This window comes from Trachemys scripta, chromosome 5 (assembly GCF_013100865.1).
Source record: "Trachemys scripta elegans isolate TJP31775 chromosome 5, CAS_Tse_1.0, whole genome shotgun sequence".
NCBI classification, from domain to species: Eukaryota; Metazoa; Chordata; order Testudines; family Emydidae; genus Trachemys; species Trachemys scripta.
In genome coordinates, this window is record NC_048302.1 from 131,958,889 (window position 1) to 132,029,896 (window position 71,008).

Sequence of the window (71,008 nt, forward strand, 5' to 3'; positions counted from 1 at the left end):
TTATGCCTGTACATTCCCCTTCAGGAGAAAGGCAATGATACACTAAGAGGGACTGGGTATAAGGACCACAGTAAGAAGGGCTTATACATAGCATAATTCCCAAAAGAAGCTTCCTAATTATGAGCAAGATTTTGGTCTAACTTACACAGCAGTAAATCTAAACATATACCAGTAGTGAGATTTTTACAACACTGTAGAGTCTCCCAAGAGAAGTGGTAGAAGGCCTATAGCTTGGGTTATTTGAAACTGTGCGTGGCAAAGCAATGAAGATGGTATAGCTCTTTTTGCCTTTAGACCTCAAAAGTATCTTATAAGATGATTAATAATAACAACATCTAGCTGTTTTCATTGAAGATTTCAGGGTGCTTTACAAAGGAGGTCAGTATCATTATCCCCATTTTACAGATCTGGAAACTGAGGCACAGTTGACTAAGGCCACCCAGTAGGCCACTGGCAGAGCTGGGAATAAAGCCCAGGTCTTCTGAGTCCCAGTCCAGTACTCTAGCCACTAGTCCATACTGTCCCACCCATCAGTAATAGATGGGGGAAAATGAAAAAAAGAGACCATAGGTGAGTTGCCCAAAGTCACCCAGCAAGTACTATGCCTGTCTTCCAAGCCACTCTGTCTGCTTGAAAGAGGTACTGGTCCCACACTGTTTTCTACTGATGCTACAAGGATAGATTAGAGGACTTCTCCATTTCTAACTTCTGTGCTAGAACCTCTTATGTCTCTTTGTTCTATATGTGCTTCAAAAGCCAGATTTACTCCTCCCGGATTTAGGAACACATATAACATATTCACAACTTGAGTTTGATTTTGAGAAATAATTTTATTACCTCGCCTACAAAATGCTTCACAAAAGGTTTAGGGGACAGTGAAACCATGGCTTTTCACTTTGCAGGTGCATCTGATCTTTATTTTAAAAGGCTCACGATTGAAAGACTAAAATTTCACACCATAAAAACAAGGTATGTGCAATTTCATAATGTTAGCAGATGCTACAAACTGACCATTTCACAGAAAACTTTACCATGTGAAAATAAATGTGTACAAATCATTACTACACAGAACGGAACAAAACAATTAAAAGAGAGCACAAAAGCAAAACTTTGAAGAATAGGTCACTGCTTGGGATGACCACTCTGTTAGTGGTCCAGCTTGCTAGCCGTTCCACATACATGCTGAGAATTGTGTTGGAAAGTAAGCATATGAAGATACACGTGTTCCACCACCTTAAAATATTGAATGTTCTGACTCACTATACAACATGGTAAAAGCGTCTGATTAAATAGGAAAAATACTCTCTCTGTTTTATAATTAACAAGTATGCTGATGATCTCAAATGATTTCCATCTGTTTTCCCAATGAATTGGCCTCTTTCCAGTCAACTCCCTCTTTCTAATAATAACAAAGAAACCCAACAACCCAGACTTTCAATGATAACTCACCACAGTTAGAGACAGAAGCCTTGGGAGAAAATTTCGGAACCATTTTCAAAGGGCCAAATGCTGAGCTTGTGTAAGTCAGCGCTGCTCTATTAACTTCAAAAAAGTGTTGCTGATTTACACCAGATTAGATGCTAGCCCCTGACCTTCAATTGGTGTTACTGCTAGGTCTGATTTAGATGGGCAGTTCTTTGGGTGTAGCCAATAGTATGCATCTTCTTCTGTAGTACAGTACTGCACGTTTAGATCGTAAGTTCTCTAGGAAAGGGACTGTTCCCCCCTAATGTCTGTACAATGCCTAGCACTTTGTACAGCCTATGGGGAACAAATAAATAGTAATAAATGATCGTTACTACTTAGGCCTGGTCCACACTAACCCCCCACTTCGAACTAAGGTACGCAAATTCAGCTACGTTAATTTACGTTAATTTAATATAGCTGAATTCGAAGTACCTTAGTTCGAACTTACCGCGGGTCCAGACGCAGCAGGCAGGCTCCCCCGTCGATGCCGCGTACTCCTCTCGCCGAGCTGGAGTACCGGTGTCGACGGCGAGCACTTCCAGGATCGACCCCAGAAGATTGATTGCTTGCCGCCAGACCCGGAGGTAAGTGTAGACCTGCCCTGAGGGACACACATCATGTACTCATTACTTTGCAGATGTTCCACTAACATCCTTCCATGTAAAAAGATTCTTGTGTTTACTACACAGCTGTGTAAAGGAAAGATCAATTGGATCTCTGGTCACAATTGAAGCTTTCAGGCTGTCTGTCAATGAAGCCAAAGGTCAGTATCAAACTTTTTTCTCTAGGAAAAAAAAATCTGATTTAAACATAAAGGAACCACTCAGGAACTATAGTTTATTAGAGAATGGAGCTGGGAGTCTGGACTCCTGGGTTCTCGTCCCACTTCTGCCACTGACCAGCTGTGTGATTTGGGGCAATTCACAGCTTTAGTTTTCCGATCTTTGAAGTGGGATAATAGCCTCCTACCTTACAGACTGATGTGAGGCTGAATGCATTCATATTTGGAAAGTGCACTGAGACCTTCGAAGAGGCGCTACAGAAGTGCAAAGAATTAATAAGCCTGGTTCTACTCTGAAAAGTGACTATATGGATTTTTAAAAAAAAAAGCATTGTGGGGTTCCATTTTTATTGTCGCAGTCACTTGACTGCAAAGGTTGCTGTTTCTGTGTAAAGAGATGGTTTCCTAACTGCCAGACCTACAAACTCAGCCTGGGATCTAAAAGTCAAGCTGGGCTTTTTCTGACTTGAGTATCATCTGCAGAATTAACTAAGTTCCATCTGCGATTTGTAGACTGGCAATTGGTGATGCATGAGTCAGAATAGACTCCAGCTCACCCTCCCACCAAGCTGTATCGGCTGCAGTGTTAACAAGATTAAACAACAAAATTACAGACCAAAAAGCCTCTATGACTAAGTAAAGCAGCCGTGAGTCCAAAAACACTAGGGACAAAATGAGCAGGGTGGTGACTAAGCTGTTGGGCCAGATTTTCAAAGGTAATTAGGTGCCTAAAGATGGAGAAAGGTGATTTGGACAATCCCACGAGGCATTCGTCTGCACCTTTAGGCACCCGATAGCTTTGAAAATCTGGCCCATATGGCAAGTCATTTTTTAGTCATTTTTCTGACCACACCTATACGTCAAGGATAAAAGAAGGTCAGCGTCCGTCATTTGATGAACACTAACTGGTTAGCAGAGCTCGTTCTTGCCAGATGCCTCCTAAAGGCCCAGAATATAAAAGGAACCTCATGTCTGATTATTCCCAGCAGGGCCGGCTCTAAAAAGCACCGCTCCCCGAGCCCCCGCACCGCTGAGCGCCGCCGAACCCCCCCCCCCCAGCGCCACGGCCCGCGCCGCCCCCCCCCCGAGCACCCTGCCGCCGGAGTGCCCCCACCCCCCCAAGATTGGCCGCCCCTTACCAGGTGCCGCCCCAAGCATGTGCTTGGTTGCCTGGTGCCTGGAGCCGGCCCTGATTCCCAGCATTGACACATTGGGTATGTCTGCACTGCAAGAAAAGACCTCTGGCTAGCCTGTGTCAGCTGACTCGGGCTCATGGGGCTCACGCTGTGGGGCTACAAAGCTGCAGAGCAGACATTTGGGCTCAGGCTGGAGTCCAGACTCTGGGACACCTCCCCCCCTCCCCCGAGGGGTCACAGGGTAGGTCTACACTGCAATTAGACACCTGTGGCTGGTCCGTGCCAGCTGACTTGGGCTTGCAGGGCTCAGGCTAAGGGGCTGTTTAATTGCAGTGTAGACATTTGGGCTCTGCTGCAGCCTGATCTCTGGGACCCTCCCACCTCACAGGGTCCTAGAGCCCGGGCTCTAGCCTGCGTCTGAATGTCTACACTGCAAATAAACAGCCCCTTAGCCCGAGCCCCATGAGCCCGAGTCAGCAGCCACGGGCCAACCGTGGGCGTCTAACTGCAGTGTAGACCTACCCTCAGGGCCTGGGCTGGAGCCCAAGCCCAACTATCTACTCTGCAGTTTTATATCTCCACAGCCCGAGTCAGCTGCCGCGGGCCAGTTGCGAGTGTTTAACTGCAGTGTAGACACTCACTGGGAATGACGTAATGGTAGTAGGGTTACCATATTAAAGGTTTTTAAAAAGAGGACACTCCACGGGGCCCTGGCCCCACCCCTTCCCCAAAGTCCCCACCCCAACTCCACCCTCTCCCCTGAGCGCCCCGCATCCCTCCTCCTCCTCCTCCCTCCCAGCCACAAGAAAAGGGCTGCCCGAGCACTACCCGCTTCATGGTTTGCCAGGCAGCCCCCAGACCTCCAGACCCTGTGCCCCGGGCCGGGTGCTTCCCCAGCGCAGCCGGAGCCCGGGAGGGGAAGTGCCCGGCTGGGGGCACAAGGTCTGGAGGTCTGTTCAGCAAACCGTGAAGCCGGTAGCGCTGGGGCAGCTCCGCTCTTCAGCTGCACAGAGCTGAGGTGTCTGGGGGGAGCTGCAGGCGGATTCCCCCGCGGCGGTGGCGGCGGCTGCTGCTGCTGCTCCCCCCTGACGCTTCCGCTTTGTGTAGCTGAAGTGCTGAACTGCCCGAGCGTTACCGGTTTCACAGTTTGACGGGCGGCCCTTAATGTTTCTTAGGGTTTTTGGTCCTCAAATCCCTGTCCAGGTGGAATTGCCAAAAAGCCGAACATGTCCGGGAAAATACTAGTCCCCTGCTACCTTAGAGCAGCTCCGGCAGGCTGCGAGCTGCAGGCGGATTCCCCCGCGGCGGCTGCTGCTGCTCCCCCCGACACCTCAGCTCTGCTCTTCAGCTGCACAGAGCTGAGGTGTCTGGGGGGAGCAGCAACAGCAGCTGCTGCCACCACTGTGGGGGAATCCGCTTGCAGCTCCCCCTAGACACCTCAGCTCTGTGCAGCTGAAGAGCAGAGCTGGCCGAGCGCTACCGGCTTCACGGTTTGCCAGGCAGCCTCCAGACATCGCGCCCCCGGCCGGGCGCTTCCCCTCCCAGGCTCTGGCTGCGCTGGGGAAGCTCCCGGCCAGGGGCGCAGGGTCTGGAGGTCTGGGGGCTGCCTGGCAAACCGTGAAGCTGGTAGCGCTGGGGCAGCTCCGCTCTTCAGCTACACAGAGTTGAAGTGTCTGGGGGGAGCAGCAGCAGCTGCTGCCACAGCAGGGTATCCGCCTGCAGCCTGCCGGAGCCGCTCAGGTAAGCAGGGGACTGGGGCAGGGATGCCGGCATTTTCCCAGACATGTTCGGCTTTTTGGCCATTCCCCCCACACGGGGATTTGAGCACCAAAAAGCTGGACATGTCCGGGAAAATCCGGACGTACGGTAACCCTAAATGGTAGCCGCACCCCCATAGCTCTCATTGTTGAAGTCTCTTTGTGGTGTCATTTCAACGGTATTGCTCAAGAGCCGAATGCATCCCTGACCGGTTAAGGGAAGCGGGACACTGGTGGTGCATCGTCAACTCTGGAATCCTGCTGAACAGGGAAGGATTCCAGCGCAAGAGGGAAGCGGTGAATATGTGCACGGAGAGTGGGGGGGTGATGCACTTTGTTTCCTTAAAAAGGAACAGCATTTGCCCTGTGTTCGCTTGCATGAATGGCATGCTAGAGCATGCATGCTGAGGGGCCAGACCCTTAACTGGCCTCCCAAGCCCTCTTGGGCACATAGTGCGTCTCTCAGAACTGGAGTCAGTCCCCCTGGCTTAACACACTCTGGCATGCTAGCTCCCTAATACCTTCTTCTCCATCTTCTCCTACCAAAACATTGCAGGATCCATCCTCCCTGCTATGTAGTGTATGTGTAACTGCCATTAGACTCAATGGGGAGTCACGTGCGCAGGAAAGGGGAGAACAGACCATCACAGGATCATAAACAAGTCAAAGGACTACAGAATTTCCAATTCCAGACATCGTATCCCACTCAGCACCGGTATGAACATACTAATGATGTCTCTTATCAGTACCCAGCATTCTGGGACTATGCGGCTGCATCCCATCTGTACTAGGGACCAGCAAGCCAGTTCCTAGCCCTGGTCTAGACTAGAGTTAGGTCGATGCAAGGTCTGCTTACTGTATTTTTCACTCCATGCATCTGACGAAGTGGGTTTTAGCCCACAAAAGCTTATGCCCAAATACATTTGTTAGTCTCTAAGGTGCCACAAGGACTCCTCGTTTTTACAATATTGTGTTTATTTTTTGGCATGACTAACGCCAATGGGGCAGATCCTCAGCTGGTGTAAACAGGCTTGTCACACAGGGCTGGTCTAGGGCTGTGGTGATGGTGCAAACCTCTACCCCCGCCCCCAAGTGAACAGAACCCTGGAAAACATTAAAGAAGCAAAGGCCCCGTTTAGCATTGTCTGGGTACACCTCAGGAAGGGGTATGTCTGGCAGGTGTTGAGCAGGGTGAACCCCAGTGGCAGGTCCTGCAGGAAGAGAGAGAAAGGCCCAGAAGGGTGAGGCTGTCAGGAAGGCTGCAGGGGGACAGGAAATCCCAGTGGTGGGACAGAAGTGAACAGACACTGCAGGAGGTGAAGTCTCTCGCTGTGGTGGGATGAAAGAGGACTTAGTGAGGAACCAACACGGTAAGCACGCGTGGGCTGGAGACAGTTGAGTTAGTACTGTTTGACTTGTCTCCATTTTGAGGACCCCAGCGGAAGGCTTAAGGATATGGGCACAGAAAGGGGGCCTGAAGATATGTGGGAATGTGGTGTTGGTACCCTGAAAGGGGTATGACTGAACGTGACCTGACCAGAGGGCTAAGTCATGGGAGGAAGTGGACCAACGTCAAGAGGGGCTGCTGAAAGGGATCAGAGGAACAAACTCTCCTATGCACAGTGGGTCACTCCTTCACAAGGCTCCATTCATGACAATGCAGGCAAGGGTCTGTCCATAAATTACTTAATGCATTAGGTCCTTAATTTTGCATGTTTGTTTCAGTGTTACAAGAGGTGGGGGGTCTTGACAATAACAAAAAAATGTGTTGTGTAATCTGTGGACAGCCCCAAGGCAATGGAGTGATGCTGATTTATACCAGCTGAGGAACAGGACCCACGTAACGCTTCCAGACCCTTCCAGACTACAGGTAATTGATCCTCAAGCCCGCTTTTGCGGTTGCTACACCTTATTATCCTCACGCTGCAGATGGGAGAAATTCAAATTGCAAAGTAAAGTGACTTGCCACAGAGGTTGTCAGTGTCAAAACCAGGATGAGACACAGCTGCTCTGGGAAGTCTAACTTTCAATTTCCTGGCTTTTGTACTTAGTACAAAACCTATACCATAACATTAACTTCATGCGGGGCAAGGAACAGGGAACACTGTCGGGTCCTGTGCATTTGCAGCATTGACACCTGGGGAGTTTCACATAAATGGCCACTCGACCATAGCTGCAGAGGTGAAAGTAAGTCGGTCCGGTCCGGCATACCGGCAAGAGCCAGTACACCGTGCCGGACCACAACGGCTTCCGCGGCAGGGATTTAAAGGGCTCTGGGCTCCCTGCCCTCCGGGGAGCCCAGAGCCCTCGGAATCCCACCCGCAGCTCGGCACCCAGGCTGGAGCCGGGATTTAAAGGGCCCGGAGCTCCCGCCACAGCGGGGAGCCCAGAGCCCTTTGAATCCCGCCCGCAGCTCCGGCGGCTGGGCCCGGGATTTAAAGGGCTCAGGGCTCCCCACAGCCACGGAAGCTCCAGGCCCTTTAAATCCTGACCCCAGCCTGGCAGCCTCTGCAACTTCCTCAAAATTCCACTGAAGCCAAAGCCTGAGCCCCACCACTTGTAACTTAGCTTCGCAGGCTCCGGGCAATTGCCCTGTTTGCTACCCCTTAACGCTGGCCCTGTATACATAGCCATGATTTATTGTTTATGTCCCATATCCTGCCCGTGACTTTCAATAAAATACCCTTGCCAAAATCGTGGCCCTAACCATTAGCAAAACTACTGAGACAATGCAACAGGAGAAGGAGCAAACCTCATCCTTGCTGGAGCAGTGAAGCTGGAAAGACATTCTCTGTTCCTTGAATCCTGCTGGAGAGTTGCTTCAATTGACCCACAGCCCCAGTTACATACATTACCATCACCACGATGGTGGCTGAGCTCTCTCAAACTACTTAATTCCCACCCCCTATTTCCACTTAAAGCCTGATTCTACAGTAGAACTATGCCCCGACAATTTGGAGGCCTAGCACTGCAATAGGCAACGCCTGCATTTGCATGTAATCCCATGCTCTGATTAAAGCTATGCAGCATGACAGGTATGGGAAATGTATGCTCAGAGGAGAAGGGAAACCACAAGATTAGTGGTGTCCTCGGCAGGCATGGGGAGAGAATTTAGTGCTAGTGAAAGGTGACAGTCAATTTGACCTCTCTACTTAGTCACAGAACAGATACAGCATGGAAGCGGCAGTGCAAACTTCCCCACCTGCCTCAAACCTGGAGAGACCCCCCGTAGGCATACAGAATGGTAATTTAACCTCCAGGGTCCATTTTAAACCTGGGACTGCCACCTGTGGGACCAGCTGTGGGATTTTTGTAACTTGGTTACTTGCTGAGCAGGAGATCTTCAGACCCTGCTCATTTCACACAGGGCACTGAAAAGGCATTAGATGTTAACAACCAAGTTACTGATCTGGTCTGGATTCAAGCCAGTGAGGTATACGCTAAGGGTGAAATCACCCCAGTGCATAGGGCCTAGTTGCCAATGAGATTTGACTGGCAAAAACAGGCCTCATGCTAGCCCTCCATGAGTGTAGGGTGACCAGATGACAGGAAGAAAATATCGGGACGGGGGGGCTCGTGCCGGCTGAGCAGGAGAGAGAGAAAAAAAAAAAGCTAAGTGCTGCTGGCGAAGCAAATATCGGGACAAAGTGCGCCCCGATCAAAGATCAGTCGGGACGCGGGACAAACACTTAAATATCGGGACGGTCCCGATTTTATCGGGACGTCTGGTCACCCTACGTGAGTGAATAGTTGTACCAGCAGCACAGCCATTCAACTCAGTGACAGCAGAGGATCCTGAATTGTGGTCCCAGTCAGTCATACACAAACACAGGGCAAGAAGGAAGGGGAGAGTGAACACAAACCCAATCACGAGGCCTGGCTGGAGGAGAAAGCCAGAAGAGCCCTCAATGGACCACGTTTGAATTCAAGGTAGTATCCCTGGTCAAGTACCTGCACAGGAGCTAGTGCCCAGCCCCTCTCCATGCACCAGCATTTTAAAGTTGGGCAAAACCTAGCAGCAGACTCCAGCTGCGCTTTCTTGATGTTCATACACTTCAGATTCTGCAAGGAAATGAAACTCCTTCTCTCAGAGCGGTCAGTAGGAATCCTGTGATTCACAGGACAACATGCTCTCTCTTGTAGAAAGCCTCCACCTGTCTCTTTGGTACCCCCCGCTTCCAGTGCACCGGCCCACAGACAGGTGTGGATAATGAGCATCTGCGGAAGGGGTTGCGAATTTCACTGTCTCAAGTAAGGGTCCATCAGCGACGGCTTGCATGGGAAGTTGAGGTGCAGCAGGAGAAGGAAAGTATATGAGAAGGCAACTGGTGACAACAAGGATGGAGAAGAGCACAAGGGGGTCAGGCATCTGAGGCCTCATGCCTCATTTCCAAAAAAGACTGAATAGTGCATTCGAAATTCCACCCTCCAGACTAGCCTTAAGTATGCCAGTTAAAATTCCTACGTAAGAGAAAGCTAAGCATGAAGTTTACTGTTGACTTTGTGGCTGAACGAAGTGATGCTCTACAATCTCTCCACCCTGCTCGACTCCTATTTCCGCAGATGCTTATAGAATAGGAAAGCCACAACAGAAGTGAAAGCAGCAACGGCAGCTGGCAGTATATAGTCCTTCAAGGGAAAAGATGTCCCATCCCGGTCTCGCCTTGGCCGGTTATCGTTCTGGGGGGAACTTCCTGGAGGGGCTTCTGAATTCCAAGGTGAGTCGGAATATCCGGAGAGCCTCCTGAGGGAGCCAGTGCTGGCTGGAGATGGGTTTTCGTAGGCGTTGGCTACATCCCGCAGGCAGGGAGCCTCCCCCAGATCAGCGCTAGTATACTCAACCACATGGACTTCGTGAGTTCCCACAGCTGTGCTATCCCAGGTGCTGCTGTTCTCTGGCGGAAGGCAGGCTCTGCTGGTTTTGGTACCCTCGTCTCTTCTTGGGCCATTGCTGGCAGCCCAAGGTTGGGGGCGGTGGTCAGAGCGAGAGGAGTAGTGATTCTCTTCAGGCTGATTCCTCTGGGCTCTGCTGGAGCTGGAACAGGCACTGCTGGATTCGCTTATCATTAGGGGATTGCTGTCCGGAGAGCACTCGCTGCTGAGGACGAAGCGATCAGACCTCCCAGAATATTGGACATTGGTCTCGGGTGACTCTGGCTGCCTCGTGGCTGGCTCCTCCACGCCTCCAGTGGAGATTAGCACGCCTGGCTTGCTGAGCACCACCTCTTCATCCGGCTCACTGTAGAACACTTGGCAGCCCCCACGGGGGCCTGGCAAGGCGTTTTGGGTCTCCCACCCTGCCTCCCTTGCGGTGGTGCCAGCTGGGCTCCCAGGGATCCCTGGGCTGGTTCGGGTCACACTTGGAGCAGGGGGCTTTGGCGCTCGATTTGCCTTCAAGAGACAACAACAGGGACTAGTTAGACACAAACTGAAGCATGTCACTGGAAGCACTGATGGCACCCACCTCCTGCTTCGGGGCCGAGTGCTGCAAACCCAGCTTCAGTCTGCCCCCAGGCTAACAGCCATCCCTCCCAACACTGCATGGCTCAGAAGGAGGGGTTGTAGCCAATGTTCCCTTTAATGTTTTCCATCCATGTGCGGAATACATTTTGTTATGTGCACTGAGGTATGTGTGGATCTGTGCCACCAGTAGAAACAAAAATCTTAGATAAAATATATATATTTAAAAAGTTACCGTAGGGATAGTTACTCCAGCCAGGACAGGTTAGGCATTATAGAACTCTCTACTCAAAGAATTACATTTAAGTCTAAGAGAAATAAAAATCATGAAATGCATAGACCAGTCAAAACACTAAAATAACACACTTTGAAAGAATAAAATTACAGAGAATATATGTGCATTGCAGGAAGTACCAATAATAAAAGTATGTGTTGGGAACTGAGTGTGAAAGAGACTGTGTGTGTGTGTGTGTGTGTGTGTGAAATGGTGTGTGTGACAGTGTGTTTGACACAGAGACTGTGTGTGAGAGATAGTGTGTGACATAGCGTGTGTGCGCATGTGACACAGAGACTGTGTGTGTGTGTGTGTGTGTGTGTGTGTGTGTGTGTGTGTGTGTGTGTGTGTGTGTGTGTGTGTGTGTGNGTGTGTGTGTGTGTGTGTGTGTGTGTGTGTGTGTGTGTGTGTGTGTGAGAGTGAGAGACAGAGAGAGAGAGATAGTGTGTATGCTGGCTACTGGGGAAAGCCAGGCACTGTCTCTTTAAGACACTCACTGAACACTCTGAGGCCTCCTGAGCCAGGCTGTCCCCTCTGCCCTGCTCTGCGGAGATTGGGTACGGGGGCTGGGGACACCCTGTCATCAGCATCCTCCTCCCCCCCCATCCCACCCTCGCTCTGCGCAGCCAGCAGGAGGGTCCCAGGAGCAGCTGCAGGATGGAGCAAGGTGGGGGGAGGGGCACCTGAACACAGGCTGCCGGCTGTGCCCGCTCTGCTAATCAGCTGGGCGGCATTTGAATCTCTCCTGCGCGGTCGCCCAAGTGCGCAGCTTACAGGGAACATAGGTCGTAGCTAGCTCCCCTCGGCTGAGGGACGGGGAGAGGAGTTATCAGGGCTCTGGAGGACCCTTTGGGCTGGGGAGGGAGAGGAAAAGGTGGAAGAAGGGTAGATAAACTGCGGGGAGGGGGGGAACTGAGCCACTAGCCGCTAAAACGAGCACGAGGCTGGAGGGACTGATTTACAAACAAAGGGGAGAAGAGTTAACGGGCAGCTTGGCTGGGGCAAATCTCCACTTCCCTTGTGTCTTGCCCCATGGCAGCCACACCAACGGCTGCAATCGGGGCCACTTCCAAGCGTAGACAAGGCCCTGGGGACAGCCAGGAGGGAGGTTCAACACCTGATCCAACAAACATTTACAAACTGTAACCACCAAGGTGGGAGGGGAAGTATTCAGTGCAATGCGCAGGAATCTAACCAGGAAGGTTGGGATGAAGTTAAGAAGATGAAATTCCAGGCTGTCGAAGGGGAAGCTTCCTAACGGTGAGATCTACCTGCCAAGGAAAATGGGGGAGGCCCCATCATTTTGGACACAGAAGACTGTACAAGCCACTAGAGTATGCAATCTTGTTTACTCCCCTATGCCAAGGGATAGACTAGGTGACCTACAAAACAGGCCTTGCCAATCTTTGGGGTATGAGAGTCTTTCCACCGACTTCAGTGGGCTTTGGCTCAAGCCCTTCATAGCTACAATTACGGACTGTGCTGCCCGATTCTACCATTAGAACCTCACTCAGTTTAAACAAAGCTCTGGGACGGGGCAAGGAGAATGGAGAGAAAAAACCTGCAGAAAGGGTCCAGGTTAAAGGAGTTTGTTTGGCAGTTTCTCTGAAAGGCTACGGTTCTGCGGGAGACAGTAGCTCGGGCAGCACAAGACCATTTGGGGGCGTTGTGTACAACAGGATCAAGGTGAACACATGTGACAACCTACATTCTCCTTTGGCATGGAGGTGCTGCTGCTGTCTGTGTCTCTCGTTGGCAGTTCGCGCTCTTGGACGGGAGATTTCAGCTCACCCAGGTCGCTGTTGAATGCTGGCCCTGACGGGTCAGAAGGCAATCTAGGCGAACTAGGTGGAATCACAGCAGTAGAGGAGAAGTCACTAAGGTCAGAGAATTCCACAGCAGGCCTGGCATTGGAGAGCTTGAGAACTCCAGTCGTACTGGGATAGATGGGGGAACCGGTTGGAAGAACGTTGCTGGGCCCAGGAGTTGAAGCTGGATGTAGCACGTGAGCTGCAGAAGCTGGAATCTGGACTTTGCTTTGAGGATCTGGAGGGGAACAAGGCACAATGTGTATTAATCAGGATGTGGGAAATGAATGGGAATTGTAAGCTCCTTCCCCCCCATACACACAATATTTCACTATTAACAATGGGAAAGTCCCAGTTCAAGGGAGGGGGTAGTCTCCACGGTAGGAGGAGTCTCTCTTATCTGGTGCCTCTTTATGAAGCCATGTTTCTTGGTTTCCTTGTACAGGGGGGGAAATGTTATACCTGCTCCAAACAAAAAGGGAGGGGAGGAGGTCATTCTGCATTAGGACTGCCAGACACGAAGTGCATTGTTAACAAACCATGTGTGCAACAGGGGTCTGAGCCAAAGGGCCCTGATGTCAATGGAAAGACGCCCCCCAGTGACTTCAGAGAGCTTTGGAGCAGGTCCATGAAAGAGACCGGGAGTGTGACTGTGGGGCACAGGGTGATGGGTTTAACGCGGAGGTTCTCGAGTCTGAATTACTGGAAAGCGGACAACATGGGGCTGCAGCTTCAGCCATTCAGAAACCCCAGCACAAAGGTAGAGTAGCCACCTTACCCCTGTGCCCCGCAATTCTACATGTGGGATTCAACCTCATTTGAGGTTCTCAAACTTCACTGCACCATGACCCCCTTCTAACAACAAAAATTACTACAGGACCCCAGGAGAGGGGACCGAAGCCTAAGCCCGCCCAAGCCCCGCCACCCTAGGGGGACAAAGTCCAAGCCCTCAGGTTTGGGCTTTGGCCCTGGGCCCCAGCAAGTCTAAGCCAGCCCTGGTGACCCCATTAAAATTGGGGTCACGACCCACTTTGGGGTCCTGACCCACAGTTTGAGAACCGCTGGTCTAATGAGAGACACTAAGGAATGGACTCAGGTCAGGCATTTAGTAACCTCCATTGTACTACAATCTGAGCTCAGAGGTTTGGTCAATTCCAGGTAGACAGGTAACTGGAAATGCTACACAGCATCCTCGGTAACATCCGTCTGCTGCCAACACCATGCACAGCCCCACCCTTCACACCCCATCCCTCTCCCCGTCCTCCCACTGAAAGGTAGTAAGGGCTCCAGCTTATAGTTCTCTTTTCTACCTCCCACGTTGATGAAGCTCGCTGGCTCCCAAACTCATCTCTCTAGTACCTTCAGGCGCCGAGCAAGGTGTTTGGCCCTCGGCCTGGACCACAGGGAGCAGCTGGATTGACCAGAGTGCTGTGGGGCTCTCTCTTGGTTCTGTCTCTCACAGCGCTCTGGTGCGTAACACAACTCTACAACCTGGACCTACTGCTGGGGAGAGTCTTTGTAAAGAAGTCAGCTGGGCTGGTACAGATAGCAACAGTCACATTCACTCTCTTGTTACAACCAGCATCTCCACTTTGCAGGGGTTCATGGGGAGCCATTTTCTGGTTTTGGTTCATGGGAGGTCGACACCTCCCTCTACTCCGAGTTCAAACCCAAATCGAAACTCAGTCCAAGACAGCCAAGTTTGGCTTGGTCTCAGGTGGCATCACCACATTTGGCCTGTTTTTCCCTGGCAGCGCAGGTTGGCAAACCTATTGACAAACTGGGCCCAAGTCTCAGGTGTGTAACTAGGCCAAGAGACTGTCCCTCAGTTTTGGGTGTACATCTGTTTCCTACAGGGAAATTGTACTAACAGGTTACTTTTGCCTGGGGCCCAGGCACTGGGGGGAGGAGGACTGTGAATTCAGAGACACCATGGGAGGGACCCTCTCTTGACACAGGCAAAGTCTGGTTTTAGCCTTCTGGGTGGGGCAACAGGAAACTCCAGAACTAGCAAGGTGGTCAGCCCCATTCCTCCCTCCCCTGCTAGCACATCGCTGGGAAACCAGTGGCGGCTTTGTGCTTCAAAACGCACATGGTGCTGCCTCCTTCCCCAAGCCTGGCACAGCCTTGGCCCCACCACAGCATTGATGAGCTGTGAGGAATCCAGCTTTGGCCGCTCTTAGCCAGCGAGTGGGCCAGCCAGTTTCACGTGGAGGGGAGTGGTACAATACCAAGAACAGCCTTGCATTGATTTGGATGCACCTCTAAGTGTACCTCCCCGCCCCCAACAAATTCTGCTTGGGGGTAGGAGAAGCCAGTGGCATACGGACACTGCAATTCCCACTGCAGCTGGAAGCCAGTGCAATTTTGATCACAGGTTTCAATGGCCCCAACTCATCCCCGGTGTTGAAGATGCTGCCCCCTTTGCAGCAGGACCAGACTAAAATGCCCCTGTGTGAATACTGATGGGGAAAGCTCTTACCCCTGCTGTTTGCTGGTCCACTGGCAACTCCCGGGGTATCTGCTAGGCACCCTTCCAACCGTCCACCACAGTGGGAATTGATGCTGCTACCTGGGTTCTGCTCAGGAATCCCCTGGGAAGGTCCAGTGGAGGGGCCTGAAGCCAGTTTTTCAGAGGAACTGGCCGAGTGTGTTGTGCCGAGATGTAATGCTCCCAAATCACGAGCAGTCGCATCCTCACTGAGGTCCATTGGGATTGTGCTTGTTGTCTGAGAGGCAGGCACTGATCCGATTGCAGAACTAGAGTCAGCCCTTCCTTTGATGGCTCCCACATCACCATAACTGCATGTGCTTTGTGCAGAATCTCTGATTTGGTGTAGGGGAAACGCATCCCTCTCTCCACCATGGTCTCTCTGTCCCTGGGCACGTTTCTGCTCTGCATCAAACTGGGTCTGCAGGAGGAGAGGGTCATGAACATCCACCATGCTGCTCGTCAGGTTCCCATTCTCGTAACCCTGCAAAGCCTGAATCTTCTGTTCCCGGAGCGAATCTCCAGCCTGCTGCCTATCCCCGTGGACAGCTCTGTTGGCACCGGAAGCCAGGGGAGAGCACTCAAAAGAAGAATAGTAAACCTCTTCTGGCTGGTTCATGAAATCCTCTGGGCTAGGAGCGGCGGCCGGCTCCCCTCTCTGAACAGGCTCTCCAGGCACGGATGCCTTTCTGCTGTTCCCAACGTTCAGGTGATTCATGTTCCCAAAATACCCACCACTCACACAGACCGGATGCTGCTGGCGGCCGGCCCAGTCCTGACTCTGTCCTCTTGGGTCGGGTACTGGTCTGCCTGGCTGAGCCACTTCCACCTCTCCTCTGGGCATCCCCCCACAAGCCAGGTGTCCCGCTGGTGATCCAGGAGATAAATGGACTGCTGCTGGGGCCAGACCATCTCCATGGTTACTGCCTTCCTGTGATGCCCTGAGATCAGCTAGTGCTGCGTTCCCAGCGGGTTGGAAACTCGGAGCTTCCCTCCATGGGGTCAGGGCATCTTCTGTAACCTGACAGGAAAACCGAGATGTGTTTAGACCATAAGAGAATTATTCTCTGGGCCCAAATTGGGACGGGGGCTCCCTCGTGCGAGGCGCTGGACAGACAGACCCCCAGGCCTTGTTTTGACCCAAGTGTTCTGAAGGAGACGGAGCCCTGGTGTCCAAACTCCTCTCTCCACAGCGCTGCCTCTATCCCTAAGCCCCGGTTGACAGGCAGGGCCCCTTGGAGGGGGTGTTTTACCCTGGTCGCTGAACTCCGGAGAGAAGCAAGGACCGAATGGACATGGAGACTAGCTTTCTTCCTCAGCCTTGGAGGGAGTCGCTCTGGGTTCCCCCCCGCCTCGAGGCCTGTGGGAATTAGAGGGTGACAATCCAGCACTTCCCTAGCACCGAGATCGCCTTTTAACCAGAGGGAATCGCCGTGTGCCGGGGCATGCAGAATGGAACAGCTACATCCGGAGAGAGAACGTGACTGACAGGGTACCCGGCACATGCTGCAGCCACTTCTCCATGGCTGGAGCGATGGCAGCACCAGCCGGAGAGAGAGAGAAGCAAAGGTGGGGATCAGGCAGCTGGCTGTAACAGCCTGAATCTCTGGACCATGTGCACCAGGCTGAGGCGCATCTGCTTTGGATGGAACGGGAGCAGTGCAGGACCCAGGGATGCTGGCACTGTGCCACCTGAGTGCTCCCGCACCCTGCGGGGCAGCTAGATCTGGCTGCTTCTAGCCCCTTTGAGCGGTCAGAACAGCGCAGGGGGGCTGGGACACAGGCAGGAACTCGGCCAAGTTTTGAGAGTCAGGTTCTTGTCAACCAAACCCAAGAGATCTGGCACCACAGGACACTCTCAGAGACCAACAAACCTTTTGCTTTGCCATCGGCTCCATTTCTTGCACAGGAATATTGTAGTCTCCCAGGTCGTGGCAGCTTTCCGCTCCTGACGGATTCGTCTGGAGAGGCAGGGGTGTGCCAGGCCCTGGGAGACTTGCTGGCTGCCTAGGCAACGGAGGCGTGTGGGGATTGTTCGCAAAGGTGGGGCCAGCGCACCGAGGATCAGGATTAGCAGTCGGTGGTGGCATCGGAGAGCAAACGGACGCGTAGCTGGGCAGAGAGTTATGCACCGCAGGAAGTGGTGCCTTGCTCCGAGGACCTACAGGAAGAGTGAGCACAGAATATTTGAATTGATCGGCAATATGGGAGATGGGGAGTACTGGCAGGGGTTGACTTTAGCACTGGAGTGGGAAGCATTCTGTCTAGTCAGAGGGAAACCAGGCACCACCAACAAAGGTACCGTCACTCAGAGGGAGAGAGCAGTTTTCACTCTCTGTGGCTCATTTAACCCCCCAGCCCTCAGCTGAGACAGTCAATGAACAGTTGTTGTCACTGTGACAGCACTTCCTGTGAAATGGATACGTCCCCTAGCAACCAGGCTGAGACCCCACCTCATCTCACCTAGGCTACGGAGCATTTATATCTGTTTGGCACACCAAGCCCTGGCTCATTACAAAAAGATACAAGTTCAAATACAATCTATACACAGGGCAGGGCACAGATCACCTCCAGAGAAACCAAGAACTACTGACCTCCTGCAGAATCCTCTCCCAACTCAGCCTCCACCCCCTCGCTGATCAGCCAGGCGCCGCTCCAGGTGAGCAGATGAGGAGAGGGGCTTGCAGCGTCCCCTGAAGCTCAAAGCCAGGCTGTAGCACAGGTGGATTCCAGAAGGTGACCTTATTGCCACCAGACCTCTCCCATTTGTCCCTGGAAGGGACCATTAGCTTGAGCACCAGAGCCAAGCATGCCAGGACAGACAGGATCCTGTGCTGAACCCCTTTGCCTTCATGAGGTCCCATTCTACCACGCCACTCATCCAAGGTGGACTTGCTAGTATGTGAAGGGCCCACGGTCCATATTTTCTATGTGGATGATGCTCAGGGTTCTCTCCCCATCTTACCCAACCCACTGGTGTGTGGCAGTGGCATTTACCCCATGCCTAGCAGAGACGGAAGCTTGGACAAGGCTAAGAGTTAGCCCATGAGCAAGCGCTCGTAGGTTGGCCGAGGCAGTCACAAGACCTGGTGAGGTTTATTGCTGCTCCCTGCACTGAGTGTGTTTGCCGGATGTTTGTGACACCAATCTGCAAGTTGGAAGGAAAAGTCACAACCTACTTGAAGGGGGGCCAGACCTCACTACAGTTATGCAGGTCTCTGTCACCTCGCGTCTAAATTACTGCAAAGCGGACAACATGGGGCTGCAGCTTCAGCTATTCAGAAACCCCAGCACAAAGGTAGAGTAGCCACCTTACCCCTGTACCCCGCAATTCTACATGTGGGATTCAATCTCAGTGATTTGGGTGCCGGCTTCCCGCCCCTCTCCTTGGGCGGTGCCACTGCAGATGAGATCAACTGAGCAGCTGGGGCCAGCAGCCCGTAGGTTTTAACCAGGGGAAGGGGCAGATGCTGTTTCTGAGGAGAAGCCCTCAGCTTTGGAACCTGCTAGCACAGCCAGGACCTGCTGACTTCCAGAGCAGATGCATCACCAAGCTTTCAAGAAGGAGGTGGATCGGGAGAGGGGTAAGTGGGTGAAAGGCTGGGGTTAATTTATTAACCCTGCGGGCAGGAGGGATGGAGGAGTCAGGCTTTGTTACTGGTGCTGGTCTCTACAATTGATTGGAGTTGTATATTTAAAACATACACCCTCCTAATGACAGCAGTGATCGCTCCAAAGAGAGACTTCCAGGAAATGGGAAAGAAACAGTATTGTTTCAATGGAGGAAGGATTGCCCAGTGGTTAGAACATAAGACCAGCCATACTGGGTCAGACCAAAGGTCCATCTAGCCCAGCATCTTCCGACAGTGGCCAATGCCAGGAGCTTCAGAGGGAATGAACAGAACAGGTAATCATCAAGTGATCCTCCCCTGTCGCCCATTCCCAGCACTAGCCTGGGTCTTGGGAGCCCAGAGTTCAAATCCCAGCTCGGCCACAGACTGCCAGTGTGACCTGGGCAAGTCACTTAGGGCCAGATCCTCAGAGGTGTTTATTTGATTTCAATGGGAGTTTGGTGCTGAAACCGGCTTCGGTGCTTTCGCAAATCCCACGAGGTGTCTACTGGCAGCTTTAGGCCCCTCTGACAACCTGGCCCCCCTCTACCTAGAGGATAACAGGCCTGCCCTACCTCACAGTCAAGACTGTGAGGTGTTGAGATACCGTGGTGATGCTCAAGAGAGCCCCAGGGCCGAGCAGTTAAGGGAGCGCAGCAGGTACTAAGGGACAGGTACTGCAAGGCAACTTACAGACTTGGTGAGCATCGTACTTGCGCTGAACCCTGTCTGCGAGATCATGGTGCCTATTCTTCCTGAGTGCCTCAATGAGCTCCTTCACCCAGCCACTCCTGCATTTCAAGTAGTCGAAGAGCTTCCACACGGCGTGCTCGTTCCCTTTCCTGTCGTCGTAGGCTTCGATCTCTTCCTAAAAATCAGCAGGGAGAGAACACTGAGAAAGGGGCCGGCTAGGGGGCGTTTCATCAGTCCCAGCAGGAGTCAGACAAAGCTCTCGGCAGCTCAGCACCTGGGGTCCCGCTGAGACAGAGGAATTTAGCCAGGAGTCAGCTGGCAGGGCTGCTCAGGGCGAGATGAAGCTCCGGGGAGGCGAGGCTCCGTCATGAAGTCGCGGCGCAGTTTGGCAGAGTTCTGTGTTGTGCACTAGGAGGTGGCCCCGTGGTCAAGCAGCAAAGGGAATTGCAAGGCAGGATGGTAACACGTCTGCGCAGAGGCAGGACAAGCAGGGATGCCGCAGGGCAGGAGTGGGGAGCTCGGAAAGGAGGGATGCCAGAGCAGGAGGGCTGGAAGCAGTTACAGCTCACACAACCTTGAGCACTCTCTATGCTGTAGCCTACACCCCACCTCCCTATCGGGAGGACTGCAGCCAGCAGGAGCTCTGGACGTTGGAGAAGGCTGGAGAGCAGCAGGAGCAGAGGGAGGAGGGAACAGAGTAAGGAAGGGGGGGGGCAGGAAGGGGCACTATTTTTCAAACCCTGCTGTACGGCTCTCCCTTTACCTTTCAAGGTTTTTGGGGTGGGGGGGGAGGGGAAGCTAAGGAGGGGGAGGGGATCAGTGACTGAGGTTCAGCTGCCCGCCTGCTAGTCAGAATAGAGCCGTGCATGCCAAGACCATAGTCTCCATGAACTGCAGTGGCCACAGGCTGTCCCTGAGATGCAGACAGAGAGCCCAGGCTGCAGAAAGCAGCGTCCTGCTCTAACTAGACAGAGACTTCCTGAGCAGCAGCAGCTATAGACTTAGCTGCCACAAAACACTCCCACACCTAGTGGTTTTCTCCCTCTTTCTTACCACACACAGAGCTCAAGCCAAGAATTCTTCTTTACTGGCAGCACAATCCACACACAGAGAGAGAGAGAGAGACAGACTCCTTAAAAACAAGACAGACTTCTCAGGTGTCCTGCCCAGGACAGGGGCGTTTCATGCTGGGGTTGGAACTGGACATGGCAGGAGTGTCCACGGCTGCTCCAGTGACAGATTGCTGGGTAACATAATGTCATCTCTGTGTCTCCCGTCCCCACCCCTCTTCACTTTTCAGTATTAAAAAAAATATATCTGAGACTGTATTGTGCTCCCTCCTAGTTACGATTCTGGCATCAGTGTCCCACTGGCTGCATGGCTACTCCCTTCTGGGTTTGGACTGGGCTTTATGCCTCCCAGTATCCACCTCTAGTTTGCAGCCACCAATTCTGTATCTGGCAAGAGACTGCCTTAGTTTTGCACATCACCCTGTGATGAGGGACCTGGAAGTGTAACCCACTGGCCAGCATGCATTATGTGTCCCGTCTCTGTGCCTGCACCATACAGGGTGTGAGCCTAGTTCCATGAGAGACTTGATTCTTTAGCTCAAGCTGTAGCAGTTCATGCTTCTAGCTCTGGAGGTTACAAGTTCGATCTCCAGCCTGTCAGGGTTGATAGTTCTGACCAGGAATCTAGAGCAGTTTAGCTTGTTGTTTTCTATTTGTTCTTCCCAACTATTCGTACACTGGTGTTCTAAGCTTTGATCTAGCACAGTGTTTCCCAAACTTGGGATGACGCTTGTGTAGGGAAAGCCTGTGGCGGGCCGGGCCGATTTGTTTACCTGCCGCGTCCGCAGGTTCGGCCGATCGCAGCTCCCACTCGCTGTGGTTCGCTGCTCCAGGCCAATGGGAGCTGTTGGAAGTGGTGCGGGCCGAGGGACGTACTGGCCGTCACTTCCCGCAGCTCCCATTGGCCTGGAGCAGCGAACCGCAGCCAGTGGGAGCCGCGATCGGCCGGACCTGCGGACGCGGCAGGTACACAAACCGGCCTGGCCCGCCAGGGGCTTTCCCTACACAAGCGGCGTCCCAAGTTTAGGAAACTGATCTAGCCCATTGAGCATTTTTCAGTTTTGGGTGAAGCTGTTGGTTCCGCGAGACAGGAGGTTAGAGCTGTGGAGGGATGATATCTACTGTCACCCCAGCCCCTTTCCCACACATGTGCACCTGAACTAGCAAGGCAGGTTCAAAGAAAACCGAGTTAAAGAATAAAGAAAGAATTACCCTGTCTGCATCAGAGAGACACGGCAGATAGCGAATCAGCTGGAGCACCCGGATGTGATGGAATTCGGACATATATTCCCTAATGTACTCATAAACCTTGTCCTCAGCAAACCCCATCTTTGCTTCGCACCTAGGAGAGAGAAGATCAATTCAGCAAAAAAAAAAAAAAAAAAAAAACAGCTGTTGTTATTAGTTAACTTTTATATTGCAGGTTGGCCCACTGTGCAAGGCACTGTACAAACACAGGAAAAACAGATGGTCCCTACCAAAAAGAGCTTACAGTCTCATAATAATAATAATTGGAGCTGCTCAGAAAATTTTTATTGAAAAAAAATCCTCTGAAAAACTGAAAACTTTTTCTATTAAAACTGTGCATCTGACACAGGGATCGGCAACCTTTGGCACACGGCTTGTCAGGGAAAGCCCCTGGCGGGCCGGTTTGTTTACCTGCCGCGTCCGCAGGTTCGGCCAATCGCAGCTCCCACTGGTTGCGGTTCACCGCTCTAGGCCAATGGGGGCTGCAGGAAGCGTGGCCAGCACATCCCTCGGCTTGCGTGTGCATTGCTTGATTTTTCTATTGCAGGTTTGTTTGGTTTTTTTGGGGGGGGGGGGGGGGAGATATCATTTGAGGTTTGCTCTGTTTTAAAAAGGGCAGGACACAAATGTTTAGCATCTGACATCTTCTTCACACGCTTTTTCACAGCAACTACAGCACTTTGAGCAGGGGTGAGCTCTTGTCTGAATTACTGCAGAAAGCTGAAACTCCATTTCCTGTTACTAAGCAACTCCTTTGATCAGAACTACTGATGAGTCGAAGCTACTTGCTTTTCTTTCATCACAACGTGGCGATGTACACACTACAGCTTAAGTTGACATAAATTATGTCCCTCAAGGGTGTGAATTAGCTACTCTCATCATTTATGACGACGCAAGTGCAGGTGTGGACAGTGCTATGTCCACGGCAGAGCTTCTCCCGCCAACATAGCTACCATCACTCGCGTGCAGGAGGAAGGGGGTGGGGTGGGGGGGGAAATGCAGGCCTGCCTGTAAAGGCCTGTACTTTAGAATTTAGGTGTATTTTTATCATTTAGCTAGTTATAGAATAGAGGTATAAAACAAAGAATCAAAATCACAGTCCGCCTGTGTCTGGGCCTTCTCTCACTAGGATAGTCTGAGGCCTTGTTCTTTGGCTAAGGCCTTTGGCTAAGTAGCAGGGGCAGCCATAAAACTGGGAAGTGTACGGTCACATCCTCCCATTCCAAACCAGCCACACTGAAATAAGGTGCTATTGGGCTGTTAGGAAGATGATCCTGTCCTGATAGTGCCCATCACAACCAGATAAAGTAAGAGATCTTAAGATGGTTAAAGAAAACGTGGTTTGATAGCATCCTGTCTGGCAAGAAGTCACCTATCAATGGTTGTGGTTTCCTGGATCCCAATAGGATCAATGGTTGTGGTTGTGAAACCCTCATTTCTGTATTGTTTTATCTTTATGGCCCCCACTTTTCTATTGTTAACCTGTCTGGTGCTTTCATTTTTGTTAGCTGGATAATGAATTTTGCTAGATGTAAGTTAATTAGGGTAGTGGGATATAATTGGTTAGAGAATTATGTTACACTATGTTAGGATTGGTTAGTTACATTTCAGTAAAATGACTGGTTAAGGTATAGCTGAGAATATTACTATATAAACTGGGGTCAAACAGGAAGTGGGTGGGAAAATTGGAATCATGCTTGCTGGAAATTAACCCCAATAAACATTCCATTGTCTGCACTTCGGACTTCTGGTCTTTTGCAGCTTGCTGTCTGCGTGACAAGAACTAGGGAAGTGGGAGGGTGGAGGGAAAGCCCTCTAACAGGGGGTTGGAGTAATTAAGTAATTAGAGCAGCTACATTAGAGTTTACATCTGTAAACTTTAGTGTAGCCATAGCTTCAGTCCTACCATTCAGGACACAGGCAAGGAGCATGCAGCGTGATTACATTGCCCCAATGCTGCTGCTTAGGATCTGTCTACACTACTGCTTATGTTGGCAAAACCCAAGGATGTGAATATTCCACCCCCCTCAGAGATGTTACACTGACATAAGCGCTAGTGTGCCCAGCACTATGTTGGCGGAGACAGAGCTTCTGCTGCTCGTGGGGGTGATTTTATTATGCTGTCATAACTATAAAGGGAAGGGTAACAGCCCTCCTGTGTACAGTATTATAAAATCCCTCCTGGCCAGAGACTCCAAAATCCTTTCACCTGTAAAGGGTTAAGAAGCTCAGGTAACCTGGCTGACACCTGACCCAAAGGACCAATAAGGGGACAAGATACTTTCAAATCTTGGTGGGGGGAAAGCTTTTGTTTGTGCTCTTTGTTTTTGGGGAGAGTTTGCTCTTGGGACTGAGAGGGACCAGACATCAATCCAGGCTCTCCAAATCTTTCTGAACAAGTCTCTCATATTTCAAACTTGTAAGTAAATAGCCAGGCAAGGCGTGTTAGTTTTATCTTTGTTTTCTCAACTTGTAAATGTACCTTTTACTAGGGTGTTTACCTCTGTTTGCTGTAACTTTGAACCTAAGGCTAGAGGGGGTTCCTCTGGGCTCTTTAAGTTTGATTACCCTGTAAAGTTATTTTCCATCCTGATTTTACAGAGATTATTTTTACCTTTTTCTTTAATTAAAAGCCTTCTTTTTAAGAACCTGATGGATCTAAAAACAAGGAAAAATCAAAGGGGGTTGGATCTTGATCCACCAGGAGTTGGTGGGAGGAAGGAGGGGGAATGGTTAATTTCTCCTTGTTTTAAGATCCAAAGGGGTCTGGATCTGTACTCACCAGGGAATTGGTGAAGAGTCTCTCAAGGCTACCCAGGGAAGGGAATTAGCACATTGGGAGCGGTGGCAGCGGACCAGATCTAAGCTGGTATTTAAGCTTAGACGTTTTCAGGCAGGGCCCCACATCTGTACCCTAAAGTTCAGAGTGGGGAAGGAGCCTTGACATGGTGGCAGAGCAGTGGGATCATTTTAAACCAAAAGCCAGTAAGATGTTTTTTTCTCCTTTCTAGCTGCTTGGAAAGCAGAGCTGAAGGCAGATGCATATCTTATCTATCCTTACCTGAATGCAGAGGTGTTAAGTTTTTTTAACAAGGGTCTTTGTTAAGAGAAGGGTTCAAGTAGTGAGCAATCAGCTGGTAAAAGGAATTTACAAGCTGAGTTGTTTTTTTTCCTTTCTACCTCTCGGGAATAGCTAGTTAGAAAGTCTCTGTTACCTAAGCAGCCCTGAGCCGAATCCATCCCAGTTTCAGTGAACTGCAGAGGGGTGTGGCCCAGCACAAGAAAACAGGAAAAGGACTACCAGTGAAGCAGCTAACAAACTAGAACTGGCCAGACTAGAAGCAGAAGAAAATGAAAGGAAACATCAGAGACTGCTCCAATTAAAAAAAACTCGAGAAAGAAGCTGATGAGAGAGCTATGGAGCAGAGAGAAAAAGAGATGGAGGAGAGGGAAAAAGAGAGGAAGCATGAACTGGAATTAGCAAGGGCTAGGCAGAATAATCCAGCCAACCCTAGCAACCCCTCTCCGGGTACCGCTTCCCATCCCAGAAAATTCCCCACCTACAAGGCAGGCGATGATACTGAGGCCTTCTTAGAAAATTTTGAAAGGGCCTGCCTGGGGTACAGCATCACTCCAGACCAGTACATGGTAGAGCTGAGGCCGCAGCTCAGTGGACCCTTAGCAGAGGTGGCGGCTGAAATGCCTAAGGAACACATGAATAGTTATGAACTTTTTAAAAACAAGGCCAGAATCAGAATGGGGTTAACACCCGAGCATACCCGTCGGCGGTTCAGAGCCCTAAGGTGGAAACCAGACGTGTCATTTAACCGACATGCCTACCACATTGGGAAAAATTGGGAGGCCTGGGTATCAGGAGCAAATGTTAAATCTCTGGAAGATCTGTTTTTCCTAGTGAAAATGGAGCAGTTCTTAGAGGAAACAGAAAGGTACATCCTAGATGGGAAGCCCAAAACTGTAACCGAGGCAGGGGAGATTGGAGCCAAATGGATGGAGGTGGCAGAAAAGAAAAAAACTAGTAGCAGTTGGAGCGAATATCAGAAGGGGCAACCCAAAACCAAACCTTACCACAGGGGACAACCCAAGGCCCCACCTACATCCCAAGGGAAACCCCAGGCGCCTTCTCACCCCACCACACCAGTCTCCACCAACCAACATCGCCCCTGTGATACCTTAGCAGGGCGATGTTTTAAATGTAATGAACTGGGACATATAAAGGCCCACTGCCCCAAGAACCCCAACCGATTACAGTTCATTACACCCCAATCACACCAAAGATCCCTAGGCCCAGATGTCTCTCAAATACCCTCGGAGCGAAGGGAAACCTTGAGAGTGGGCGGAAAGAAGGTTATCGCTTGGAGGGACGCTGGGGCACAAGTGTCGACTATCCACCAATCCCTAGTGGACCCCAAACTCATCAACCCAGAGGCTACAGTGACAATTCAACCCTTCGTGTCACAGTCTGTAACCTTGCCTACAGCCAAGTTGCATGTCCAGTACAAGGGCTGGTCAGGAATGTGGACTTTTGCAGTCTATGACAATTATCCCATCCCCATGCTGCTGGGGGAAGACTTGACCAACCATATGAAGATAGCCAAGAGGGTGGGAATGGTCACCCACAGCCAGGCTAAGCAAGCTTTCACCCCCATCCCTGTTCCTGAGCCGTCCACCGGTGCCCCGTCTGTGTTACCAGAGACCCAGACAGAGGTGGTGGAACCGGATCCCCTGCCAACAACTGCAACAGCCGTAGTGGATCCAATCCCAGAGACCCAGCCAAAGCCAGTCCCAGAACTGGAACTGGCAACACAACCAGCACCAGAACCATTGCCAGCACTGAGTACAGCGTTTGCAAACCCGTCTACAACTCCAATGCCAGAGGGCACAAGCGAGCCTGAACTGGCAGAAGCAGCAGATAACCCTACCCAAGAGGCTCAGCCAGAGCCTGAAATACCACATAGTGCACCAGCGGACAGCAGTTCACAGTCAACGGAAACAGCCCCAGCACCTGCATCGCTTCCAGAGGGACCAAGCCCCAGTCCACAGTCCAAGGAGGAACTGATGTCTCCAGCATCAAGGGAACAGTTCCAGGCCGAGCAGGAAGCAGATGACAGCCTTCAGAAAGCTTAGGCGGCGGCGCGGAGCACCCCACCGCCTCTCAGCTCTTCTAACCGATCCTGGTTTGTTATAGAACAAGGACTTTTATACAAGGAGACTCTTTCTGGTGGGCACCAGGAAGACTGGCATCCTCAAAGACAGTTGGTAGTTCCCACTAAGTATCGGGTAAAGCTCTTGAGCTTAGCCCATGATCATCCCAGTGGCCATTCTGGGGTGAACAGAACCAAGGACCGGTTGGGGAAGTCCTTCCACTGGGAGGGAATGGGCAAGGACGTTGCTAATTATGTCCGGTCTTGTGAGGTGTGCCAACGAGTGGGAAAGCCCCAAGACCAGGTTAAAGCCCCTCTCCAGCCACTACCCATAATTGAGGTCCCATTTCAGCGAGTAGCTGTGGATATTCTGGGTCCTTTCCCAAAGAAGACACCCAGAGGAAAGCAGTACATACTGACTTTCATGGATTTTGCTACCCGATGGCCGGAAGCAGTACCCTTAAGCAACACCAGGGCTAAAAGTGTGTGCCAGGCATTAGCAGACATTTTTGCCAGGGTAGGTTGGCCCTCCGACATCCTTACAGATTCGGGAACTAATTTCCTGGCAGGGACCATGGAAAACCTGTGGGAAGCTCATGGGGTGAATCACTTGGTTGCCACCCCTTACCACCATCAAACCAATGGCCTGCTGGAGAGGTTTAATGGAACTTTGGGGGCCATATGTAAATTCGTAAATGAACACTCCAATGATTGGGACCTAGTGTTGCAGCAGTTGCTTTTTGCCTACAGGGCTGTACCACATCCCAGTTTACGGTTTTCACCATTTGAACTTGTGTATGGCCGCGAGGTTAAGGGGCCATTACAGTTGGTGAAGCAGCAATGGGAGGGGTTTATGCCTTCTCCAGGAACTAACATTCTAGACTTTGTAAGCAACCTACAAAGCACCTTCCGACACTCTCTAGCCCTTGCTAAAGAAAACCTAAAGGATGCTCAGGAAGAGCAAAAGGCCTGGTATGATAAACATTCCAGAGAATGGTCCTTCAAAGTAGGAAACCAAGTCATGGTCTTAAAGGCGCTCCAGGCCCATAAAATGGAAGCGTTGTGGGAAGGACCATTCGCGGTCCAGGAGCGCCTAGGAGCTGTTAACTATCTCATAGCATCCCCCACCTCCAACATAAATCCTAAGATATACCATGTTAATTCTCTTAAGCCCTTTTATTCCAGAGAATTAAAGGTTTTCCAGTTTACAGCCCAGGAAACAGATGACGCAGAGTGGCCTGAAGGAGTCTACTATAAAGGAAAAAGTGACGGTGGTGTGGAAGAGGTGAACCACTCCGCGACCCTTGGACGTCTGTAGCGGCAGCAGATCAAGGAGGTGTGCACTAGCTTTGCGCCAATGTTCTCAGCCACCCCAGGACGGACCGAACGGGCATACCACTCCATTGACACAGGTAATGCTCACCCTATTAGAACCCCACCCTACCGGGAGTCACCTCATGCCCAAACTGCTATAAAAAGGGAGATCCAGGACATGCTACAGATGGGTATAATCCCCCCTCTAATAGTGCATGGGCATCTCCAGTAGTTCTAGTTCCCAAACCAGATGGGGAAATATGCTTTTGCGTGGACTACCGTAAGCTAAATGCTGTAACTCGTCCTGACAACTATCCAAATGCCACGCACAGATGAGCTATTGGAGAAATTGGGACATGCCTAATTCATCTCTACCTTAGACTTAACCAAGGGGTACTGGCAAGTACCTCTAAATGAACCCGCCAAGGAAAGGTCAGCCTTCGTCACCCAGGCAGGGGTGTATGAATTCAATGGACTCCCTTTCGGAATGCGAAATGCAAAGACTTGTAGATGGTCTCCTAGCGGGATTGGGAGAATCTGCAGTTGCCTACCTCGATGATGTGGCCATTTTTTCTGATTCATGGGCAGAACACCTGGAGCACCTGGAAAAAGTCTTTGGGCGCATCAGGCAGGCAGGACTAACTGTTAAGGCTAAAAAGTGTCAAATAGGCCAAAACAGAATGACTTACCTGGGGCACCAGGTGGGTCAAGGAACTATAAATCCCCTACAGGCCAATGTGGATGCTATCCAAAAGTGGCCGGTTCCAAAGTCTAAGAAACAGGTCCAATCCTTCTTAGGCTTGGCCGGATATTATAGGCTATTTGTACCACACTACAGCCAAATCGCTGCCCCACTGACAGACCTAACCAGAAAGAAACAGCCAAATGCAGTTCAGTGGTCTGATGAGTGTCAAAAGGCGTTTAACCAGCTTAAGGCGACACTCATGTCTGACCCTGTGCTAAGTTTGACATGCCCCCCAAATCACAGATAGTGTTGAACAGCTGGTTCCACACTGGCTGTGATTTTTGACAAACCCAGACTTTGACAAACCATTCCTAGTAACCACAGATGCGTCCGAGCGGGGTGTGGGAGCAGTTTTAATGCAGGAAGGACCAGATCAAGAATTCCATCCTGTCGTGTTTCTCAGCAAGAAACTGTCTGAGAGGGAAAGCCACTGGTCAATCAGCGAAAAGGAATGCTACGCCATTGTGTACGCGCTGGAAAAGCTACACCCATACGTTTGGGGACGGCGTTTCCAACTACAAACCGACCATGCTGCGCTAACGTGGCTTCATACCGCCAAGGAGAATAACAAAAAACTTCTTTGGTGGCGTTTAGCTCTCCAAGATTTTGATTTTGAAATACAACACATTTCAGGAGCTTCTAACAAAGTGGCTGATGCACTCTCCCAGGAAAGTTTCCCAGAATCAACTGGTTAAAAATTGTTCTTGGAATGTGGGACATATTGTTAGTTTTTATATAATCAGTAGTATGTCTAAAGGTGCATGTGTCTTATTAACTCTGTTTTCTCCTAGAGCTCCAGGAAGAAATCACAGCCAGTGTGGAACCGGCTGTCCAACACTATCTGTGATTTGGGGGGGCGTGTCATAACTATAAAGGGCAGGGTAACAGCCCTCCTGTGTACAGTATTATAAAATCCCTCCTGGCCAGAGACTCCAAAATCCTTTCACCTGTAAAGGGTTAAGAAACTCAGGTAACCTGGCTGACACCTGACCCAAAGGACCAATAAGGGGACAAGATACTTTCAAATCTTGGTGGGGGGAAAGCTTTTGTTTGTGCTCTTTGTTTTGGGGGAGAGTTTGCTCTTGGAACTGAGAGGGACCAGACATCCATCCAGGCTCTCCAAATCTTTCTGAACAAGTCTCTCATATTTCAAACTTGTAAGTAAACAGCCAGGCAAGGCGAGTTAGTTTTATCTTTGTTTTCTCAACTTGTAAATGTACCTTTTACTAGGGTGTTTACCTCTGTTTGCTGTAACTTTGAACCTAAGGCTAGAGGGGGTTCCTCTGGGCTCTTTAAGTTTGATTACCCTGTAAAGTTATTTTCCATCCTGATTTTACAGAGATGATTTTTACCTTTTTCTTTAATTAAAAGCCTTCTTTTTAGGAAGCTGATTGATTTTTCCTTGTTTTTAGATCCAAGGGGGTTGGATCTGTACTCACCAGGGAATTGGTGAAGAGTCTCTCAAGGCTACCCAGGGACGGGAATTAGCACATTGGGAGTGGTGGCAGCGGACCAGATCTAAGCTGATAGTTAACCTTAGAAGTTTTCAGGCAGGCCCCCACATCTGTACCCTAAAGTTCAGAGTGGGGAAGGAGCCTTGACATATGCCAACAGGCGACCTCGCTCCCGTTGGCATAGAGCAGGGGTAGGCAACCTATGGCACGCGTGCCGAAGGCGGCACGTGAGCTGATTTTCAGTGGCACTCACACTGGCCGGGTCCTGGACAGCAGTCTGGGGGGGCTCTGCATTTTAATTTAATTTTAAATGAAGCTTCTTAAACGTTTTAAAAATCTTATTTACTTTACATGCAACAATAGTTTAGTTATATGTTATAGACTTATAGAAAGAGACCTTCTAAAAACATTAAAATGTATTTCTGGCACACTAAACCTTAAATCAGAGTGAATAAATGAAGACTCGGCACACCGCTTCTGAAAGGTTGCCGACCCCTGGCATAGAGTGTCTTCACCAGATGTGCTGCAGCTGTATCCGTGTAGCAGCCAGGAAGGAGTTAATAGATGGATGAGTCACTTCTTCAGCTGTGACTAACAGCTGGCATGGCTATGAACACTAAGGAAGCCCCTCACTACCAGACTGGAAGGAAGCTGCCTGAGGTGATAGAGCTCTGGGGAGTAACGCACATAAGACAATGCAGCTGTGTGAAAGGTGCCTCCAGACAAGCATCAGCAATAGATCCAAGCAGTCTGTAGCTACTTAATGCTGGGTCCCTGCCTGGAACACAGGGGGCAGGAAGGGAGATGTAAGCTTGGGAGTAAAGGAGCAGGGACTGCTGAGCCCAGACTGGGGGCGGAAAGCCTGATATAAGTTCGTTAGATTTAGGTTTTGTTTGGACTTTTTTGTTACCCTGAAAGGGGTGATGCTCCAAGTGACCGGGCTGAGTCACAAGGATGGACAGGTCACTGAGTGGCCCAAGCTATTGCTCGCAGGGGCTGACCAAGACAGAGGGACTATTAAGTCATGCCAGCCACCCCAAAGCACACTGACCGCTGACTGGACCTCCTACATTGTCCTTCACGTCTCCTCCGTTTTCCTTGACAGTCCTTTTAAGAGTAAAATATAAGTCTGCATGTGACTGTAACAGCACTTTGAGATACTGGATCTTAAACTGGAAACTTCGCTTTCAGGGCAAGACTTCCAGAGGGAGTCCTGGCAAAAGACAGGCAGAGAGCAACTAGTGTGCACAGCACACGCTCTCAGCCAGAAGGCTGCCTAGGGCAGGACTCAAACCCACAGCACCTGGGTGCCAATCAGAACAGGTCACCTCAAGGCTGGCTGCTAACACCCTGGACTCACAACAAAGCCCCTGTCCTGATGCATGTGCACAAGGGACTTTCTCTGACCTTAGGAAGAGTGCTGTGTCAGCTCCCCACCCCCAGCAGAAGCTGGTCTAATAAAAGATACTTCCTCACCCACCTTCTTTCGCTCTGGCTCAAGCCAGCTTAATTTTTTACCCAGAATAACTTTACAGATATTACTTCCTGAAAAGGGCAGGGAGTGCCAGTGCTCCCTGAGGTCAATCCCAAGTGGGTGATTTTAATTTGGGGAGGATCAGAGCCATAGTTTAAGTTGCAGGTGTGGGCAAAATAAGTTATGAGAACCATAATGTTCTGATATCACATGCTCTTTTTTTTTTTTTTTAAAGTGCATTGATTTATTTGTAGGGGTCCCTCTCACAGGAACCCCTTGCTCAAGGGTACGTATTGGAGGCAGTTACCCTATGCAGCTATGGCTCCACTACCATTTTAGTGCATTAGCATATCTGCTGAGCGGGAAATCACACTTGCAGCTCCGGTGCAGACATACTCATACTAAGACTACTTGCCCCAAAGCTTACAAGCTAAACAGACAAGACATAAAAACAAAGCATTGTCCCCATTCTTACAGATGGGGAAATGAGGCACAGAGAGAAAATGGGTAGGATTTTCAAGAGCACTTTAGTGATTTAGAAAGTCAATGGTACTTGGGCTCCTAAATCACTTATGAAAATCCCTCCCTAAGCAACATGCCCAAGAGGGGTTGTGGGTGAGCTGGAAATTGAATCTAGCGCTCTTAACCCCCAATCCAGTGCTTTATTCAAAGACCACCTTGTCCTGACTTTCATACACACTGTATCCCATGGTAATCTACACAGATGAACAAGAATTATAAAGTTAAAAGACACAAGTCTAGTGTAAGTGCTGTGCAGTCTGGCAACTCCTTAGTGTCTTTATAGGGTGACCAGACAGCAAGTGTGAAAAATCAGGATGGGGGTGGGGGATAATAGGAGCCTATATAAGAAAAAGACCCAAACATCGGGACTGTCCCTATACAATCGGGACATCTGGTCACCCTATGTCTTTAAGACATTCATGACTGTACAACTATTGTCAGTCTGGGTCAGTGCTTGCACTGAAGCATTCTAGGGAAATACAGGAGGCGGCCATGGCAACACAGAACCAATCGGTTGTAGTTTCACTTCCTGTTTTGAAACTACCAGGGGAACACAGGAAGGCAGACTGCAAGTGCTCTGATAGGAATTTGTCTGTGGCTTTGGGAGGTTTACACCCCATCTCTTATGGGATCTCTCTTGTCCACAAGAGGTCAGGATCACAGCCATGGATCTCTTTAAAAACATGGCACTCTAAGCACATGATGCTAGGGGACTGGTTCACTACTGACAGAGAGCACAATTCATTTGGCCCTTTTGCACCTCCTTTGCCAATGCAAAGGGGTTGTGAACAAAGCAACCCCTCCCATAAATAACACCTGTCCTGGGAGCCTCTCTACAAGGTACAGGATTGGCTCAGGCGACATTCTGGGATGTGTGGTCACAAGTGGGGACCAAGGCACCAGTTATTCCCTGCATGTCACAAAAGCTGTAGAACTCTGTACCTAGCCTACAATAGCGGTGAACGGGTCCCCAACAGCCCCAGAATCAAGGAGACCAGTCCTCTCCTCACTTCTTGAGTTGATCCAAGAATGAACTGAATTCAGCACCAGGAATGCAGAGTGTGCCTCACTTAATTCCCCAACACCATCTTGAGGTTTCCCTAATGTGCTCCAGTCCAGGATGGCCCAACCTAATGTGATCTGAGATCACAGCTTGAGGCTGTAATTCCTCAACAAACTCTCGCATAAAAGGGGAGTGGGCTTTCTGCCTAAAGAAGGGGCTAAATTTCCACAGATTTTTGCATCCGAGAGGGGGGGAAATCTCTGCAGATTCTCATTCTGCTGCTTCAAACCTGACTGCAACAATTCTGACACATGTAGGCCCCAATCCTGCAGGAACATAACTTTATTCAGAGTAGTTAACGGGACTAAAGACAAAGTTAAGGCTAAAAGAACAGGAGTACTTCTTCGGATGCATAAAGTTAAGGCTGTGCAAGTGTGTTTGTGGGAGTGTGGTGCAAGTGCAGCCAAGTCTTCCCAAGACATACACAGGGGTTTGTTGATAATTTGACACTTGCATCTATGACATCCAGTGCAGAGCAGTTATCTGACCTGCAAGGCAGGGCTTTGCAGTAACTATTTGCATAAGGCAACTACATTTATTACAAGCACTTCCTCGTTCAAGGGCAAGCTCCCACATCAATCCAGCAAATGACTAATCACAGCTGAAAGCCTATTTGGTCTACAAACTAGTAGCGAGTTTACCATCCTGGACCCGACAGGGCTCCGCATAATGCAAACAAGACCCAGTCAGATTATTTTATGTTCTTGTTAATTTCTCTGCTTGACCCAACTAACGCACTGCTCCACGGAGTCGCACTGAACGACCCCCAGCTTCCTTCAAACACCCGCTTAGCAGAGCAAACAAGCATTTTGCAGAACAAAGGGGGCCCACCAACTCCTTTCCGGGCTCCCTCCGTTAGCGGGGGCTGCTCCGAGCAGAGAGAAGTCATTTGCAAACCTAAGGGAGCATCTGAGGAACTACAGCGGCCGAGAAGCCAGCCCCCGCTGCAACATCCGGCCTCATCCAATACCACCCGGCTTCACGGGCAGGGAGAGGGCTCTGGGGCAGCGACCGGCGGGGCGCCGCCGTTCCTTACCTGCGGGCGGGCAGCAGAAGAGCCGAACAGGAGCACGAGACAGACAGACACACACACGCGCGCGCCGCCTCTCTCGCGCACTCCCGGGGAGCGTTCTAAGCCCGCCCTCTCCGGGCCCCGAGCTTCAGCCGCCCATTGGCCGCTCTGCCTCGCTCCGGACGTCCATCAAGCGCTTGTGTTGGCCGGGGCAGCAGGTGGCTTGCAGCGTTTCCGTCGGAGACGGGGGCCCGGGGAGCTGGCCTGGCCGGGCCCCCAGTGGCTGTGCAAAGGGGCGGGAGGAGCAAAGCAAAAGCAGGGCGGCTTGGTGCAGGGAATACACAGGGGGTGGAGGTGCGAAGCGGGTGCTTGGGCGCTGGCGCAGGGCCCCGAGGAGGGATGATGTATCGCGTGTGTAGGGATGGGCTGTGTGGTCTGGTCCTGCCTCGGCTTTTTTCTCTCCCCAGGCGCCCTGGCTGGCTAAGCAGCCGAGCTGGGGAAACCCCGCCCGGCCGCTCTTATCCAGCTCTCGGAGGCAATGGAAATTCCCATCAGAGGGAAGTTTCCGGTTCCCGGAAGCCTCAGGGGGTAGCCGTGTGAGTCTGTATCTACAAAAACAACAAGGAGTCTGGTGGCACCTTAAAGACTAAGATTCCCTGATGTGGTTGTTTCAGCGAGGCTGCTCGTGGAGTCCTTGTCTGCAGTATAGGGCTTTCCCAGCAGATACTCTGGCTAGTTAGGGAGTGATGGTTGCTGCTTCCCGTTCCCAGTGAAGGTTGCAAATGAGTTTTCACTTATTTTATTTTATTTTATTGTATTTTTTTGCCTCCCCAACCTCCAGAGTCCTCACAGAAAAGGTCAGGTCTGCTTCCAAATGGGTGGGTTAAATCTGGGACTAAAGGAAGACTTTTGCTACAAGAGCTGAAGGACAGTGGACGAAGATTGGTTACTTCTGACAGCTTAAAAAGAGAGGCGCCCAATGGTTCCTGTGCCTAACTTTTTTGCTACTATGTAGCGAAAAAGAAAAATAGATGATAGATGAAACCGACTTTACTGAATTTCCCTCCCTCAGGTTTAGTGCTCAGGGCAGCAGGCATTTAGTTAATAACTTCAGTAATTTGACTTTAACACAGCAGTACGGGATGCAAGAGAACAGGGGTCATTCTCTGCCCCTTCACCCATTCCTGGGAATCTACCTTTAGCAAAGAAGGATGTCTTTATGGTGAGCAGAGTTAAGGATGTTTAGGTGCCTTGCTTAAAAAGTGCCATCTTATCTTTGCATTTCTTTCTAACATTGGGGAAGGTTGGTTGGTTTTGTGTGTGTGTGTGTGTGTGCGCGCTTTTGTTTGTGCATGCATTTTTAAAATATATGTTAACATATTTAAGAGATTGTATGCACTCAAACCACTTTGCGTCTGCAACCCTGACTTCACCTACGGTACTAGCACTGGCAAGAGTTACAGGCTTGTGCCCCAATCCTGCAAAGACTCATGCACATGCTTAATTTTACACACTCTGATTTCACTCCCGGTGCATCAAATTTAAGCATACACAAGTCTTTGTGTCCTCCACAAGCCCCCGAGAGGGACTGAGAGATCTGCCCCCGAATTGCCGCTGAAGACCCGGACGTGCCACCCCTTTCCCTTGGCCGCCCCAGGCACCTGCTTGCTGTGCTGGTGCCTGGAGCCGGCCCTGTACAGTGTATGTGCAAGATGACTGATAAGGGGCCTTGGAATTGAGCTTTGCAGGAGGCCCCAAGGGGACAAACAGTGTCACTGCTGACCACCTGTGAGCATTGACTATCCCATGTTAGTGTTTGCAAGAGTTGGGGGGCTAGCTTGGGTGTCCTGCTAATATTTCATGGCAGTAAATTACATTCTGTCCCTTTAAGGCCCATTGTGTCAGTTGGATACAATTTTTTTCCTTCATTTCCTGCCCTAAACTGTTGTGTAGGGGTGCCATGTAGTGTTTAGTAGCTGCTGTGTTCCATCCCCGAAGTGGCTGCATTTCAGTGAAGTGATCTCAATATATTCCTTATCTTCCTCCCAAGAGCTTCTGTGGTTTAGCTAGTTAAGTGTACAAGACACCTCGAGAGCCGCAGATGAACAGGCCTTTAATGCTGGTATTTTTGTAAGACTAGGATTGTAAACATGAAAATATGGTGGTTTCTACCTTAATACCAGCTGTACAGAAAATAGCACATCTCAGATGTGACAATCTCCAACATCAGTCACTTTCTTCAAGGAAGCAAATGGTGCATTCCTGAGGGATCCCTTAGAGAACAGAAAGGACCAATCCAACCTGCTCCATAAGCACAGAATGGGGACATAGCTGCGGAACGTTGAGTCATATTAAATGAATGACTGAGCGGAATAAAAGCCCAGGCTGAAACAAAGTGGAGTTGGATGCTTTTGGTGTTGACCGTCAGCCAGCATCCTCTCGAGGCTGGACTACGGGAGCTTTTGGCCATGCCTGGGAAAACCAATCTACAGGAACTTCATTTGCACAGGGGAAAAAGCAGGTTTATCAGGGTCTGGTAGGGGACAGCTATGGAATAATCTGCCCACAGGGGAAGTATAGCAGAGCAGCTGTCCCTTTAAGGGCCAAGAGACCCTGGGCCAGTCAGCCCAGTTCAGCTGCACCTGTGCTGGGTGTGGGACTTAAAAAGAGGAGGGAAGTCCAGCACTGGGAGGCAGACATGCATGTATAGAGGTAGGAAGGCCTGGGAGGGATTGCTTGGGAAAAGCAAGGAGCAGCCCAAAGGAGCTCAGGAAGGGTGAAAGTTGAGCCCAGAGGGTGGACAGAAGAATGCTTAGAATCATAGGGGTAGACGGGACCACAAGGGTAATGTACTCTAACCCCCTGCCAAGATGCAGGATTTGTTGTTGTGACGTTGTGCAATCTATATGGTTTTATAAAAAAATGATAATAAGTGAATATAATGTAACTGGGATAGTTTTAGAAAAATATGGTAATAAGCGAATATAACCTAACTGGAATATGCTTCATGCAAAAGGTCTCTTGTAAGGTATCATTACAAAGCTTATAATCTACTGAGTATGATCATCTGATTTGTATAAATGTACCACTCTTCTATCTAAAACTAGAAATATAAAATGTAACTCTGAGGGCCTATTGTAATTATGTAAAGTGTGGGCCATTAATGATGGTTTGGAATCTTGGTGACTCCCATTAACAAGGACCATTATCCGCAGATGGCTGTGTTTACCTGTGAGTCTTCCTGTATATGTGTGTGCTGGCAAGTGGGCAATGAAGTCTTGCAGTGACGTGATCATGTCACCTGAACTGGAATCCATCTTTAACCTGGTGCTTTTCCAGTGAGGGGGGGTGGAAACCCAGAGGGACAAAGGGTTCCCGCCTTATGCAAAAGATATATAAAGGGGTGGAACAGAACAAAGGGGAGAGAGGAGCCATCATGAAGAATCCCCTAGCTATCACCTGAGCTGGAACAAGAGCTGTACCAGGGGAAAGAATTGTGCCCAGGCCTGGAAGGTGTCCAGTCTGAGAAAAAGCTTACTGAAGCATCTCTGAGGGTGAGATTATCTGTATTCAGTTTGATTAGACATAGGTTTGCTCATTTTATTTTATTTTGCTTGGTGACTTACTTTGTTCTGTCTGTTACTACTTGGAACCACTTAAATCCTACTGTCTGTATTTAATAAAATCACTTTTTATTTAGTAATTTACTCAGAGTATGTATTAATACCTGGGGGAGCAAACAACTGTGCATATCTCTCTATCAGTGTTATAGAGGGCGAACAATTTATGAGTTTGCCCTGCATAAGTTTTATGCAGGGTAAAACGGATTTATTTGGGTTTAGACCCCATTGGGAGTTGGGCATCTGAGTGCTAAAGACAAGCAAACTTCTGTGAGCTGTTTTCAGGTAAACTTGCAGCTTTGGGGCAAGTGATTCAGACCCTGGGTCTGTGTTGGAGCAGACGGGAGCGTCTGGCTCAGCAAGACAGGGTGCTGGAGTCCTGAGCTGGCAGGGAAAACAGGAGCAGGGGTAGTCTTGATACATTGAATGGCAGCTCCCAAGGGGGTTTCTGTGATCCAACCCGTCACAGTTGTGTCTACTCTAAACCATGCAAGACAGATCGCTATCCAGCTTCCTTTTGAAAACCTCTAATGAAGAAGCTTCCATGATCTCCCTAGGCAGTCTGTTCCATTCTCCTTCTGTTCTTACAGTTAGGAAGTTTTTCCAGAGATTTAATCTAAATCCTGCTATGCTGTAGCTTGAATCCCTTGTCCCGCCTTCTGTGGCAAGAGAGAACAACTTTTCTCCATCTTTTTTATGGCAGCCTTTCAAGTATTTGAAGACCATCATCATGTCCCCTTTTAATCTCTTCTCCACATTAAACATACCCAGTTCCTTCAGCCTTTGCTCGTATGGTTTGCATTCCATCCCTTTGATCATCTTTGTCACTCACGTCTGGATCCTTTCCAGTTAAACTATATCCTTTTTATACAGCAGTGACCACAGTACTGCAGCTGAGGTCTAACTGGCACTGAGTAGAGTGATACGATCATATCCTGTGACTTGCATGTTATGCCTCTGTTAATGCTATGCTACCTAAAATTGCATTTGCCTTTTTTTTATTATTTGCAGCAACATTGCATTGCTGACTCAAGTTGAGGTTGTGATCCACCACAACTCCCAGATCCTTCTCAGCAGTGATGCTGCCAAGCCAGTTATCCCCCATACTGTATTTGTGCGTTTTTTCGCACCTTACATTTCTTTGTTGAATTTAATTTTTTTGAGTTTAGCCCAGTTCTCCGAGTTATCAAGATCCCTCTGAATTTTAGTTCTAGCCTCCAAAGTGTTGGTAACCCCGCTTCCTGTCCCAGCTTTCTGTCATCTGCAAACTTGATCAGTATGCTCTCTATTCCTACATCTAGGTAATTAATAAAGATGTTAAATAACACCAGACCCAGAAGAGATCCCTGTGGAACCCCACTTGAGACCTCCCTCCAATCTGATGTCATTCCATTAATAGTTACTCTTTGTTTGCGGTTGTTTAACCAACTATGTATCTACTGAATGGTAGTTCCGCCGAGCCTGCATTTCTTCAGCTTACTTATCAGAATATCATGTGGGACTGTGCCAAAAACCTTGTTAACATCCAGGTTTATTATGTCCACCACATTTCCCCCATCCGCCAGTTACCCTATCGAAGGAAATCAAGCTGGTTTGGCATGATTTGTTCTTAGTAAATCCATGCTGGCTGCTAGTGATCACCCCTTCATCCTCCAGGGATTTGCAAATTGAATGCTTTATACATTGCTCTATAGCTTCCCAGGTATCAAAGTCAGGCTGACTGGTCTATAGTTCCCTGGCTTCTCCTTTCATAGAAGATTAGGGTTGGAAGAGACCTCAGGAGGTCATCTAGTCCAATCCCCTGCTCAAAGCAGGACCAACCCCAACTAAATCATCCCAGCCAGGGCTTTGTCAAACCGGGCTTAAAAACCTCTAAGGATGGAGATTCCACCACCTCCCTAGGTAACCCATTCCAGTGCTTCACCACCCTCCTAGTGAAATAGTGTTTCCTAATATCCAACCTAAACCTCCCCCACTGCAACTTGAGACCATTGCTCCTTGTTCTGTTATCTGCCACCACTGAGAACAGCCGAGCTCCATCCTCTTTGGAACCCCCCTTCAGGTAGTTGAAGGTTGCCATCAAGTCCCTCCCTCACTCTTTTCTTCTGCAGACTAAATAAGACCAGTTCCCTCAGTCTCTCCACGTAAGTCGTGCCCCAGCCCCCTAATTATTTTCCTTGCCCTCCACTGGACTCTCTTCAATTTGTCCACATCCCTTCTGTATTAGGGGGCCCAAAACTGGATGCAATACTCCCAGATGTGGCCTCACTGGTGCAAAATAGAAGGGAATAATCACTTCCGTCGATCTGCTGGCAATGCTCTTACTAATGCATAGTCCAATATGCTGTTAGCCTTCTTGGCTACAAGAGCACACTGCTGACTCATATCCAGCTTCTCGTCCATTGTAATCCCCAGGTCCTTTTCTGCAGGACTGTCACTTTGCCAGTTGGTCCCCAGCCTGTAGTATTCGGTCCCCAGCCCTTTTTAAAGATGTGCACTATGTTAGCCCATCTCCAGTCTTCCGGGATTTGTTAACCAGGAGTTTGTAAATATTATTGCCAGCAGCTCTGAGATTTCTTCAGCTAATTTCTTCAGTACTTTCGGGCAATGTTCCCTCTAATTTTTTACATCCATGTGTGGAATGAATTTTATGTGCACCAATATGGAGGTGATGTGTGGTGGGGGGTGGGGCTGAGGCAGAGAGACTAGGAAGTACCTTGGACTGCTCAGCTGCTAGCAGGACTAGGGGAAGAAGAGGGAGCTCCTAGCTGGCTGCTAGGACTAGCTGGCTGAAGTCCACAAGAAGAGGGCGGAGAAGGTGTTGGGGCCATGGGAAAGTGGCCCAGGGAACTGAAGCAGCTAAGACAGAAGTTAGAGGTGCAGCAAGAGGCTGCTATCTACAGGGGCCCTGGATCAGGACCTGGAGTAGTGGGCAGGCCTGGGTCCTGCCCCCTGTTCGTCACTGGGGAAGCGGCTGGATTATAGAACTGGGAGATACTCTCCCCTTCCCATCCCCCCTGGAAGGGGGAAAACACAGATGGTGGCACAGCTGGAAAGTTGAGTCATTAAGAGGTCTCTGTGGTTCCTGGACTAAGGGGAGTCTGCAGGCAGAAAAGGCAGCAGGAGAGGCACCACCAGGAGAGGGTGCCACAGCTGAGAGCTAATCCATGAGACAGTCAGCAGGAGGTGCCGCCCTGGTGAGTGAACCCCATCACCCAGAGGATAGTACTTTTCACCTGTCTTCAGGCAATTTCACTGTATTGGTTTCAGACCAAGTCTCTATTTTATCAAGATCATTTTGAATTCTACTCCTGTCCTCAATAGAGCTTGCAACCCCTCTCAGCTCGGTGCAATCTGCAAATTTGATAAGTCTATCATCCAAGTAATTAATATTGAATAGTACCTGACCCAGGACAGACCCCTGTGGTATCCCACTTGATATATCCTCCTGCGTTGATAGCAAACAGTTTAACTTTTTGAGTGTGGGTTTTAGAACCAGTTGTTAAGCCAACTTTCAGTAATTTCATTTAAACCACATTTCCCTAGTTGGTTTATGAGAATGTCATGGAGAACTATGTCAAAAGCCTTAATAAAATTGAGAGACAAGATGGGTGAGGTAATTTCTTTTATTGGACCAATTTCTGTTGGTGAACAAGAGCTTGTATAGCTTGAAAATGTGTCTCACCAGCAGAAGTTGGTCCAATAATTACCTCACCCACCTTGTCTCTCTAATATCCTGGGACCAAACGGCTACAACAACATTACTAAAATTAAGATAGCACATCTACTGCTTCCCCCCTTCTACTAGGCCAGGAACTCTGTTAAAGAAGAAAATTAGGTTGGTCTGGCATGGTTCGTGCTTGAGAAATCCATGTTGGCTAATGCTTATATCTCCCTATTAACCTCTAGGTGCTTACAAATTGATTGTCATAGTTCTTCCAGTATCTCTCCAGGTATCAAAGTTAGACTGATTGGTCTATAATTCCTCAGGTCCTCTTTGCTCCCTTTTTGAAGATAGGTATTGCGTTTGCCCTGCCTTCTCCAGTCCTTTGAGTTCTCAAAGATAATTGCCAATGGTTCTGAGGCTACTTCAGCTAGTTTCTTAAGTAAACTAGAATGCATTTCATCAGGCTCTTCCAACTTGAATACATCTAAATATTCTTTAATTTCTCCTTCCCCTATTTTGGCTTGCATTGCTTCCCTCTTGTTAATATTAACAATGTAACGTTAATATTATTACATCTAGAAATGGACAATGTAGGTCGCACTTATAAGGTGGAATCCTGGAATGCAGTGATTCTGAAAAGGACTAAGGGTAATGGCAGATAACTGAACATGAGCACTCTGTGTTGCTGTAGCTAGCAAGGTACATGTATGTGTAAGCAGGGGAATATCAAGTAGGAGTAGGGAGGTGGTATTCCTCTGTGTACAGCGTTCGTGAGACTACTACTAGAAATTTGTGTCCGGTTCTGGTGTCCACGCTTCAAAAATGATATGGAAAAAATGGAAAGATTTCAGAAAAGAGCTATAAGAATGATTCTAGGTCTGGAAAACATGCCTTAGGCTAAGAGATTAGAGCCACTCAGTCTATTTAGTTTATCCAAGAGACGGTTAAGAGGTGACTTGATCAGTCTGTAAGTACCTAAATAGGGAAGAGATTTCAGGTAGCAGATGGCCCTTTAATCTAGGAGAAAACGGCATAACAAGATCTAATGACTGGAAGCTGAAGCTAGACCAATTCAGACTAGAAATAAAGTGCAAATTTTAACAGTGAGGGTAATTTACCATTGAAAAGACTTACCAAGGGACATGGCGGATCTCCATCACTTGAAGCCTTGAGATCAAGGCTAGATAATTTTCTAGAAGATCTGCCATAGTTCAAACAGAAGCTATGGACTTGATGCAGAAATTACTGGCTGAGATTGTCTGGCCTGTGTTATGCAGGAGGTCAGACTGGGTAGTCATAATGGTCCCCTTTGGCCTAAAATTGCCTTCTAATACTTAACTTCATCTTTCCCTTATTTGAATGTACCATCATGCCTCTTTGCTGGCATAGGGTCAAATCTATCCCTGCACTCAATATGCAAAGGCCATTGAGCTCTGTGGTGTTACATGGGGTATAGATGATAAATTATCAATACCGTCACGTGGGGCGCTATGTGCTTTAAAGTCAGATAAACCATGATTGACCCCTGTCCCAAGGTGCTTACAACAGCTTGATTCTGCAGCCCTCACTCACGCTGTGTAGCACTGAAGTCATTGGGATCACTTGCAGGAGTGGGTGCTACTCAGTATAAGGCAGGGTTGCAGAATCAGGCCATAATTAAAGTAACACAACAAGAGAAGGCTGCCTGCAGAGGCAATGTGGTCTAGTGATTAGAGCTAGGGTGACCAGCTGTCCCGTCTTTATAGGAACAGTCCCGATTTTGGGGGCTTTTTCTTCCATAGGCATCTGTTACCCCCCACCCCCCATCCCGATTTTTCACACTTGCTCTCTGGTCACCCTAATTAGAGCATTGCCGTAGGAATTGGGTGACCTGGGTTCTCTTCCTGGCTCTGCAGCTAACTTGCTAGGCCTCTGTTGTTATGTGATTCTGTAACCCATGTGCCTAATAGGGAGCTATCTCTTTAAGAGACCCACTGGGGGGAGGTAGGAGTGAGTTGTGTCTGGGTCACCGTTGCTAGGCAGATTTAACACTCCACATCCAGAAGCTTCTGGAATTGGGTGTGGTTGTTTTGGGTCTGCTCCACTAGGTTCCCTGAGGGCAGCTGCTTTGCAAAGGGCCACGTGCCCTGGTTGAGTTGGGAGAAGATAAGCCCAGGAGCAGGCAGCAGGCTGGTGTCCCTAACGCCGAAGCATTTTGCAGCAGGGTTTTCTTTAAATCTATACACGTAACTGAGTGGTGGGTTAATCAGTTAGCTGAGGATTCCTACAAGCAAGGGGAGGGAAGATGTTGTTTTAGACTCGGCAGACTGTAGCAATTTGGTGATCAAAGACTCTAACTGAGACTTAGGTGAACTCAACCTATGCTTTTGGGAACTTTCCGTTTCTTCTCATTGTATTTCTGTGGGGACTGAACTGTTCAGATTTTAATTTTTCATTATTTATGTTTATGTATAACTGTGAAGGTGTCTGTGGATTATAAAATAGCCATGTTATGCTGTAAAAATTAGATTATTTGTTTCTTTACCATAAGATTTTATAAAGTTTTATTTAATTAACTTCATTTCTTTCGTTCCTTTTGGGACTTGAATGTGGGGAGGTTGACCCTGTGCAATCCTTGCTGAAAATCCTTAGAGACTGAACTCTGGGTCACCAGCTACTCTTCTATGGGAGTTGGTATTTTAGGCACTGGATAAGGGTAATGAAGTGAACTCTAGCCCACCCAAAGGTTACAATTCTACAACACCAAGTTCAACAGGATTTCAGTTGGGTCTTGAGGCATTACACTAATAAAAATAATTCTACTACAGAGAAGACACTAAATGGCGGGAGCAGAAAGGGGGCTACATTGCATGAGAGCAGCTTAAATATTTGTCTTGCCATGGAACTTGCAACAGAGCCAAGCTGTTGTAAGGGAGAATTCAGTCCCCTTTGCCACAGCGAAGCCTCTCTCCTCAGTAGTTTTCCTGAGACAGCTGCATCTTGCTAGTTCCTTTTTTGGGATTTTAAAATTTTTCAATTAATTGAATGCATCAGCATTTGGGGAGTGAAGGCCTGGGTGAGGTCAGCCTATCACATGTGACAAGAGAAGTGATACTAAGTGCTGTTAGCAAAACTCATTGTCCCTCCCACAGTGACAGGCACTTAGGGTATGTCTACACTATGGGATTAATCTGAATTTACAGAATTCGAATTTTGGAAACAGATTGTATAAAGTCGAATGTATGTGGCCACACAAAACACATTAATTCGGCGGTGTGCGTCCATGTACCGGGGCTAGAGTCGATTTCCGGAGCGTTGCACTGTGGGTAGTTATCCCATAGTTCCCGCAGTCTCCCCCGCCCATTGGAATTCTGGGTTGAGATCCCAGTGCCTGATGGGGCAAAAAACATTGTTGCAGGTGGTTCTTGGTACAGCCTCACCCCTCCCTCCATGAAAGCAATGGCAGAAAACCGTTTTGCGCCTTTTTTCCTGGGTGAACACTGCAGACTCCATACCACGGCAAGCATGGAGCCCGCTCATCTCAAGACAGCAGTCATGAACATTGTAAACACCTCACGCATTATCGTGCAGTTTATGCTGAACCAGGACCAGAAAAACGAGGCAAGGAGGAGGCGGTGACGGCGGCAGCGCGGTGACGAGAGTGATGAGGATATGGACATGGACACAAAATTCTCTCAAACTGCGGGTCCCGGCGCTTTGGAGATCATGTTGTTGATGGGGCAGGTTCTATCCATGGAACGCCGATTCTGGGCCCGGGAAACAAGCACAGACTGGTGGGACCGCATTGTGTTGCAGGTGTGGGACGATTCCCAGTGGCTGCGAAACTTTCGCATGCGTAAGGGCACTTTCATGGAACTTTGTGACTTGCTTTCCCCTGCCCTGAAGCGCCAGAATACCAGGATGAGAGCAGCCCTCACAGTTGAGAAGCGAGTGGCGATAGCCCTGTGGAAGCTTGCAATGCCAGACAGCTACCGGTCAGTTGGGAATCAATTTGGAGTGGGCAAATCTACTGTGGGGGCTGCTGTCATGCAAGTAGCCAAAGCAATCATTGAGCTGCTGCTACGAAAGGTAGTGACTCTGGGAAATGTGCAGGTCATAGTGTATGGCTTTGCTGCAATGGGATTCCCTAACTGTGGTGGGGCGATAGATGGAACCCATATCCCTATCTTGGCACCGGAGCACCAGGGTACCCAGTACATAAACCGCAAGGGGTACTCTTCAGTGGTGCTGCAAGCACTGATGGATCACAAGGGACATTTCACCAACGTCAACGTGGGCTGGCCAGGAAGGGTTCATGATGCTTGTGTCTTCAGGAAAACTATTCTGTTTAAACGGCTGCAGCAAGGGACTTACTTCCCGGACCAGAAAATAACCGTTGGGGATGTTGAAATGCCTATAGTTATCCTTGGGGACCCAGCCTACCCCTTAATGCCATGGCTCATGAAGCCATACACAGGCAGCCTGGACAGGAGTCAGGAGCTGTTCAACTACAGGCTGAGCAAGTGCAGAATGGTGGTGGAATGTGCATTTGGCTGTTTAAAAGGTCGCTGGCGCACTTTACTGACTCGCTCAGACCTCAGCCAAACCAATATCCCCATTGTTATTGCTGCTTGCTGTGTGCTCCACAATCTCTGTGAGAGTAAGGGGGAGACCTTTATGGCAGGGTGGGAGGCTGAGGCAAATCGCCTGGCCGCTGATTACACGCAGCCAGACACCACGGCAATTAGAAGAGCACACCAGGAAGCACAGCGCATCAGAGAAGCTTTGAAAACCAGTTTCATGACTGGCCAGGCTACCGTGTGAAAGTTCTGTTTGTTTCTCAATGAAAACCCGCCCCCTTTATTGACTCATTCTCTGTAGGCAACCCACCCTCACCCTTCGATCACAGCTTGCTTTCAAAGGAAATAAAGTCACTATCATTTAAAAATCATGTATTCTTTATTAATTGATTATAAAAAGAGGGAGAGAACTGACAAGGTAGCCCGGGTGAGGTTTGGGAGGAGGATCGGAGGGAAGGAAAAGGCCACTAAAAAAAGTTAAAATAATGACAGCCTTTTGCTTGGGCGTCCACTGGGGTGGAGTGTGAGGGTGCACGGAGCCTCCCCCACCCCACGTTCTTACACATCTGGGTGAGGAGGCTATGGAACATGGTGAGGGGGGACGGGGGTTATACAGGGGCTGTAGCGCCAGTCTGTGATCCTGATGCCGTTCCTGAAGCTCCACCAGACGCCGGAGCATGTCTGTTTGCTCACACAGCAGACCCAGCATTGCATCCTGCCTCCTCTGATCTTCCTGCCGCCACCTCTCATCTCGAGCGTCTCTCCTCTCCTCACGTTGTTCCCTCATGTCCTCATGTTGGTCCCTCCCTGTCCTCACGTTCACTGGCATCTTTCCTATACTTTGAAACCGTGTCCTTCCACTCATTCAGATGAGCTCTTTCATTGCGGGTGGATTCCATGATTTCCGCGAACATCTCGTCTCACGTCCTCTTTTTCCGATGCCTTATCTGAGATAGCCTTCGGGATGGAGGAGGGAGGTTTGAAAAATTTGCAGCTGCTGGAGGGAGGGAAAAAAGGAGAGAATTTTTTAAAAAGATACATTTTACAGAACAATGCTTATACTCTTTCACGATGAACAACACTATTCACATTACATAGCACATGTGATTTCTGTGCAAGGTTGCATTTTGCCTTTTAATATTGAGTGCTTGTGGCTTTGCTGCTAGAGATCACAGACGCAGGTCCGGGCAACAGAATTCGGCTTGCATGCGGCCATGGTAACCCATTGTCTTTCGGCTTCTGCGTCCTCCTTTCCCACGTACCAAGCAAAGCCCATTGAGTGCTGCAGTTTTTCTGTTAACTTTCAGCAGCAGAAAACAAACTAACCCCCCGCCCACATCCAATTCTCTGGGATGATCGCTTTATCCCTCCCCCCACCACGTGGCTTGTATCAGGGAAGATCCCTGCTAGCCACATGTGAAAAGCTTAGCGCCAAACTCCCCTTCTACTCCTCCACGCTTGGCTTACTACAGGAAAGGATTTCTTTTCAGCCACAGGCAAACAGCCCAGTAGGAAGGGCCACCTCTGTCCCCTTAATTAAATTCCCATATTTCAACCAGGTTACCATGAGCGATATCACTCTCCTGAGGATTACACAGCGAGATAAAGAACGGATGTTGCTTGAATGCCAGCAAACACCGGGACCATACGCTGCCAGGCTTTGTCATGCAATGATACCAGATTACTTGCTACTAGCATGGCGTGGTCAAGTGTCCTACCATGGAGGACGGAATAAGGCTGCACTGCCCAGAAACCTTGTGGCAAGGCTTTTGGAGTACCTCCAGGAGAGCTTCATGGAGATGTCCCTGGAGGATTTCTGCTCCATCCCCAGACATGTTAACAGACTTTTCCAGTAGCTGTACTGGCCGCGAATGCATCCCAAGTCCTCAGGGCAATTTAATCATTAAAAAATGCTTGCTTTTAAACCATGTTTTATATTTTAAAAGGTAAACTCACCTGAGATCCCTTCCATGGGGTCATGGTCTTGGATACTGGGTTGGGAGGGTACTTCAGTCAGGCTGAGAAAAAGATCCTGGTTGTTGGGGAGAACGGAGTGCTGTGTGCTCTCCGCAAGCTTATCCTCCTCCTCCTTCTCCTCCTTTTCCCCGTCCGCAGAATCCTCAGGTGTGGCTGATGAGATTACCCCCGCCTCGGAATCCACGGTCAGAGGTGGGGTAGTGGTGGTGTCCCCCCACCCCCCAGAATTGCATGCAGTTCAGCGTAGAAGCAGCATGTCTGCGGCTCTGACCTGGAACGACCGTTTGCCTCCTTTGTTTTCTGATAGGCTTGTCTGAGTTCCTTGACTTTCACGCGGCACTGCTCTGAGTCCCTATTGTGGCCTCTCTCCATCATGCCCTTGGAGATTTTTTCAAAAGTTTTGGCATTTCGTCTTTTCGAACGAAGTTCTGCTAGCACTGAATCCTCTCCCCATATAGCGATCAGATCCAGTACCTCCCGTACGGTCCATGCTGGTGCTCTTTTTCGATTATCGGCCTGCATGGTTACCTGTGCTGATGAGCTCTCTGTGGTCACCTGTGCTCTCCTGTGCTGCGCAAACAGGAAATGAAATTCAAATGTTCGCGGGGCTTTTCCTGTCTACCTGGCCAGTGCATCCGAGTTCAGATTGCTGTCCAGAGCGGTCACAATGGTGCACTGTAGGATAGCTCCCGGAGGCCAATACGATCGAATTGCGGCCACACTAACCCTAATTTGAAATGACAATATCGATTTTGGCGCTACTCCACTCATCGGGGAGGAGTACAGAAATTGATTTTAAGAGCCCTTTATTTTGAAATAAATGGCTTCGTTGTGTGGACGCGTGCAGGGTTAATTCGATTTAACGCTACTAAATTCGAATTTAGTGTAGACCAGGCCTAACTCTGTGTTGCCAGCATTTGTTACTGGGAGAGATGGCTCTGGGTGCTTTCGGATATTCAGAATTTCCACCAGCAGAGGGCAGTAGCACTCTTGGTATAGTCGGCTAAGGGCTATAAATATTTTGCAAAGTAGGATGGGATACTGAGCAGAGCTTGATTTGTGGATCGAGGGCCAAATGGATGGGGGAGGCATTGTAGGGGGAGCATCAGAGAAGCAGGCAGGTGGTGAGTGGGTCTGAGATGGTGGCTTCCCCGCTGTGAAAAAGAAAAGAACCGGTGCCATCTCTTGGTTACAGCCAGTGCATCTGCTCCCAGCCTATGAGAGTCCAGAGTGCCATGCAAGCAGTGCTTAATTGTAAGGAAAGAGGGTGCCGGGGCTCAAGTAATTTTTTTTTTACACTTAAAACTGATGCAGCAAACCCAGAGGTGCCAGGGCTATGAACTGCCAAGCTTAGAGGTGCCGTAGCTCAGCTGTGGCACAAATTAAGCACTGCATGCAAGGCAGGGTATCCTGCTCTTCCTGTCTGGCCGGGAAGGTGGCTACAGGGAGTATAAACAGCTAGCAATTTGCTTGGACTGTCCTGCTATGCCATGTTGCTATGAAGCTGTGTGGGTTGTTTTGCCAGGCACTGCATGATTGGCACACTTTATACCTCCCCAAAGAAATAGCCACACACAGGGGGATGAATTACACCTCTGGCAGCGCAAGCCCAGGCCTGGGGCCCCCAAGGGCAGAGAAATTGGTGGGTGGGGGGAGCTGTACCAGCATAAGGTGAAAGCAGTTTCCCCTGTAGTAGGTTAATGGCCAGTGCAACCCCAGAAATGCGGCTTGTTGAACACATCCCCCTATGCAGCTTGATGGAGTTCCTAGCAGGGGTTAGAGCTGCCCTCCCCTGGTGGAAAACTCTGGTGTGGGCAGGAAGCGTTACCACCGCCTGCCTTCCCCCAGCTGAATTGCTCTTTGGGGGCAGTGGGACAGGATGGCACAGAAAGGGGGCTCTGGGAAGTGTGAATCTGATCCCAGGAAGTTCGGAACAAAACCAACCACTGGGCATCTCATAACTCCCAAGCTGGCCCGACTGCTCCTTTTGGCAACAGGACCAGCCCCTCCTGTAGCTGGGTGGGGTTACAGAGCTCTCTGAGAGATCCCCTTGTGGTTAAGACACTGGACTGGCATTCAGCAGAGCTAGGTTCAGTTCCCAGCTTGCCATTTCCCAGTGTGACATTGGGTAAGGGGGATATCTGTTCTGCTTTGGTCTTTGTAAACTCTTTGTGGCAGGAACTCTCTCTCAACATGTGCAGTGATCCCTGAACATTTCATTTCACCCCCTCCTCCCCGTTACCTCTTCCTGCGCCCCCCGGGGCCGGGAACGGGGCTGTGGCTCCGCAGGTGTGTGAGTGGGATGCAGACAGGTAAGGGGTCCAGGAGCGGAGCTGGGTGATGCTCCCTCCTATCCCCCCATCAGGGCTGGCCCAGGCTCGAGCTGTGCCCCCCCCACCAAAAAAGAAAATACGGTCCTCTGCGTCTCCCTTCTCTGGCCTAGAGCAATGGGGCCTAATTTTGGTTGGGACTACTGTAATACAAAGAACTGATAAAACGTTACCCCAAAGCAGAATGGTGCTGATCCGCACCAATGTAGAGTCTTTACAGTTTATAAAATACTCTTGAACCCATGCAGAATGATAGCTGCTACTTCTGGGCCTAGGCAAGGCCTTAATTCAACTACACATTCGACCTCATTCTGCAGTGCCACCCACACGATTCCTGTTGCAAGTTGCTCAGCGTCAACACCCTCAGCCAATGAAACATAAGGCAGAAGCACTGCATCATTGGGTGACCGTACTCTGAGGGCAGGATGTGTTACTTAGCCAGGCATGGCAAGCTGCTTGCCCACTTTGTCGGAGTCACAGACCTCACAGATCCCCAATGGTATCCGTGTAAGAACCTGAATAGAAAAGGCTCTCGTTGCCCTAGCCTACAGACTTTGTGGGTGGCAATGGTACTGAGGGAGCTTGAAATAGCTGTGTGATGCAAGTGCCTTGCAGCATCCTCCCAGACTTTAGCTTTGCAGAACAGGACTAGTGCAACTCCAGGAGGAGGGGATGGGGAGTCATCTTCTGCCTTTCACCACATCTCCCCGGGGCTCTTTTGGGGCGGATGCCGGGGGAGGAGCTAGAAAAGCTCGGCCAAGCATCAGGACAAAGGCACTGAAGCTTCCTCCTCACAGAGCTTCATGCTTCTGTCAGACAGAGCCCACGTATCTGGAGGAACCGTCCATAAAGCACGTGGTTGGGAGATGTCTCCTGTGCCTTGCTAGAGTGGAAACAAGCAGTAGATACGTATGAGTCAGCTTCTTTCTTGTTAAAAGGGAAAGGAGCTGAATGGGGATCCCCAGGGACTGAAATCCTTCATCTAGAACATGGACTGTGACTTCGTTCTACTCAAACTTGACAAAGGAGCTTCACTCGTATAGTTGTGTGCAGTTCTGGTCAGAAAATGGACATTGTACAACACCTCAGAGCTGTGTCTCAGCTCTTTAGCTCAAGTCTGTACTCAGCCAGGCTGAAGTCCTGAATTTTTTTTTAATGGGAGTTTTGCCTGAGGAAGGGCTGGGATTGGTTCTTGTAGTGCTGGAGGTCCCTGGCTCAATCCCCGGTGTGTCAGGGAAGATGGCGGTCATTCCACCTGCTCCCATTTGAGTCAGTGGTGAAGTGCTCCTTAACTAGGATGGGCGTTGCTTGCCCCGCACGCCACACACAGGGTCAGAGAACGTAAGGTGACCCCTTTGCTCCCCCATGTGGGCTACCTGCCTTGTGGATCACAGCCTGGGAAGAGTGGGCCCTATCAGTCTGGTATTCCCACTCTTGCACAGGTGGGTGGCGAATAGGCAGAGCCTAGTCTCCAGGCCCATCGTGCCAGTCAGTTTACTTTCTCCTCGGAGATGGTCCAGCTAATCTATTTCTGGTATAGGTGGGTGGCAGGTCTGTTCCCCACTGGAGTAAGGGGAGAGCTAGAGGAAAATGTCACTGTCAGCGTTCTCTCCAGGCTGTGCTCCTGGGGGAGCACCAGCATGTACTGGACCTTACTGTAGGCTGAGAGTAAACTCTCCTTCTAGTCCTGTGGGAGAAGGATCAGGCTCAGCGTTAGGAACTCTGTGTGCGTCGTAGAGTTGTATTTGCTTCCTTCAGCATCCCAAGCACGTTTCTACTTCTCTTGCCCCATAGCGCCACCCCAGCTGAGGTGGGTCCTTGTCAACTGACTCATGCTTCCTCCATCACACTGTGACTGAGGTGTGATTTCAAGATCTTTGCTGTGTGGGTGGGGCAAAGGGCGGAAGGAACACTGGAATGGGTTCCCTAGGGAGGTGGTGGAATCTCCTTCCTTATAGGTTTTTAATGTCAGGCTTGATGAAGCCCTGGCTGGGATGATTTAGTTGGGGATTGGTCCTGCTTTGAGCAGGGGGTTGGACTAGATGACCACCTGAGGTCCTTTCCAACCCTGATATTCTATGATATGATTCTGTGAACACAGCTGCATTTTCAGAGGCTGAAGCTCTGGTAGTCTGAAAAATCACCTTTGGAATTGCTGAGGGAGCCTATCTGGAAATGTCACCCAGAGAGAATAAAGCTGGAGTCCAGCAATACATCCTCCCAGCCTCAAGTCCAGGGCCAGAGTAGGACTGCATTGTAATGCTGAGATTTTAAACAACAAATGGGGAGTAGACTCTACCTTTGCACCCCAAATGTCTGGCTAATGTTTGGATAGCCCAGCTGGCACAAACCTTTGCTGATCCATCAGAACAAAGTGTCGTCTTCTTTTATAAAGCTGGAAGGGACCCTGAAAGGTCATCGAGTCCAGCCCCCTGCCTTCACTAGCAGGACCAAGTACTGATTTTGCCCCAGATCCCTAAGTGGCCCCCTCAAGGATTGAGCTCACAACCCTGGGTTTAGGAGGCCAATGCTCAAAGCACTGAGCTATCCCTCCCTGTCCTACTGCTCTGCAAGTGCATAATACTGTATGCTATTGGAGCCCCACACTGGTGTGATGAACGTAATGGCCACAATGGGTCAGACCAATGGTCCATCTAGCCCAGTATCCTGTCTTCCAACAGCGGCCAGTGTCGGATGCTTCACAGGGAATAAACAGAAGAGGGCAATTTTCAAGAAATCCATCCCTTGTCATCCATTCCCAGCTTCTGACAGTCAGAGGCATAGGGACACCCAGAGCATGGGGTTGAATCCCTGACCATCTTGGCTAATAGCTATTGATGGACCTATCCTCCACGAGTTTATCTAATTCCTTTTTAACGTCCTTTTGTTGTTCTTCGCAGCGAGTTCCACAGGTTGACTGTGCGTTGTATGAAGAAGTACTTCCTTTTGTTTGTTTTGAATATGCTGCCTCTCAATTTCATTGGGTGACCCCTGGCTCTTGTGTTAAGAGAAGAGGTCAATAACACTTTATCTCCATACCATTCCTGATTGTATAGATCATTATTATATCCACCCTTATTCATCTCTTTTCTAAGCTGAACAGTCCCGGTCTTTTTAATCTCTCCTCATATGGAAGCTGTTACGTTGCCCTTCTCTGTACCTTATGCAATTCCAATACATCTTTTTTGAGATGGGGGCAACCAGAACTGCTTGCATTATTTGAGGTGTGGGTGTACTATGAATTTATGTAGTGGTATTATGATATTTACTGTCTTATTATCTATCCCTTTTCTATTAGTTCCTAACATTGTTAGCTTTTTTGATTGCCACCTCACATTGAGCAGATATTTTCATAGAACTATCCAATACTTAATCCTACCTTGAGTGCAGGGGACTGGACTAGATGACCTCTCGAGGTTCCTTCCAGTTCTATGATTCTATGATGACTCCAAGATCTATCTTGAGTGGTAACAGCTAATTTAGACACCATCATTTTGTATGTGTAGTTTTCCAATGTGCATCACTTTGCACTTATCAGCACTGAATTTCCTCTGCCATTTGTTGCCCGGTCACCCAGTTTTGTGAGATCCCTTTGTAACTCTGTGCAGTCAGCTTTGAACTTAAATATCGTGAGTAATTTTGTATCATCTGCAAATTTTGCCACCTCACAGTTTACCCCTTTTTTCCAGATGATTTATGAATATGTTACACAGCACAGGCCCCAGGCCAGATCTTTAGGGGACCTTACTGTTTACCTCTCTCCACTGTGAAAACTGACCATGTATTCCTACCCTTTGTTTCCTATCTTTTAACCAGTTAGTGATTCATGAGGGCAGCTTCCCTCTTATCCCATGACTGTTGACTTTGCTTATCAGCCTATGATGTGGGACCTTCTGAAAGTCCAAGTATACTATATCAATTGGCTCACCCTTGCCAACATGCTTGTTGGTACCCTCACAGAATTCTAATAGATTGGTGAAGCATGATTTCCCTTTACAAAAGCCATGCTGACCCTTCCCCAATATATCTTGTTCACCTATGTGTCTGATAATTCCGTTCTTTACTATTGTTTCAACCAGTTTGCCTGGTATTGAAGTTAGGCTTACCAGTCTGTAATTGCGAGGATCTCCTCTGTAGCCTTTTTACAAAAATGGATGTTATATTAGCTATCCTCCAGTCATCTGGTACAGAAGCTGATTTAAGTCAGTGGTTCTCAAACTGGGGGTAGAGACCCCTCAGGGGGCTGCAAGGTTATTACATGGGGGGTCGGGAGCTATCAGCCTCCACCCCAAACCCCACTTTGTCTCCAGCATTTATAATGGTGTTAAATATATAAAAAAGTGTTTTTAATTTATAAGGGGTGTCGCACTCAGAGGCTAGCTATGTGAAAGGGGTCACCAGTACAAAAGTTTGAGAACCACTGATTTAAGTGGTACGTTGCATATGGCAGTTAGTAGTTCTGCAATTTCATGTTGGAATTCCTTCAGAAGTCTTGGTCAGTCAGATTGTGTTGTAATCAACCTATCACTGTGATCAAACAGGTTAGGATGATGTGGGTGTCCCTCGTCTGTAAACAGTGGTTGGTTACACCGGTTCTGGTTCTACTGCAGGCTGTAAGTTGATATGAGACTGTGATGGGGTATTCACCCTACACTAGCCTAGAAGGGGTTAATGAGGCTGAGAAGGGGCCAGTTAACTGGATAGGCCACAGCTGAAGGGAAACAGGTGATCTCCTGAATGATGATGGAGCCAGCTGAGAAGGAACAGGCAGGGATAGGATAAAGCTGGGAAGTGGTTGCAGTGAGGGAGTCTGTAGCTGCTCTCTGGACATTAGGGAGGGAGAGAAGGAAGGAAACCTCAGGGAGAGGGTTTAGGAAAGGTTCATGGAAACAGCAGCAAGGTTTAAGATGGTGCAGAACTTGGCTGCTGATTAGAAGTATCATGTGCGGGAACCTGGAGCAGTGGGTGGGCCTGGGTTCCCCTACCGGCCGCTAGGGAAGTGGCACTGCTTGTGCAGTGAATGGGAAGACTACCTGAGACAGTTTGTAGGGGCTGACTCTGATACCGTGGAAGGAGAGAACTATAGTGACCTGGCCAGAGGGCCAAGCCACTACAAGAGAGCACCCTGAGTTGCAGAGAGAGAGAGAAACAGCAGGGCACAATGAGCAGCAGAAGGGGGCATCAGACCTGGAAAGAGCTACTCCCCAGAGCAACCAGGAGGCAGCACCCTAGCAGTGAGTGGGACCCTGTGACAGTGACCTATTATGGAAACCCAGGAGCCACTCTCTACACTTCAGTCTTCCTTATGAGATTTTTTTAGACCTGGAACCAGACCACTTGTGGTCGTTGAAGAGACATGTTACTTTTCACCAGGGCAATGTGTGCTAAAACCAGCCCCTTACTCAAAATTCAGTGTGTGTAATCACATTCTGCCTAGATCCCTCGTGCTGTTTCTAGAGGGATATGGGATTCTTCACTTCCTATACTGCAGCATTCCATCTCCAAGGTGGCTCCATTTCAGTTGCAAGTGAAAAAATTCCTAGATGTTCATCAGTGTATAGTTTGTAGAGAGCTTTGAGATAAAGCATGCTATATAAATGTAAGAGGTTCACTATTAATAACTGTAACAGGGGGACCTGTCCCTTTAAGGGCCTGGGGCTAGACAGCCCTGGTAATCTGTCAGAGGGAAGGGGCCAAGTATCCCCCCAGAAAGGGCAGAGAGGGTTCAGCTGAAGGAAGACTGCAGGAGAGAGGTTGGCTGGCTCCTGTGACAAGTTCTGGAGCTGAGAGAAGTGAGTAGAGGGAAAGACCTCTGGGTCCCAGAAGCATATTTGGGGTTGTGAGGTTTAATTTGAATTAATAAAACAGTGTGCTGGAGGAAGAGCCTGAAGGACTGTGGGTATTCCAGTGAGTCCTGGGTGGGCTGGGGAGACAGGCCAGCAGCAGCACATGTGGTAGAGAACAAGGGCAGGTACTTGCTCCCTGAAACAGGCAGCAGCTAGCCTGAAGCCAGACTAGGTAAAGCATCTGATTACCTCTAAAGGGGGATGACACCCTCCCACCCTCAGAGATGGTGCCTCCAGGCCAAGGATCAGGCACCAAGTGAAGGAGAAGGAAACTGTGAAAGAGAAGTGACCCGTTGTTTTATTTCTTTGTGCTCTAGGACCTGATGATCTACAGCCAGTTGAAGTCCAGGGCAGGGCCACCCAGAGGATTTAGGGGACCTGGGGCAAAGCAATTTCAGGGGCCCCTTCCATAAAAAAAAGTTGCAATACTATAGAATACTATATTTTTGTGGGGGCCCCTGCGGGGCCCGGGGCCTGGGGCAAATTGCCCCACTTGCTCCCCCCGGCGGCCCTGGTCCAGGGGAGCTTCGCACTCCTGGGCTGCCAAGCAAGCACTTTTCACCAACTCTAAATTCACTTAAATAATAACCCCGTACCAAGAACATATGAAATTGACTATCTTTTCAAAGCCTGCCACATGTAATCAAGTGAGCAAACAGGAGACCTGCATGACCCATATGGTATGTCCTGTACTCCCTTGAGGGCTGCACAGATCACCTGAGTCATTTCACAGCCAGGGCTTAAAATCAGCTGTTGCTCCCCTGCCCGCCCTGGAATCTCAATGCTTGGCTCTTTTGACTTCTCCCTCAATTGCCCTGCCCCCTGTTTCCACACCTGATCATTGTGTAGAGAGGAACTCCCTGTCTCTGAGGGATGCAGGGGCACAAATGTCTTTTGCGTAAGAGTTACCAGAAAGGAGAATTTATGGGAACAGAACCATAAGCAGAGTCTGTCAGCTTGGGACCTGATCTGGCTCCCTTTACAGTAAGTAGAAAGACTCCCATTGACTTTAGTGGATTTGGGAGAGGCTCAAAGTGTGACAACAAGGACAGAGCTGCACCTGGGAAAACTGGAGCAACACCATTCAGTTAATGTGACAGTGAACACCCTTTTCTGCCCCTCCTCCCAATATTGCTGGCAAAGCAGCCTCTTCTACCCCACCCCAGCAAAAGGCAATATGCAGAGTAAGGAGTTATCCTGAAAGAGCCTCACCTCTGCCTTCTCCTGAATAACTTGTAACAAAGAATCTGTGATGGAGGAATCTTCTGTGAGCTCACTAAATAGGGGCAAGGCCTGCTGGAGAGCTCTTACGGGGATCCTAACTACAAAGGAGGAAATCACCCTGCAACAATGTTGTTGTGTTTTAGGCTATTGGGGATTTTCAAACAACTGTACGACTCTGGTCACTCGTATTCCTGGTGCCTCCATCCTGTCACCCATGTCCTGCTTTTCCCTGGAGTTTAAAAAGCCTTTTGTTGGGATTGCTCTGCATATTTTGCAGTTTGCTTGAGCAAACTGCTGCCTGGCTTAGCAGCATCTGTTAACTTCAGTGCATCCTGCAAAGTAGGTCACTCATTAAACGAATGGTCTCTTTACACCACAACTTTATGGCAGGTGGGGAATTTCCCTTGTAGGTAAACCTGAAATTAAACTAACTCTTTTTTGCCCCAGAGGCTAGGATAAGTCAGGTGAGCAGTCCGAGCATCAGGGAAGACTGCATGGTGCCTGTGACACAGAGACTCCTTGGCAAAGAGTCCCTTCCCCTGTTCTTTGCAAACATCTGGCCTCAGACCTGGCAAACTCACCACACCAAACATATCTTACTCTTTATGGATAAATACCCTGCAACATGTAAAGTATTGACAGAAAGTTCATAACTGGTAACAATGAATAAGTGTTGTGTAGGGTCTGTAAACCCCATTGCTAAACCAGGTCAAGGTATAGAGCAGTACTGGGTTAGGGAGGCCCAGCCCCTCAGCAGCTACTTAAGACATGCTCTAGGTAGAGGAGAAGTTTAAAAGGACCCTGGTGGGCAGGGGGCAGAGCACCCGGAGGTGAGGTTGGTGCTGAGCATTCCTGTGGCTATTTGGAAGCTGTGGTCCAGATTCTCCCTTGCCCCCCAACTTTGGGAGGTGGAACCCCATAAGCGATGGCAAAGAATGGGATAAAAAGAACAGGAGTACTTGTGGTACCTTAGAGACTAACAAATTTATTTGAGCATAAGCTTTCATGGGCTACAGCCCACTTCTTCGGATGCATAGAATGGAACATATAGTAAGGAGATATATACGTACACAGAACATGGAAAGGTGGGAGTTGTCCTACCAACTCTAAGAGGCTCATTAATTAAGAGAATGGGATGTTATCCCACTGACTGTTATCCCACTCCTGTGTGACCATGCCCCAAACAGCCTGGTAGGATATGACCGGGGGAGAGGGGACCAGCAAGTGGATAATGCCTCTTTAGGGTGCTGGTTTGGGATCTAGTGGAGTGGTAGAGATCGGTCTCCTTACTTTGCTCCCCCATACCTCTGCCATGACGGAGCCCTATGGGGAGTGGAAGAGCTGCTCAGGGGGGATTGAAGCCTGCCGCATATGACTTGGCTGGGCCCACTCTAGAATGATCAGGCTGGAAAGGACTGGGGAGCCACTGCCTGACCAGCAGGCTAGCTGGCTATCTTGCTGACCTGCTACGCCTGGGTAATATTGAAGGAATAATATATTCATATTGAATGTATGCTTTATGGACTTGGCACAGAAATTAGTCACTAGGGTAATATGTCTTGGTGATGACCCATTTCGGCGAGTGCGAGTTGTCACCCCAGCCTGTTTGGCTGGTGATGCAATGCAAGGCTTAATTGTTTTGCCTTGTGCAATACTACAACTTTTGTTTTTGTTACATCTGATGGTTTCCCATTGAACTGAAACCACTTGAAGGTAAAAAAGAAGCTTTACTCTGCGACGGGGATTCACCCTGTCTGTGAATAGAAACAAAAGGCTGTTGTCAGTATAACACACAAGGGGGAAAAGCCCTCTGTATCCAGTCACTGAGGAAACCACTTAAGGAGTGGGGTGCTTTCATTAACATTTGGTCCTGCTTCTTGTGAAACCAGCCAGTTATGCAAGAGCCTGAACTTTGGGAGCAGAGAGGAAATCGACTTTATTATCTAGGAAAGGTAACTATAGATAAAATGTGAACGTGGGTCTACACTTACTCTATTTTGTATTGTTTACTGGTTGTTTCCATCACTTTCTCTCACTTCTAGTTGAATCTTTATTTCTTACAATAAAATAGAAGGTTTATTTAGGTGCTATGTGGGTTACAAGAGTGGTGGTTTAAGGTAAAACTAGTAAACTGAGGCACACTGCACATCTGAGTGCAGAGCATCTGGAATTTCTGTGAGTAGCCAGTGTTTGTGGGCTGGATATCAGAGGGGAACAATTCAAGGGGACTGGGGTGCACCAACTATTAACCTGCAAGGTGAAGTTAGGGCTGGCCTAACCCAGAGGAGAGCGCTCAAGTGGCTGAAAAGCTGGTGTGTTAGGGAACTGACATCCAGCTACCACAAGACAGATTCCCTCGTGCTGGAGGCAGAGGGTAATAAGGTGATTGTCAGTCCTAAGTGCCCAAGAACTGTCACAATACCAGATTTAGATCCTGGGATGACCAGCCTAAGCCCTTCATCCCTCTGAAGAGATTGATTTAGATTCCATGGAGCTTGGTGTCTATGGATCTTGTAGGGACTCAGGAGACGTGGATTCTCTTCCTGGCTCTGCCACTGGTCTGCTGTGTGACCTTGGGCAAGTCACTTTCACTCTCTGTCCCTTATTTATCCTCCATTTTACAGATGGCAAAATGATATTGACTGTTTTGTAGAGTGATTGGAGATATGTATGGATGAAAAGTGCTATACAAGTTAGGTATTATAATTATTTTAGACATGAACTGGACACTAAAGATCCCATGGGGAAGGAGGGAGAAGGGTAGCAGGAGGGTCCACTTAGAGAAGGACGAGATGTAGGAGCAGAGAACAGGAGAAGATGGAGAAAGCCAAAGGAGGATGAGAGTTCAAGGAAGTGGGTATGATCAACAGCGTTGAAGGCAGCAGAGAAGCCAAAGAGGCTGGGAGTAGAGTCCAAGCCTGGAGTGAAATTTTGGCCCCACTGAGATCAATGGAAGTTTTGCCATTAATTTTGTTAGGGCTATGATTTCACACTTGGAGATTCAGCCAGGAAGTGGTCATTGGAGACTTTGGTGACAGTGCTTAACTTGGAGTGAAGGAGGAGAGGAAGCCATGCTATAGGGGAATCTAGGAGGACTGCTAACCTCACAGCATTCAGAACAAAATGCAAAACCTCCATTTCTTTAAGTCAAAGCTTTTCCACCATAAGTTCTCCTGATAGATTTGCGTACATATGTGCTCATCCTCATTTAAAAGACCATGACACTGAGGCAGAGAGAAGAACAGTGTTTAACCCAAGGTTAGAGGAGGACTGTGTGCCACATCTAGGACTAAATCACTGAGGTTCTTGCTCTCAACTAGTCTTGTGTTCAGAAGCTCAAGGTCACACCTCACTCAGAAAGCATCGCCTATGGGACTGAGCACACTGGCACAGGGGCGAGAGGTGCTATCCTGGGTGAGCACAGGAGACCTCTTCTGTGGGGGTGGGGTTTTTTCCTTCATAGCCAATGCGAGTTCATCTGATTAAAGACCTCCGGATTTGGCCCTGTATGAACTGCAACCGGATTCCTTTCAGCTAGTTGGAGAGTGGGGCTTAGCTTGAGGTTAGCCAGAGTGGGTTGCCTGTTGCTTTAGGAAGCTCTTTGTCTGACTCAAACAGCTCTAATTATCATTCATGAGAAGCAGAAAGGTTTGGCTGTCCAGGAGCTCAGGGACACAGAAGAAGAGTCTGAGGAGGTGAGTTCATGATTCAATGGGCTGGCATAAGTGTAACAGCTGGAACATAGCAAAGGATTCTGTTGATGGTGGACAAGGAAAAATAGAATCCAGTTCCCTCAGTCCTGCAGAACCAGCCCAGATACAGGTAACAGGAGTAAAAAAGCAGTTTTAAAAATTCTGCTGAGGATGTACAAGAAGGAAAGAATCTAGCCTGGCTCTCTGATCTCAAGCTAATCTGCAGGACTGATATACAGGAGGAAAAACAATCTTACTTGTAAACTGAGCATGTCTGATTGGGAGTCACTGACAGACAACAGAGCCCAGCTATGCTGTTTTATAACAAATGCTTTCCTGTGTGTGGAATGGCCACCTCTAGGTGCAGCACTTCCTGTTTAGGTAGAGAGTGTTAACTACAGAACTGGTGCCTCAGTGCAGCCGGAAGCAGTAAATGTTTGAAAGGGAGGGGTGAGCTGGCTTTTTATTTTTGGGGGGCACACATTACAGCAAGTATGTTTGTGGGCAAGAGACTTTTCCAATTTGCAGAGCTTTTTTGTTTTGTTTTGTTTTTTTAAGCACATTGCTGGTATGTACCCATCAATGGCCTTTGATCACTATGTGAAATATTTGCTCTTAGCCTTATATCTGCTTGAACTAAGACTTGGGTCTAGGGTGTGAGGATTTTAGAAACCTCAGCTCAAAAGTTGTGATGCTGTGGCTAATTTTGCTTGCACATCTGCAATCCACAAGCCTCATTGGGCTCAACTCCTCCACCCCCATAACCTCACAGGATCACATCCTCCCTGGGGGTTGTTCTTTTCTGAGTTTTGCTTCCAGATCTTGCAAAGCAGACTTGCAGAATCCATACAGTCCTATTTCCGATGGCCTGAAACATATCAGCCTTGGAGCATCCTGCTTTATCATGGCATGACAGGAATTTTACCTGCATCTAATTTGTACACAGAAACTGGGAGACTAAATCATCTGCAAATCAAAGAGTAATAAGTGGTCACTAAATCGGGTGCCTCTCTGTTAGGCATTTTAGACTAATGCTGTAGGATGTGGGTTTATAACAGAAATGGTTTAGCAGTTTTCCCTAAAGAATGGTATCTTACTACCAACATCACACAACAACCTATACAGAGAGTCTCAAACTCTTGTGACTGATAAGTAAAGACTTTTGGGATTCAATCATGCTTGCCTGACTCGTGGTTAGTTCCACTGAAGTCACTAGATCCCTATGTGGTGTAAATCTATACCCCTCCATTTACTTCAGTGGTCACTTCAAGGGAGGGTGCTGTCCCAAAGTGAATAAGGTGGGTAGGATTTGGCCACTGGGATGTGGTCTTGCTTCCAGTGAACTCAGTTGGCGTTTTGTGGCTCACTTTAAGGGAAGCAAAGTAGATCCCACTGAGCTACCTGATCCTGAAAGGTCCTGTGCACCTTCAGAGCCCACTGAAGTCACAGGAGTGGGTGCTATGCACCACCCAGAGCCAAACCCCAGGGTTGGATTTCAGCTGGTGTTTTAGAGGTGAAAAACTCAATATCCCACAGGCAATCTGCTTGAGCTATACCATCCCTTTATGTTGCCAGCTTTGATACCTGGTGATTTTTCTCAAAACTCCAGCTCCTGGAGTCATGTGATGAAGAAAGAATTTCAGCTTTAATTTTTTTTAAAGTGTCTTTCTAGCCTTCACGATTGCAGAGAGGAGCATCTGAAGCCTAAACTCCAAAAGCAGAAAATCAAATAAAAAGTATCCAAACTTTCTGATTTTTTGTTAAAGCCACTCTGCTAATTTTTGGACCTTTGGGGTTGACAATACTGACCCCTGCTGATAGTTGAATCCAAAAATTGTGTGTGTGTGTACAGGTTCAAAAAAACATAAGGCCAATAAGAACCTCAAATGTATTATTTTTAAAGGAAAATGTCCACTTTTAAAAACCATTTTCATTACTGTTAGGGCTTGACTCATGATTTTTTAATGCTGGGGGGTGGGATTGGGACTCATGGCATGTGCCACTGTCCAAACACAAAGTTCAGGACAGAGACTGGCTTCTAGAGTTTACAGTAAAGACAAAATGCAACAATTGGAAGGGAAACAATGATAAAATCATGATGGTGTCCCTTAAATTATATGATGAGTTAAAAAGGAAAAACTGATAAGCATATTGTTTGAATAGGCACTTTTATTGTTCCCTGTTTTAGTGCATCTGCAGAGCAGGTGGCAGCTACATCACCGAACAGCCAAGGTTAACACACTAAACTGGGTTTGCTACCTTGCAAAAATGGTAGATACACAAACATTTAAAAGTGAGTCTGTAAATAACTTAATTACAAGGAAATCCTGAAGGCCTGCGTGGTCTGCCATTCCACATACCTATCTACAATACTATGAGGGTGCCACTAGGTGGTGCAGTGGAGCTAGTGCATTGGAAGAAGAAGAACAGGAGTACTTGTGGCACCTTAGAGACTAACAAATTTATTAGAGCATAAGCTTTTGTGGACTGAAACTAGTGCATTGGGGCTCTTATCTCTGGGCATCGGAGACTCAAACCATAACTTAGGTGGCAAATAAAAATTAGTGGGGTGTACAGTTATGACGGTCTGCAACACACTTCAGAATACTATCAGTATCAACTCAAATAGACCTGGGATTATAAGGACAGGTGAGGAAAGTGAGGAGGTTTGAGGTGTACTGACATAACTATCTTTGGGACCTGGGTCTGGAACAACAGTGTGTTGTAAGTCGGGATCAAGGAGAGTATAAACCTGGGACTGGAACATCCAGGGATACTGCAGAGATGGGTGAAGATCCATGAGTGGAACAACCAGAAGTATTAATATAGGCTGCTTCTGTGGTGCATTGGCAGATGTGAAGGGAGCCCAGGATTTGAACATCAGAGTGAGCATGTCTCAGGATTGGGATGCACAGGCCAAGCCATCTGTGGGTGCTCAGAGTCAGGACAAAAAGGGGTTGGGAGGAAGTGCAACTCAGGACTAGAGAGCACAGGAAGAGCTGAGTGTGTGCCCAGCACTAGAAAAGCATGGGGGCTGTAAGTAGGGTGGGGTGCTGGCAGGGCACTGGACTAGCAGGGGAGCTGTTTGGCTGGAGGTGCACCGGCAGGGCTGTGGGGGTGCCAGCTCTGGGATTTCAGGGGCCTGTGGGTCAGGCTGGGATTGCTCAGCCAGGGGATTGCAGGGAGGGCTATGGGTCAGGCTGGGGGTGGTCTGGCTCTGGGATTGCAGGGAGGGCTGTGGGTGCACGGGCAGGGCTGGGTGGGTCTGGCTCTGGGATTGCAGGGGGCTGTGGGTGCCCAGCACTGGAATAGCAATGGGGCTGTAGGTCAGACTGGGGGTGCACTGGGATTGCAATGGCCTGGGGCGGTGGGGGCGCGGGCAGAGGCGTGCGCAGGGCGCTTGCCCAGTGCGGACTCCACGGAGCCCTGGCCTCATTGGAAACATCTGGGAGGCGACGCTGTGGTCAGGCTGCAGCAACCTGCGCGCGCCAGCCCCGCCCCCGCCCGGCAGCACATTCAACATTCACAGGAGCAAGAAGACGGGAGCCCCGTCGGCGGCCAATCAGCGCGGACGTCTGATCGGCCAATGGGAGGGCGGCTTACAGAGGCGCGTGCCCCCGAGAAGGAGGCTCCGCGGCAGAGCAGAAGCTGCCCGGCGGGGGACGCGGTGCGGGAACTTTTCTCCTCAGCCGCCGCCGGCCTGTCACTCGCGCGCCGCGCATGGAGCGGCCCCACGGCGGGGAGGCTGCGGGGGCGCCGAGCCCCGCGGCAGGGTGCTGAGGCGGGGAGACCCCCCCCGTTCCCCGGGGGTGGAGCGAGCGGGGTAAATGCGCTGGCTCCACGGGCCGCTGCGGAGTCACGCCGGAGTCACTACGCCCCGTCCCCGCGGCAGGGTGAGTGAGCGGGCGGGGCACCCTGGCTCCCCCCTCTCCCCCCGTGGGCGGCGAGCGCGGCTCGGGTCTGGGGCTGCTCCGTGCATCCCGGCTCCCGGGGGAAGGAGGGACCCCCCACCTCTCGGATCCGCCGGCGGGCTCCGGGCGGGCGGAACGGGGCGGCCCCCGGGCGTCTCCGGCTGAGCGGGTTTGCCGGCTCGGGACGAGCCCACCCCCAGGAGGGCGCTGCGGGCCGTCCCTGTCCACCCGCTGGGCAACTTCCAGTGCCAAGGCCCCCTCCGGCCTGCGCGCTGCCCGCGGGTCCGCCGCCCGGGGGGGGGGGGGCGGAAAAGCCCCCCTTGGGGGGGGGGGGGGGGGGGGGGGGTTCCCCGGGGGGGCCCCCCCCCCCCCCCCACGCCCCCCGGTGAGATCCTGCCTGGGCGCTGGGCTGCGGGGCGGATCCTCGGCGTGAAAAATCCTCCTCCCTGTGAGGCGGTTTTGGGTGCTCCGCTGAAATCACGCTGCCTTGTTCAGGTGCTTGTACCTTGCCCTTCACCGCGGTGTCTAAGGCCTGGTCTGCACCAGGAAATCAAGTCTGCTTAACTGCATCGCTGGGGGTGTGAAAAATCTGCCTTTCTGAGTGGCATAGTTAAGCCAGGCTAAATCCCTGTCTCGAGAGCAGTAGGGTAACAGAGCAATGCTTGCATCCATCTAGTTACTGCCTCTCTGGGAGGATTAGCTACGCCAACAGGAGAACCCTTCCTGTTGGCATAGGTAGGGTCTGACTCCACACAGAAGCACTGCAGCTGTGCAGCTGTCGCGTTTCAAGTGTAGACAAGTCCTCAGTGTTTGTCTCTCTCTCTATTGTGGGAGTGTTAAGAGTATGTTATAGGAGTTGCGTTTCACAGCTACGCAATCGTTAAAACCGTTGTTAGTCTGAGGGCTGGCCCTTTCTGGCTAGGTGTGCAGTGCCCCAATTCCCACTAACTTTACGAGAGTGGGTCCTTACTTGTGAGCCCAATCCTGGAAACTGTTCCATGGAGGCACCATGAAGCTGTGCATCCATATGGAGCAGGTTGGAGGAGAGAGGGTTGGTGTATAATGGAGAAAGAGGGATATCAGAGGAAAATGTTGTAGGCAATTGGGATTAAATTCAGTCCTAGTGTAAACAAGCGCAGCTGCCATTTGTAGACGATGACTTCAAGTGATTTATGCTAAGGCCAAACTTATTCTTCTGTTTTCTAGGTGATTTATCAGGTTCAGAGCAGCTTACAGAGTAAATGATCTCAACCAGCTGCCCCCTCCCTCCTGAATACTGGCCTTTGGCAAAACTTTTATTTTTACTTTCTTAGTTCACTCTGGTTTTTAGAAATACAATCCCATCTCTTCCATCATATGTATTCCTCACTGGGAGAAATAAGTACCATGCAAAGAGCCCCATGTGCAACATGCTCAAATGTCGAGGGAGGGATTATAGATGGGTGTATAATATGACACATACTCTGGTCATCATCCTGCTTTCGAAATCAAGAGGGAACTTTTCTGTAGACTGCAGTGGGAACAGGATTGAGATTTAATTTCATATTTCGGTCTGTATCCTGAACAGTGTAGCCTGCTGTGTAGATGCAGCGTTCTGCCCATGTTCCCCATAGGCACGAACAGGGCCACAAATTTAAATGCTGTTAAAATCTTAGAGTTAGTACTAATATGTAGTACTGCTCATATGCAAACTCTTTATAAGGGTTGATTGATTAAGATATGTTGACGAGAATATTCCTATTCTCTCCACTTACCCCCTACACCCCAAAAAAGGGGCAGTGGAGAAACATGACAAAGACCAATACGTATTTTGGTAAATTTCCAAGTATAAACAAAACTTCAGATATTGAGATGGAGTGTGTGCGCAATTGTTTGTACTACAATAGCATCTGGAGGTCTCAGCAAATATATGGAGATATACCTATCTCATAGAACTGGAAGGGACCCTGAAAGGTCATTGAGTCCAACCCACTGCCTTCACTAGCAGGACCAAGTACTGATTTTGCCCCAGATCTCTAAGTGGCCCCGTCAAGGATTGAACTCACAGTTCTGGGTTTAACAGGCCAATGCTCAAACCACTGAGCTATCCTCTTCCCCCAAAGATCAATGCTCCATTGTGCTAGGTGCTCTACAGACAAACAGAGATGGTTCTTCCCCAAAGAATTTGCAATCTAAACAGACAAGATGGACAAAGTGTGGGAGAGACCTTATTATTCCTGTTTTACAGAGTGGGGAATAGACACAGAGTGATTAAGGCTGAGATGGTGCAGTGAGCGCTGTATAACCCACATGGAGCCCTGCTAATTTCAGTGGGGATCTGCATTCTTGGTGTCTGCTCATGGCAAGATTATTGCATGGTTGGGGTCTTTTATGTAATTTGCCTAGGTCATTCAGGGAGCTGAGAATTGAATCCCGGTCTCCTGAGTCCCAACCCAGTGCCTTGGTCCTAGTTCATGTATACATTCTACTTATTAAAGGGAGAGAGTGCTGTCTACTGGTTAGAGCAGGGACCTGAGAGGTGGAACTCCTGCATTTTCTTCCTGTTTTTGCCAATAACTTCACCTGTGGCATTGGGCAATTCACTTTATATTTCTGTCTCAGTTCCCCCATCTGTAAAAAGGGAGATGCCATCCTCTGTAAGATAAGCAGGTGTCATTATGGTTGGCTAATGCTCATAGGCTGAACATTCTGTGCAAGTTAAAAATGGCTGTTAGTGTGTAAACCAGGCCTGTCTTACTTTGTTTAATCCTCTTGTCCCCCAAAATCACCCTATTTGTAGTCTAAATGGCAGATGAAGAGGAAAGTTCTTCTGCTGAACGCACTGAGGAAAGTGATGCTTCTGTTAGTGGAAATCTCGGATACAAGCAGAGTGGGGGGAAATAATTCTAGAGCAGCAACCCCCTGTTCATTACAATTAACTTACTATTTATACTGCAGTAGTATGTGGAAGCCTCCCAGCAGGGAACAGGCCCCATTGTGTTGGGTGCTGTACACAAATGTAACAGCAAAATAGATTATGTGGGGCAGGAATTAAACTGCTGTGTAATAAACTGAGTATCACTGCTGCATTCTGTAACACTGCTGCACTGTTGTATGGCTTAAGATCCCCAGTGTTGTGTGAAGTAGTTACTTAACATAAGGAAAAACAAATAACACGTGGCTTGAATTGGGGGGCCAGATTCTCAGCTGGTATAATTCAGTATGGTTCCCACTAATGTTCAAAGAAATATGCTGATTTATGCCAGCTGAGAATGTGGCCCTCAGAGCCCAACCCTGAGAGGTGCTGGGGACCTACATCTCCTGTGGAAGTCAGTGGAGAGCCATGCAGACTGCACCAGATAAGGATCTGGCCTTTTATTTTGGCCTCACCTACCACCCCCCCCCCGTGAAAAAAATACAAAATTTAAAACCTGGAGGTGGGAAGGGACTTGTTTGACAGAATTCTACATAGCTGCTGTCTGCTAAATAGTACGTTTTCCATAGGGTGGATCTCTCCCTACCTGCCTTGGGAAGTGGAGTAGGGGTGTGCATACATATGTAATATAGTAGTATTAACTGCTCCAAACTTTTGTAAGTAACACTGGCTTTTGCTCTCCCACGCCTTGGTGGAAAGCCCCGGCTCAGATGAAGATCTGCTTATTTCTGATCATCTGGGATGTCATCAAGAATGGAAAATGTGACAGGAAGGAAGGGAGGCTTTTTTCTCCTGCTAAATATGGAGTGACAATAAAATCTGGGAATAGCAGAAATCGGTGTGAAAAGAATCCTGGCCCATTTTAATCTTGCTTCTCTTTTAACTAGATCCCAGTGGTTCTTTTGTAAGGTGGGAGGGGAGGGGATATGGAGGGGGGGAGGGGAGTGAAGGAGGGCCCTATACTTTGCTCACCACTCTGCTATGAGGTTGTTGGGGTTTTTTTTTTTTTTTGTTCCGAACTGGAAGATGCTAACCCTGCTATGGGCCTCCAGAGCTTAATTCAGTGCTGTCCTACAGGCTGAGTGCTCTTCCAGTTTTGAAATCGTTGTTTGTTAGAAATTAACCACCTCTCTCTTGCTGTCTGCTGTTGATGAATAGTTTGCTGAGAGCATTCAGGAAGCTACAGAAACGTTTTTGGGTTTTCTCTTCTGTTTGGGGATTTCTAGAAGAGAAAGAATAATGGTAGAGAGGGTGGCATGCATGTTAGCTAGAACCTGCAATGCTTAGTGCTACAGAACAATCTGATAGATATGTAAAAGCAGTGTTGTCCTTCCTGCACAGAAGTTTTTGTTCTGCTCTGTGTGTTAGCCAAAATGTTAATTTTTTTTTAAATGTTTAACTGCAGATCAACAAGCGCTGCCTTGATCCCAGCTCTGTGAATGGGACAAAGGGGATTAGGAATTAAGCATGCAACCCAACTGCAGCTCCTCTTTTCCTTTTTAATTTTATTTGCAATTGCTCCAGCATACTCATAGCAATCTAGGTGCCTTTTTAGTGGTCTTTGCAGCCAGTGTGATGAGCAGCCATGTTTGTTCATTTCCTTCTGTCTTCTAAGCATGTTTTCCAGGGTCACTTGTGTGTACTCTCCACAAGGAGGATTTAATTATTTCCAGCCAGCATCGGAACCAAGCTGTTGTCATTCTCTCCATACTGCATGGGATACCTGTGAATTGTGCAATATAGGATCAAATTTCCAAGGCTGTGGGGGGAGAAGGGACATAAGGGCAGGGTATCAGTATTTCTGTGCAGGCCTATTCTCCCTACCTCTTCTGTCTCCCCCCGCCTCTTTCTCAGGGATACCAAGATTTTTTTTTTTTTTTTTTTGGTGGGCCACCAATGGAAGGGGAAAACCCATTTGGTTTCTATCTATAAAAGCCTCTATTTAAATACAGGGTGGATGCACTTCCAGGTGTGGCCTTTATATTACCCACCATGCTGATATTTAATGACTACATTCTATGCTGCTTTTGGCAGGTGTGGAACCCTCCTTTTCCCTTGAACTAAATGCAGTTTAGGGAGTTTCAGGACTGCCCACGAGTGTTTAGGAGAAGGGAGGGCAAGTTGTCTTGGTGTGATCCTGGATGTGGGAAAACTCTGAAAATCTGGTCACTGTGGGCCTGGGACAGATTCTGATCTGGCTAACATGAGTGTTAATTCAGGATGACTCCCATGAAACCCGTAGTTACTCCAGTGTAAAACTGGAGTGCGTCCTAGGTGCATAGTGGTGTGGTGGGCACAAATGTGGCGGTTTTGCTGGAAGTCAGGGGAGTGTGCCTGGACAGGTATTGGTAGTTGTCCACGGGGAGAGATAGTGTGTCTGGAAACACTCCTACTTCTGCTTCCTCACTACCCTGCGTGCTTGACTCTGGTGGGGAGGCCTGGCTGTGAGGGATTTTGTGGGTGGGGGTAAGGGATCTTGCTGTGAAGCTTTGGGTGGGCTGTGGGTGCTTACAAAGACTAGGCAAAACACTTTGTCAAATCAGCAGGGACCCTGAGAGGTGTTTCCCATTCCCAGGGGCACGACTTCCCTGGCATCTACCTTGCTGTATTGTTCTTAGACTAATAAAAAAAATATGACCCTGAATTCTCTAAAACAAAACACAACAATCCATTAACAACCTGGATCGGTGTAATATGCACCACTTTATCAGTCAAATACCAACACC

At 49.2% G+C, this 71,008-nt stretch overlaps 2 protein-coding genes across 2 annotated transcripts in view; one reads left to right on the forward strand and one right to left on the reverse strand.

Moving 5' to 3' along the window:
- Positions 1-7,590: 7,590 nt before the first annotated feature.
- Positions 7,591-34,878, reverse strand: MAVS (mitochondrial antiviral signaling protein). Its single transcript, XM_034772456.1, has 7 exons — positions 34,567-34,878; positions 21,761-21,890; positions 19,479-19,653; positions 17,049-17,335; positions 15,166-16,195; positions 12,584-12,921; positions 7,591-10,532 (listed from the first exon to the last, which is right to left on the reverse strand). The coding sequence occupies exons 2-7, from the start codon at positions 21,875-21,877 to the stop codon at positions 9,693-9,695; spliced, it is 2,787 nt and encodes a 928-aa protein (XP_034628347.1). The 5' UTR covers positions 21,878-21,890; positions 34,567-34,878; the 3' UTR covers positions 7,591-9,692.
- Positions 34,879-65,071: 30,193 nt separating this feature from the next.
- PTPRA (protein tyrosine phosphatase receptor type A) overlaps positions 65,072-71,008 on the forward strand; it is a 242,743-nt gene continuing 236,806 nt past the window's right edge. The window contains exon 1 of the mRNA XM_034771308.1: positions 65,072-65,350. Coding sequence (XP_034627199.1) covers positions 65,285-65,350 — 66 coding nt within the window. The 5' untranslated portion in view covers positions 65,072-65,284. The remainder of the gene's footprint in view (positions 65,351-71,008) is intronic.

Bases quoted from the DNA above. Each gene is read 5' to 3' on its own strand.
- MAVS (XM_034772456.1), bottom strand. From the start codon at position 21,877: ATGGGGTTTGCTGAGGACAAGGTTTATGAGTACATTAGGGAATATATG. The intron at 17,336-19,478 runs GTAAGTTGCCTT...CTCTTCCTGTAG, and splicing joins GTACGATGCTCACCAAGTCT to GTCCTCGGAGCAAGGCACCA. The intron at 12,922-15,165 runs GTAAGAGCTTTC...GTTCCCCTCCAG, and splicing joins TGGACCAGCAAACAGCAGGG to ATCCTCAAAGCAAAGTCCAG.